Source organism: Xiphophorus maculatus, chromosome 19 (assembly GCF_002775205.1).
Source record: "Xiphophorus maculatus strain JP 163 A chromosome 19, X_maculatus-5.0-male, whole genome shotgun sequence".
Lineage (NCBI taxonomy): Eukaryota > Metazoa > Chordata > Actinopteri > Cyprinodontiformes > Poeciliidae > Xiphophorus > Xiphophorus maculatus.
The window spans coordinates 714,217-783,538 of NC_036461.1; the positions used below are offsets into that span (position 1 = coordinate 714,217).

A 69,322-nucleotide genomic window follows, 5' to 3' on the forward strand; every position below is an offset into this window, starting at 1 on the left:
TAGAATCATGGATTATTCTTGGTTTCTTTTCAGAAAAACATCTGTAATAACTCACATTAAGATTATAATAAGTATAATTAATAAGTTATGGTTATAAAATCATAAATGAATGCTAAATCAGAGAAGCTAAAGAAAATAAATGTGATATAAATGTGATTTTGACATTGAACTTGAAATGGTGTAAAAAGGTGTAACTGCAATTAAACATCAATGATATGTTGGAGGTAGATGGTAGGTGAAAGGTCAAAGGTTAAGGGAAAAAGGGGAACTAACAGGAGAGCAGAGATGATCAACGCCTTATTTAGAAACAGATTGAACAACGTAAACGTTTCAGAGAAAAGGTTGTGCAGGCAACAGATGTAGGAGGTTGATCAACCCTGAGACATCAGCACAGACATCAGGACAAAATGTCTGTAAGACAGTGATGGATATGAGATCATCTGTCCAAGCAGACAGCCAATGAAACAAGCACAGCAACAGTGCTAGCCAATGCTAACGCACCAAAAGGTGGATAAACCCTATAAAAGGTGGGAGCAAAAGAGGAACCTTTGGTTGGATCCTCCAGGCAGCTTCGAGCCAAGAGATGGACAAAGAACTCTGCAGCTGAAGAAGAGCCGGGGCCACAGAGCCGAAGACTGTCCTGCTCATGGGGACCAACCCGTCAGGCCCCCAACCTGTGGCTTCACATCACACTTCTCTCATCAGCTGGGTTCAGAGCCCAAAGACAAAGATGAAGATAAAGACAAAGACAAAGGCAAAGACAAAGAAGAAGAACCGGTGCCTTTTTTCCTGCCAGCACCAAGTCCTGTGTGACCTCACCATCCATGTGGAGAAGAAGCTCATCAGACCTACAGAGATTCCTGCCTTCGCCGATCAACATCTTCCTCCTGCTGCAGCACCTTCTTCATCATCAAGCCAGGTCTGGGGTTCGAAACGCCAAACTCCGTCCGTCTCTCTCAAAGGTTCCTTTTTTTAGTTCTCAGTATCAGCAGTAGGGAAAGATAGACTAGATGACTGATTTTACTTATTTGATTATTTCTGCTACTGAATTAAGCTGTACTGACCCTTGCAAAACTGCCTTACTAATAAAATATTTAGCATAAAGAAAATCTAAAAGATGTTGTGGACATTCAGTTAATGAGTCGCCTTAAAGTTCTTTGATGGTTGTAAAATAGCTGTGATGTTTGATTCTGGAGAGGAAAAAGTGGAAAAGGTTTTTAGGTTGCTGGTAGCCCAAATGTAAAACATCATCCTTGGGACTCGCTGAGTCACTAAAACCTACCTGGTTCAATAACAAATGCAAGTTGTAATTTAGAGAAGGAGTGACCGTTAACAGGTGTGCTCTGTGAAACTAGTTGGCTGTAGGCTGCTCAGTCTGGCTAATTCACAGGGGGAAGCAGGGTGGGACACCTGGATGTAGGCCGTCAGAAAACCAGGCGAATCGTTTCTCGAAACCAGTTTAAACAGAGTTTACTTCAGTTCTGGATTAATCCCAGCAGATTTAGGAAACTCAATTAACCCGTTAGAAGGAGAGCTGGTAGCACATCTCCCCTCTCAGAAGAGGAAGTACGAGAGTGAGAGAGTAGAGACAGAAGGGGGGGGTGTTGCGCAACAACAGTGGTGTGTGTGTGTGTGTGTGTGGGGAGGGGGGGTCGCTGTGAAAGGGCTGACAGGAATATTGATTGCCTGTCTTTATTAGCATGTACCTGTGAGGGAATCGTCTCAGTGGGGTTCTGACTAGACAAGCCGACCCTCAGTTTCCCTCCTGCGGCGCAGCTGGACTGCCGCTGCTCTGCAGCCAGTCCCCTCCCCGGTTCTCCTCTCCATCCCCTCCCCAGTTCTCCTCCCCGGTTCTCCTCATCCCTGACATGTTGGACTGAGATCCGGACCAAAATAGCAGCAGAGTCTGATCAGGAGACCAAAGAGATTCTGACTCTGTTCTGTCATCAATGGCAACCGAGCCGAGCAGAACATGATGGAGACAAACCTAAAAATGCCGCGGTGCTGCTGATCCAAACGGTTCTGATAAAACCCAGTAAACACCGGGTTTACCGTCACGGAACCTGATCTGTCCCGGTTAAAGTCCATCACAGGGAGAACAAGAACTCCCAGCAGAGAGGATTCAAACCAACAACCAGGAACCAGGAACCTTCCTGCAAGGCATCAGTGAATTCACTTAATGGGTTCACTGCAGATGAATGAATGGATGAGTCATGAATTCATCAAAATGCTCCATAAAAACCACGTTATATTTGTATGGAAACCTGCAGCTGTTAGAGTCAACAATGAACTGCAATAATCTGGTTATTTAGCCTGATAAAGATTTAATCTCAGAACTAAATATTTAGTCAACCAGCTAAATATTCAGCTGTGACATTGATAAATGAATGAATGAAATGGTGAAAACATGACTTTGAAAATGAAAGTGTTATTTTCCCACAGATTCTGCCTGATGTTGGTCCTGAACAGAATCGGATCTTTACTCTGACCCGGTTCAGCTTGTTGGCTTCGTTCGGATCAGATTCTTTTCAGACGAAGTGAAACTAAATTATTTTAATTCTTTCCTTCAATGAATAAAAACGTCCAAAACCTTTAGAGATCCCTCCTGATCTCAGTATTTAGTAATCAGCGCTGAAATAAAATGTTTTTCACCTTTGCATTATTAACATAATTAGAGTCTCACAGAGACAAAAGTTATGAATAATTTAGGTTTAATCTGGTGAGCCGTCAGCACTTATTTAAGAGGCTAATCATCTCCTCTGATTTCTACTAATAACCAACTACAACAGCACCAACATCCACCAGCCAGTCCATTCATTTAGTATACAAGCATGTAAATAAAACATATATTTACTGAGGTGTAGAGTTGGTTCGACTGGAAATGAGACTTAATGGAAAATTAGGAAACCAAAGCAAAGGAGCCGCGAAGCTGCAGGAAGACGTGAAAACAGGAAGCAGAAAAAACGAGAGAAATATGAACTGGAATATGAGGCAGATTCACAATAAACTCCGTTTTTCTAACATTCTGCATTAAAACGATTCAATCATAAAAACAAGATGGCTAACTCATCATGAGCACAGCTAGGGGAAGCCAGATGTTCAGCTGGTGTCACTTTATTACCCATGATGCTTTGCATTGGTCATAGGACCATAATGTATGGAGCTAAACTGGGGCCATAAATTTGTTCAAAATGTTCTTTGATTTGAGAGTTTAAAAAAATTAAAGAGGAAAAAATATTTTGGACCTAAATGGATATTTGGATATTTTACTAAGATTTGCGTTTAAATATGTGGATCATATCAGTGACAGGTTTTGAAAACCTATTGATTAAACAGAATATTGATGTTTTAAAGACATTTCCAGTTTCAAAAAGAGTTTTTAACTTTTTAAAGATTCCATTTATTTTGTTTTCTTTTTTTCCCCCAATTTCTTTTATTTTTTGTTTCAAACATTTTTTCAATTACAATTTTTTCATTTTTCTTTTCTTCAGTTGACAAAAAGTTTTGAACATGCTTTATGGCCGAATTTAGCTAAAACATAAAGTTTTCCACTTCAAAATAGGCTGAAATAATTCCAGCTGCAGCTTCATGTTTCACTGAGTGGAAGGACGACATGCAGACGCTGCATGTCGGTTCGCTGAGCGTTGCTCTGAAATGTTTCTGCAGGTCTGAAGAGAAAACGGATGAACCGAGAGTCGGGTGTCGGCCGGTCGGTTTGCCACAGGAGCCTCAGGTCACAAACATCTGGCAGCCATCTTAATGTCACCCGTCGTCACAGAAATGCTGTGCAGAAAGGCAGAAGGAGTAGCATTTGGTTAGCTGCATCAGGTCAAAGGTCGCTGTGAATGAGCGGGCTCTGGGAAAACACCAGCGTTACCATGACGATGATGAAGCTGGCGGTCAGCTGAAACTCAGCGCTGGGTTAGCCTCAGACGTTAGCGGCTGTGACAGCCAGTGCTCCATGATGCTGCTGCTGCTTTCCAAGGGTTGAGTCAGAGCGCCGCAGGTCAAAGGTCACAACTTCAGATAAGTAGTTTGACTTTTCTGATAATCAGCCGAATGGCTCAAAGCCAAAACGTTACGTCCGACTCTGACATTTCAGGGAGACGATTTATTTTTCTCTTTTCTCTCTTTGACTTTTAAAGGAGAAAGAATCGATGAGACGTTTTAACGTCCACCACAGAAGAAGAAACAGATCTAAACCTGTTACTTTGACAGGGACAGAACCTGAAAACTGACGACTTCAGATACAGAGAAGACCTTTGACCTTTACACAGCTGAACCTGCATGAACTGTGGATGGATGGAACAGGGGGAACGGAGGGAACAGAGGGAACCAGGGAGAACCAGGGGAGTAGAGGGAACCAGGGAAAACAGGGGGAGTAGAGGGAACCAGGGAGAACCGGGGGAGTAGAGGGAACCAGGGAAAACAGGGGGAGTAGAGGGAACCAGGGAGAACCGGGGGAGTAGAGGGAACCAGGGAGAACCAGGGGAGTAGAGGGAACCAGGGAAAACAGGGGGAGTAGAGGGAACCAGGGAAAACAGGGGGAGTAGAGGGAACAGAGGAACCTGTTCAACACCATCAGATCACCATCACTGCTCCAGACTGAAAAACGGGACATTAATGCTGAGCGAGCAGATTGGTGGATTCATGAACGTTGTCCCAGTTGAATCCGTGAGGCGGATTATTAATCCGTTCCTGCTGGTTTTCCTGAGTTACGGTCAGATTATTCTGTCAGGCTGGAGCAACTAAAGCAATAAAAACAGGAAGCTGCCTTCTCGCTGCTCCTTCACGCCACAGTGAGTCTAAGAGCTGGATGAGGCGCAGCGCGCTAAAACAAAGGCAGACACGTTTCTGTTATCCACCTCTCTCTCTCCAAATTAAAAGCATCATGAATAAACATGTGAATAAATGAATGAGTGTTTGTGTCTGCATGCTTAAGCAAACAGAGCGCAGCGCGGCGACGTAAGGTTAAGGTTTCCCTGCAGGCCTGCTCATAAATATGCAAGTCGCTGTCATATTCACACATCATAAGTCATAAAGTCAGAACCAGATCTGCTGACAAAAAGCTAAAGATCCACTGGAAAGATCCATCAGTAAGGACTGGTTCATCATTCTAGATCTAGATCTACAAAGAGAGATTTAGATTTAGTTTGTGGAGCCATTTGCAAAGTTGCAGTGAAAAATGATCAGCAACAAATTGAGTTATTTAGTTGATCTATAAGAGAAAAACTGGAGGTTCATGATTCACATTTTCACCATGTTAATTCATTCATTCATAAACGTCAGTTTTCAAACCAAATATTTAGCTTGTTAATTAAATGTTGGATTTGAAACTGTGACAGTTAGTGGAAAGTTATTGTAAATAACTAATAACTGCTGTTTTTAGAGCTGATGATGTAATGAAGCTGGGATTCATTTTACCTGTCAGGTGTTCAGAGTGGGAGCAGCAGCTCTGACAGCGCCGCCCTGCAGGTCAGAAAGTCCAACACAACTTCCAGACAAAGTGATCTCTGATCGTCTCCTTCATGGATGGTTGGTGGTTAAAATCCATTCATGGAACTTTTATAATATTTTATTTTTCATATTTGTTTAAACTGTTACTGTCTTCACAGATAATCTGTGGAAAAAATATCCTCCATTAAGAGATGTTAATAAATTATAATAATTACTGTTTCATAAACCTGCAGATTTGGTTCATGTGTCACCATAAAAACATTTTTCTTCTTCTTGTCCCGTTTTAGTGCGTCTGACCCAAAAGGCATCGGCTGTCCTTCGTCTCACTGGAGAATATTCACATTACCGACCTGAGAAGGCGAATGAACCGTGACTGAGTCTCATTTGTCTCACATGAAGGGGGAATGAGGACAGGAAGGACAGGAAGGACGGACAGAATGAACCGTTCCCTTTAATCCAGGAGCTGCAGAGGAGGAAACACTAATTACCTGAACTCTGCCAGCTGTGACCTCACCTTGGAAGCTGCATGAATGCAGAGCTGCACTTAATGAGAAATCCTACTGATTGGCTATTTTAAAGTATTTACTGACCGGCTGGTCTGAGGAGAAACAACATTTATTTTCTGTGCTGCTGGTTTGGCTTCCAGCCTCTAATTGACACCAGGATGCCAGGTGAATGTAATTAGCTGCAATTAGCCACCAGGATGAGGGATTACTGGCAGCATGTGGCAACCTGAGGACAGAGTAGAAACAACCACAGAACTAATGAACTGGTGGTGATTTTTCAATTAGAAACCAAGGAGAAATTGACCTAAAAACAGCTTTTTTACTTTACATTAAGAAAATAATTTATAATTTACTCTGTGGCTTTCTGATTCCCATTTTTAGCTCATACCATTTTTCTTTTTGAAAAGCTGCTAAATTTCACAGGTATGTTTCAGCCAATTACTGATCTTCCATCATTAAAGAAATCTGAGTTTATTTATCAGGAAAAAGCCACACTGAGCCTCACCTACTTTAAAAATGGAACTAAGTTTTGTTTTTATAAAACCCTTCATGCAACAATTCACATATTTCACTTGTTGGATGTGATTTCTTCTTTATAACAGCGAATCAACCCAAACACTAATCCAGCAGACTCTCTGCAGACAACAAACCTGAGAAAGATCACATGACCTCTGACCTCTGACCTGACCCCTGGGTTCCACAGTGGGCCTTCTAGCAGCTGCAGAACATTTCCAGAACCAGAGACTAAAGTCTTGGATCAGAGAAACTCATCTAGACTTAAGTTTCTCTTTAATGGCTTTGATTCCTGCAGCAGCGTCTTCACAGGTCTGATTGACAACCCAGCGGTCCAGAACGCTGCTGCTGGAGTTCTGACTAGAACCAGGAAGATAGAGACACCATCCGGTTCTACACCACCGAGCTCTACGCAATACGGTTCTATACCACCCGGTTCTACTATACTAAATAAACTGGAGTCTCCATAATGTTCCTGAAGAAGCCGCCGTTTGGCTGCAGACGGAGAGCTGGAGGACAGAGGAAGATGTTGCTACCAGGCGCAGATTTCCACAGAGAGAATGAGGAATGAAGCCAGACTCAAGGCCATTTGATGACTAACAATATATATAGTGTTTCATATGTGCAGCGGATCCCTGAACAATCCTTTACTCTGATGAGATTTCATGGCATTGATGAGCTGGAGAGGCTCTGCCTCTGGGTCTCACATCTAGTTTAGAGAAATAACCAATTGCTGCCCTCAGACGGTGATCAATAAATGTTAGAATCAATCCTGCGCTCCGCTGGGAGCTAACTTGAGGACAATACGCCAGTTCTGCTAAGCTGGATGTCAGCAGTCCGTCTCGAACAGCTGTTCAGGGAATTTAGCGATCAATACTGTTAAGAAGAGCCAGAGCAGCGCTGCTACATTAACCTGTTAGCACGGCTAATCTGAGCTAACAGGCTAATCCACAGGGAGAGCCGTCTTCTGATTGGACCAGGCCTCTCCATCCATCCGTCCGTCCGTCTATCCATCCATCCATCCATCCATCCATCCATCCATCCATTCTGTCTGTTTCTGCTATAACTTAATTTCTCTTCCTACTGAATTGTGAGCATTGAAGCTGCAGGTAAGAAATAAAACACACACTCACAGAAGAGGTGTGTGTGTGTGTGTATGTGTGTGTGTGTGTGTGTGTGTGTGTGTTTGACACAGTGAGCCATTAAATCAGCCTTTTAGCATCAGAAGCTGCAGATTAAAAGCTGTAAATGAGATAAAAAGAATAAAAATCTCTTTCTGTTAATCTGGGTGATTTCATGATGGGCATGTTAGTAGATCTTGATGATACACAGATAAATGTTATGAGGAAATTCTGTCATATGCAGAAATCTTCATTTTTAATAGACTAGATTGTTTTTTATGAGGTTTTCACTTCATGCGGAGGAAGTTTAGCTACATTTGGCTGAATTGCTCCAGAACAGCTCAGAGATCTGAAACCTTCATGGAACCGAAACACGTCAGCTGATTCAGTCCTGCTTTAGACGTGGATTTAGAAAAAAACAAAGGAGAGGCAAAAAAGAGAATATCTGTTCAATCACAGCAGCAGCAGCAGCAGCAGCAGCAGCAGCAGCAGCAGCAGCTCCAGCAGCAGCAGCAGCAGCAGCTCCAGCAGTAGCAGCAGCTCCAGCAGCAGCAGCAGCAGCAGCAGCAGCAGCAGCAGCAGCAGCAGCAGCAGCAGCAGCAGCAGCAGCAGCAGCTCCAGCAGCAGCAGCAGCTCCAGCAGCAGCTCCAGCAGTAGCCTTCACTTTGGCCCCTCAGAGCGATGATGTCATCCAGAAACAGAAACACGCCGGGGAATAATTGCAAAACCAGTTTTATTTATATTAACACTCAAATGGATATGAGTCATGAAATACTTTAAAAAGGTTTCAACAATTCAAGGCACAAAAAAGCACAATCAAAAGGTTTAAGTCAGTAATAATGTGCAGGCAGATTAATATAATAAATTAAAGGTGTTTTAATGTCATTAAGGATTACAGCAACCAGAGGCCAGAACGCGTTCAGGATTCCCTGCCATTCAACACAAAACACGTTTAAAAATCAAAGGATTAACTGATCAGAGTGCAGCTCTGCGTCTCTCGATGCCTCTCTGTTAGTGTCATGGCCGCCGCAGACGGGCCGGTTCTGGTTATTTTGGCGTGTAGGTTGGACTTCCCTCCTCCTCCTCCCGATTGTTTTTCGCAGAGTCTTTGTAGCAAAGTAAACACCAACAAATAAAACAAGGAAAATGAAAAGAGGCACATGAGGCATTTTTCTCAGACTACGAATTTGTTCTTGGTGGTGGAGCCGCTCTTGGTGGCCGTGTCGGCGTGAGACTGGTAGCCGATCGTCATCTTCATGGGGAGCCCCAGCCGCTCCTTGTAAACCCTCCTGTGGGAGAGGAAGCGTAAGCGGCGTGGAAACAGGTCTGCACATGCTCAGTGCGGCGGCCCGCCTCACCCTATGTGTGTCACAGCCTCCCGGTTCTCGTAGTCAGAGGTCCACACGGCAATTTTATCCCCTTTGTTGCGAATGTTGACGACGGCTCCACAGACGTCGTCGCTGTAGTCGTCAAAAGCCTCTCCGACTAAACACAGCAGCTGATTGGAGGAAGGAAAAGACTCCATGAGTCAGCGCTTTTGACTGAGATAACCTCCGCTAAGTCTGTGCTAACTTTGGAAACGTTTAGCGCTTAGCTTTCCACAAATTAATCTTCTAATTTACTCTGTTTTTAACTTTCAGTTGAATAAAGTTTTGCATCTGTGTTGCAGTTTTAGTCATCGACTATTAAACATTCTTCAAGAATTTACATGTTTATGTTCATGCTCTTATTTTGAAGTGGGTCTGTTTCCTGTCCAGCTGAGATGCAGAAATGGTGTCAACATAAATAAATGTAGCGGTTTAGCATTAGATTCCACTACATGTCTTGTTAGTATAGCACGTTAGCCTTAGCTCATGCTAAGTATAATGTTGGTACTTCTCTTTAGTGATACCATATGGGTATAGGAATTAGCATTAACTAGTTATTACTGATAATTACCATGTGGGTATAGCTCTTTAGCTGAACTAATCTTCATGAATAGCGGTTTAGCATTAGCGTATCTTAACTTTTTAGTTAGTGGGGCTCACTGCTGGGGTTACTGATACCAGTACACCCCTAATGTTTGGTTAAATTCCCTGGTTGGACTTTGATCGCATCATTTTTGCTGCCATCAACAAGCTTCTTGTATCCGGGTTCCTCTCAGCATTATGCCATTATGCTGCCTCTGCCGTGCCTGAAAGCTGCTGTCAGAGATCCCAGGTCTGACGGTTTGATGGATTTCTCATCATGGTTTCTGTCTAATACTCATGTTACCTGCTGCTGTAAGCATTATTCTGAACAGTTTATAAACTATTAAAAGAAGTAAATTAATCTAGAGATCCAGTCCAAAGATCCAAGTACAATATTCAACCCTTCACTTCATTTGGACCAGATTTTAAACAGAACCAGAACCGGCTGCTTTGTGAGAGACATGCATCAGACTGAAGGCAGCACCACTAAAAGCCTCTGATCCATGGCTCCGGGGGTAATCTTCCATTTCTGCCCCCACCAGTGGAACAGCAGGGTATCGGTGTGTAACAGTCCAGCAGTAATGGCTGCCGTCCTCCCGGGAGGCCCAGGTCCGCCTACCGTCTCCAGCCAGAAGCGGTCCAGGTCTGATCTCCGCTGCTGCTTGGTGAGCGTGATCAGCCAGCGTCCGCCACGCTTGTTCCGCTCATCCTCCCACATGGGCTCGATGCCGTCCTGCAGCAAAACATCAGCATGTTTCTACTCACATCTACAGCTGACAGCAGAGACTCAGCAGCAACGAGGCGTTTCTCAGTTAAACTTTAAAAAATCAGCAAAACTGCTGAGAAAAGCTGCACAGATTTCAATGATCTGAATTCAAACATTCAGATCACAGCTAAAAACTGGTTTCCTTAATCCAGTTTCTGTTTGATGATTCCAGATTGTCCCAGATTTTAATCTGTCACTGATTATTGTCAGATAAATTAACCAATGGAAAAAATGTCTCGTTATAAGTGAAATAATCTGAAAATGGAATGGAACTTTTTCATCAATATTAAAAAATGATTTACTTAAAACCTCTCTATTTTTCTGAAAATGTATTTTCAGTTAGTTTTGCCTCATTTAAAGTGAACTAAAATATATGCATTAGAAATTAGACCAACTTGGTAATACTCTGTGTTTTTGCAGTGTAGGCAGAAAGAGGAAGCTGTCAAAGCTTTTGCTGAATTTTGTAGAATTTTCAATGATATTCAAATTATTTTAATACATAAAATTTTTTCTAAAAGTGTAATAGCTGAAATCAAGAAAAGTCCTATTGCACTTCTAGAGAAGAAGCTGAACATTTTGATATATGAATGACTTATGACCTGAACAACATACGGAGCAAAATCCAAAGAAAAACAGACGCAGTCAGTGAAAATGCTTCATAATTACTTTCCCTGTCTTTAGTAACTTTGCACCACTGCCCTGCAGGTTCAGCACATGATGCGGTGAAGCCACAGACCTTGAACAGGGAGTAGTCGCAGCCGGACATGAGGTTGCTGGACAGCTGGATGTGGTTGTAGAGGCTGAAACACAGAGCAGCCGTTAGCAATCCCTCCATCACCGGAGGAGAAACTGACATTAATTGCTGCTTACGCCCAAAAATCTTCCACCGTGTCAAACTTGGAGATGAGGCGCAGGTTGGCCTGCCATGTTTTGCTCTTGTCGTTCTTGAAGAACCACAGAGACCATCTGTTTGGAGCAGGAAATAAAAAACAGGAGAGAGCTGCTGAATGGATCTGCTGGGTGCTTTGGAGGGAAATTGCTCCGTGAATCATATTTCCACTCTTAGTTGAATAAAAGGTGACGCTGCGTCTTCTCTACAGCCCAGACGGCGACAGGCTGAAGAATGAGGAATAAAACAAAATGAGAGCAGAGCTGAAACTGAAGGTGATACGGACAGAAACAGTCAGATGATGCAAAGTGAAGGGCCACCAAACAGACGGACAGATTAAAGCCGTAATCTGAGCTAATTCCTCCATCTTTACTCTGAAACTGATCCTGAACCTCCACCGGTTCAACATCCAGAAGACTGGCCCTTTAAGACCACCACAAAACATCTGAAAGGTCAGAAGGTCAGATTAATAACTGGAAGATTTTTAGATATGGATCAGTTGGATGAACAGTTGGATGATCCAGCTCTAACTGATCTATATTCTGTGAAGTAAGTCTTTATTATTATTATTAATAATAATTATAATAATAATAATAACTGATCTTGTGTTTGTGAATAAAATCATATTCCAAAGGAAATCTGGAATATTTAAACACAGCTCTTCTTCTTCTTCTATAGAAGGTAGCTGCTGTTTCTACCTCCTTGTCACTTCCTTCCCTGTGGTGACCTTTGAACCCGTGACATCACGGCTGTGAACCTGTGGGTGTGTGATGAGGAGAAGCTGACCTGTTCTGCAGCGGATGTTTGACGTAGGCCTCTGGGCTCACCATCTCCTTCCCAGAATCCTCAGCTCCATCTTCCTCGGCGTGGGGCGGACTCGGATTGGTTTCCTAGGCAACAGACGGGCAGAACCAGTGAATGGACTCTATGCAGCTCTACACCCCCTGACCCAGCAGCGGTTTCCTGTCCGCCATCTTGTTTCTACAGAGAAGCCTTACTGCTGCAGGGTCATGACCTTTGACCTGCTAATTGAGGACTGTAGAGTCTGACATGGACTTCCTGGTCTGAATCTGCTGGAACGTCCGAGATGTTTTCCTCTTGGCAATACGTTTCCTCTCTGATGGACATGACCTTTGACCCTTCCCAGGTTGCAGTTTTCTGCCTTTGAGTTTCAGAGCAGCAAACAACAAAAAACCAAATCCTGCTTCCTCAGAGGTGGTGATCAGTTAATCAATGAGTTTGATTAACTGATCAATAGTTTGTCTGCTGCTGTATAGAAATAGAAAAGGTGCAAATAGTTTGTTAAAGCAGCTTTTCTATTTTTGCTTCATTTCCACTATTTTTCATATCTCTGTACTTTCATGCAAATGTTCTAACATTATAAAATCTGTACTTCTCTATCCAGCAGTTTATATTTTATTAAACTACACATAATTTAACCAAACCAGCACTCAGATCTCTCTGTGTGTCATATTAGCTGTTATGGGTATTTTTATTATGGGATTTGCATAAATATTGTTGACTGAAAGCATGCTGGGTAATAAAATCTTTCAGATTCTGTTTTTGTTTCAGAAATCATAAAGTGGAATTAGATGTTTTATTTACACAGGAGCTAAAATGCAAACATCAGTTTCTGTTATGTTTCAGGTGTGATGTTGTGAGACAGAAAGGCCAGATGGATCCATCCTACATGCACACAGGAGCCTCACCACAGATCCTTCCTCCCAGCAGCTGTTAGACTCTACAACCATCACTGCTTCAGGAGTTTACAACCTTGGTGATATTTATGGTTTTTTAAATTTCTTGTAGTCTGTTGATATTTTCTATAAAAATTATGCACTTTTAAAAAATTTACCTACAGAGTTGAATATTTCTTTAAACCTGAATATTCCACTTTTAATAACTGTATAGTATTATTTTCCTTATGTTGTAAAATTTGCCCTTATTTTCACTTTGTTGTTGAAATGTTATACAAATAACTTACTGTCATGTCCTTTATATTTTTCAGTTTTATATTTTTTTACTTTAATGTGAATCTGCATGTTTTCCTTTTAGGGGCCCAAAGACATTTTTTCATAAATGAAAGTTTTGTAAACATTGTATGTATATTTATATAAAATAAACATAAACAATAAACATAGTGCTACCTTCCCTGGAGATGTATTCAACCAACCATGCATCAATTCATACCTGCTGATGTGTAGCACTACCTATTAATCTACTGTAACTTGCATTAATAAAATATTTTTTCTTTTGAGGATGGGGCAACAACACTGAGTTCAGCCCAGGGGCCCACATCCTTGTAAAAACTCCTGGTTCGAAGTAATTCAGAGTGAAATTACATTAAAAATAATGAGCAGCTAGCTTAAAATAAAAATATATCCTAAATCATATCATTTAAGCCAAAAACCTTTAAGTTGGGGGCATTTGGAGCCGAAAGCATCCCGGGGTCAGCTCGGACCAGTGCAGGCCAGTTGTGACAGCTGAAATGTTTCCTACACTTTAAACAAGAAGCAACACGAACATTTTGACGGCGCTCAATCAGCGAATAGTTCGTACAGCAACGTGTGCGTCGTTTTAAAGCAACATGCAGCATCCGAGCAGAGATTAATGTTCAGAAAGGATCTCATGTTGCTGCTCGTCCGCTCGCTCGAAGTTGGGAGATCTCCACATTCCTCCTCAACGCCCAGCAGGTCGTGGCACAGACAACAGCTTTAAAACTCCCCCAAACACCCCATGTAATCACAGCAACTTCAATTCACCAGCGTGGAAACGCTTTGTAAGGCTTCCGGTCAGCTCTGGGTCTAACCGGAGGCTCTAATTTAGACCAGAAGACCCTCCATATGCTTTGAAACGTTCAGAGAACAGAGAAGTACTCACCGGTTCGGCGGTAGCCATCTTACAAATCTCTGTTAGGAAAGTGCGCGCTGATTGGGCCGAGCTGTGCCACGTGACTGGGCTGCAGTAGCTCCGCCTCTTCCCCCCCGTCCTGCAGACGAAGGCATGGCGAGCACGGAGGCCAGGAGGGAGTGTGAGACGGAGGGCTGCAGCAGGGACGCCAAACTTCAGTGTCCCACATGTATCAAGCTCGGTATTCAAGGCTCCTATTTCTGCTCGCAGGTACGGCTGCTTTTCTCCGCTCTGCCCGGTCGGGAACGCCCTCACCGGGGCAACAGACCCCGGCCGGCCGGGCCCGCTGTCACATCACGAGGCTGCTAACTGAGCTGTTAGTCTGCTAACGTGTCTTCAGGCTGCTTAAAAACGTATTTACACAACGTTTGTGTGCATATTTTAGTCGTTTAATAGTATAAAGGCTGGAAGTTATGTACAGTGTGCCAGTGACCGGTTGTATTATGTTGTTTTTAAATTTGTAAGGCCCAGGAGAGACGTTTAGCGAGCTAACTCGCTACAGTGAGTGATGGAAGAGCCATCAGGCTCACATTACTTATTAAAAGAGACGCGCTGTGTGAAAACCTCACATTAAAAGCCTTTAGCAGGGTACTCTGCTGAGCCACCCTGCTGGGTCTGTGTCTGTCGAAACCAAACCCCTCCCAGACATGTGAATGCAACTTTAGGGAGGCTATCACTGGTTTTACTGGTAACACTGGAGTCTGCTTTCTGCATCACTGCGATCAGATGAGCATCTGTTGTTTTGGTTCTTTATCGTCCAAAACGGACAGATTTTAGGCTAGACGGGTTTCATTGATGATATCCTGAGTCTGCTTTGCTGATCGCAGCCTGTTGATCCGGAACCTGCTGTTTGTTCAGTTCAACCTAAAAGATGCTCCTTTCACCCAAAGGGAAATTAAATGAAGCCCGTCACTAGAAGCTGTTCATCCATTAATTACATGATAAAATAAACGAGCTCCATAATTTCAATTTGGACCACAATCATAAAGAGATGCTGAAATGTTTTCTACAAAATCCAATTTTACAATTTTAAATGCAATTGAAAAGCCGATATTTTGAAAAAATGCTGCAAAGATTTGACACCCAGTAAGAAGTGCTTCGTTTGCACTTTCATTTTTAATAAACTGGCTCTTTTGCTGTTTTCCTGTGTAAATCTCCTTTTTTGTTCCGGTTGGATATTTAAGATGTTTTCCACTTCTATGTTACATTTTTAAAATAAATTTAAAGATCTTCTTTTTAATCGTAGAGGATGTGTTTGCATTAATATACCTTTCAATGTTATATTAAAATTGTATGAAATTGACAATATTGTTGTTTATTACAATCATTTCTGGGCCAGTTTATCGTGCATCAAAATCATATCATCCAAGATTCTTCAAAGAGTTGCTGTGGATGGTGATGCTGTGACTCCAGTAGCAGTCAGTCTTCCAGCCAGTCTCCTAGGCCTCTGACTGCAGACTGTTGCTGTTTAAGGTCTCATGACCAACATGCTAGGAGCTCATTATCCAGGCAGCAGAGAGCTACCTGTCAAGTCTCCCATTTATTATTACCGTATTTTACCTCCCGTATTAATATCTTCCTGTAAATATCCTGTATATTGTTCCCACCCCCCCGCTGGCATTACTTGCGTCTCACGTTAGTTTGTCTTCCTCCTCACGTTGACGGTAATGTTATGTTACACGTAGGCCTGTCGCGATAAACGATTAATCAATTAATGTACAATAAATTAAAACTATCCACATCATTTTAATTATCGGCATTATCGTCTCTTCCGACCTTTTTCTTTTTCTGTTGATGACACTGAATGAAAAAAGGCTCAACTCCGGTGCTCTCCACTGACCTCTGACCTCATTTCCTTAGTGTAAAGCCCAGCGCAGAGACACAATCTTAGAGTTGTCGGCCGATTGTCGGCCCACTTTTAAAACCTGACAGACCAAACATTAGCCGACAGAAATCCTAGGTATAACGGTTCCACCGGGTTCGGTCCTGCCGTGTGGTGTCCAACAATGGGCACAAAATAATGGCTACAAGTTCAGTGAACTAATTTTAAAACCAGGCATTAATCAATGCTTTACTACAATCTACCTGCAATGCATGTGGCTAGTGTCGGAGTAAAGTCCTGACTGAATGAAAATCATTAGAACCTGTTTACGTCACGTTAACGAAGAACAGCTGAAAAGTTACCGGGTTTATCAACTGCGGTAACAATTTCGCTCCAACTCCTCCTCTTGTCATTTCTATATTCTTTACATATTGAATAAACATTAATGTTGTTTCCACATATCATCTCCAATGTCCTGGACTTCGGGTTGCGCCGTGTCAGCTGTTTGGGATTCCCCTCCGTAATTTCCCCTCAGAAAGCAGGAGGGGAATCCTGGCTTTCTGATTGGCTGCCTGTCACATTCAACAGGTGGAGTTAAGATCCCAGTCGGGAAAAACCATGATTTAGATCGGAGGGCAACGATGATCTACCGTAACACACCACACAATCTTAGAAAGACCAACATGCTAAGATTGTTGTAAGAGGAAAAATAGGAGCAAAAATCATGTAGTGTGAATTATTGCATCAGGTAGTCGATGTGCCCATCTTCTCTATTTAAATCTAATTATTACTGAAGGGCAACATAATATACAGACTTCATAATCTTTTGGTTGAATGCAGTATTTATTTCCACTTTGGCTTTATGTTGTTTAGTTTTTATTCAAGTACATTTTTGTTAATGGAGACTGAGAATCCATTTTATTTTTGTTTTTGGTTGTTTTGTTTATTTTGTTTATCAGCTCCAGTGTTAAATATTATTTTGAAAATAAAGTGTATCTATCTTTGGCAGGAAATCACATGCATTATTACATCATTTCCATTAAATCAGTGTAAAAAGGTCTTCAGACAATATTATCGTTTATCGCAATAATTTTTGAGACAATTAATCGCTCAGCAAAATTTGCTATCATGACAGGCCTAGTTACACGTCCCCCTTACGTTAGTGTCGCTCTGACAATAACACCAGACGGCGACATTTCCTGTATTCTCAAATCCAAAACTTGACAGGTATGAACAGAGATGATATTCTGCAGTAATGTGTCCTGGATGGATCAGTTGTTAGCCAGCTCTGCTAATCCACCTCCTTTGCTTTTTAAACTTTAATCCAGGCAGAGAGATGCTGCAGTAGGGGATATGATCCTTGCATATTTCAGCCAGTTGAACATGCTTCTCTCTGCAGGAATGTTTCAAGGGGAGCTGGACGTCTCACAAGCTGCTCCACAAAAAAGCAAGTATGTTCCCCGGCTCTGTGCTTCATGGAGTCCTGTTAAAGTCCAGACCAAGTCACCTGAGTCACGTTTTGTTTTTCCAGAGGAAGACAAGCACCAGACTGAAGCTAATAACTGCGTGGAGAAGGACACCAACACAGATCCCTGGCTGGGGTACCGCTACACAGGCAAACTACGGCCACACTACCCACTGGTGAACTCTCCCTCCGTGTCTGATATTCACTCCTTAATAATGCAACTTCCTCAAATGTCTGGGAAAGTTTGGAAGTTGATTTAGGAATCATCTGTTGGAGGACAAAATGATCTGGAAAACTCTACCTCCTGTCTTTCTCTTTAACGTTGTCTAAATGATCCATCCATCCAGTTAAGCTCAGGATTATTGTCCCCTGATGAAATCACACAAAACTCTTAGTGTTTCCATGGAAACCACTGTAATGGAACAGGGTTCCCCAGTGTATTTTAGGTCTGGCAGCCCGCCATGCTTTACTAGCCCCACCGCCAGACTAAGCCTTTCTTATTTATGTTTTTCTGAAAATAAAAATAAAAAATTGCTTCTTTTTTTTCTGTTTTCTTTTAAGCCGGATTGCAAGCGTCTCTGTTGCTCTGAGCATTTCACTGGCGTAGCAGAATTATTCCTAAAATATATGTTTATAGAAGATAGCTTTATAGTTTATGCATTTAAAGCCGGACCAATCACACCGCTGGCGGCTCTACGCGTTGCCTCGCGCCGCAGCAGCTGGATGTCTTAGTAACCTCAGCAGGATCGCGCGCCTCCTTTCACTCAGACTGAACACAGACTGACCTGTATGGATATTTACATCAACCTCCTGTGAGGAATTATGTTTCTTTCCAGAGTTTTTGATCAAGGTAGGAGTTTAAACCCCAACGCGTTAGCTCTGGTTGCGCAGCTCTACGTGAACCACAGGCTTTCAGAGAAGCAGTGAGAATGATTTATATTTGTGGAAAAAGAAATTTGTGCGTCTTTTTCATCTCAACACGCTGCCCAGCGCCTGACGCTGTCTGCACCGATAAAGTTCATGTCTGTGTTTCCGATTAGCCGGAGCGTTAGCGGTTAAAGAACCAGCGCTAACCTCATCATGTAGGTTCAGCCGGTGAGGAGTTGTCACGCTCCTCGTAGTCACGCATCATGCTGGTTTTATATTATTTTATTTTTATGATTACATGATGCATCAAACCATATCAAATGCTTTGTCCACTTAGAGTTAATGAGCGCTGAGATCTGAGAAACTGGAGCAACCAAAACAGTTTCTGTGTCTTATTAAAACTCAGAAATGTTAGAGCTGCTAAAGCCACATTAGCAGCACTGAATTAAATCTCAGCTTGTTGCTCATCTCTGCTCAGTGCAGCAGATTGAACTCATCCTGCAGGGCCGGTCCAAGGCTGCATGAGGCCTGGGGCAGAATCTGACCTAGGGGCCCCTCTTGCTGCTAAAACCATCAGCACCTCTAACAGCTTCTGGGTTGGATTTAATCTGGGAGAGAGAGAGTACAACCCCTGGCAAAAAGTATGGAATCACCAGTCTTGGATGAGCACTCATTCAGACATTTCATGCTGTAAAACAAACTCAGATCAAAAACATGATACAATATTAAGGTCGTTCCAAAGTGCAACTTGTTGGCCTTCAGGAACACTCAAAGAAATGAAGAGAAAACATTGTGGAAGTCAGTGAATGATACTTTAATTGACCAAACACAGGGGAATAAATATGGAATCACTCAATTCTGAGGAAAAAAGTATGGAATCATGAAAAACGCATAAACAAAAGACCATTCAAAATACATCACTAGTATTTAGTTGCACCACCTTTGGCTTTTATAACAGCTTTCAGTCTGTGAGGCATGGACTTGATGAGTGACAAACAGTATTCTGCATCAATTTGGTGCCAACTCTCTTTGATAGCAGTTGCCAGATCAGCTTTGCTGGTTGGACCCTTCTTGTGGACCATTTTTTTCAATCTCCACCACAGGTTTTCAATTGGGTTGAGATCTGGACTATTTGCAGGCCATGACATCGACTGAATGTGTCTTTCTTCAAGGAATGCCTTCACTGTTTTTGCCCGATGGCACGATGCATTGTCATCTTGGAAAATTATTTCATCATCACCAAACATCTGTTCAATTGAAGGGATGAGAAAACTGTCCAAAATGTCAATGTAAACTTGTGCATTGATAGAAGAATTAACCACAGTCATCTCCCCAGTGCCTTTGCCTGACATGCAGCCCCATATCATCAAGGACTGTGGAAATTTGGTTGTTTTCTTCAGGCAGGCCTCTTCATAAATCTCACTGGAACGGCACCAAACAAAAGTTCCAGCATCATCACCTTGTCCAATGCAGATTCTTGACTCATCACTGAAGACAACTTTCATCCAGTCATCCACAGTCCATGATTGCCTCTCCTTAGCCCATTGGAGTCTCGTTCTTTTATGTTTAGGTGTCAATGCTGGTTTTCGTTTAGCTTTCCTGTATTGAAATCCCATCTCCTTTAGGCGATTTCTTACGGTTCGGTCACATACATTGACTCCAACTTCCTCCCATTTATGCTTCATCTGTTTAGTTGTACTTTTTCGGTTTTCAAGACAAATGGCCTTAAGTTGTTTGTCTTGACGCTTTGATGTCTTTCTTGGTCTACCAGTACGCTTGGCTTTAACAACCATTCCATGCTGTTTGTATTTGGTCCATATCTTGGATACAGCTGACTGTGAACAGCCCACATCTTTAGCAACCATGCGTGAAGGGTTACCTTCCTCAAGAAGTTTCACAATCCTCTCTTTTGTTTCAAGGGACATTTCTCTTGTTGGAGCCATGGTTCTCACCACTCCACTTCATCCAGCAGCCCTCCAAGGTGTCATGACTGCAGGTGTTTTGAACTGCACACTAACGGGCACATCTAATCTGGGGCAGGTGTCCATTTAGGGAAAGGAAATAGACTGGGTGTGTCCTTTTTTTTCTACCTCCAATTTGAGTGATTCCACACTTTTTTCCTCAGAATTGAGTGATTCCATATTTATTTCCCTGTGCTTGGTCAATAAAAGTATCATTCACTGACTCCCACAATAGTTTCTCTTCATTTCTTTGAGTGTTCCTGAAAGCCAACAAATTGCACTTTGGAACGACCTTAATATTGTATCATGTTTTTGATCTGAGTTTGTTTTACAGCATGAAATGTCTGAATGAGTGCTCATCCAAGACTGGTGAGTCCATACTTTTTGCCAGGGGTTGTAGATTAACTGGCCAACCTGAAAACAATCAGTTATAATTACAGTTTATTAATTTGTATTTATGAACAAACAGCTCAAAGTCAAAGATTAAACTCACAGCATCAGATTGTTGCTATGGTAACAAAATAATCTGAGTATGAAGATTGGTCTTTGAACTTTTAGAAAGTAAACTTGCCAGCTCTTTAAAATCTGACATTTAAATGTTAAACAATTTAAAATCTTTTAATTTATGCTGAAACCATTAAATCAAATTTAGCAGCATTGATAATCTCAATAAATAAATGTTACATTTATATATCTGTGTTAAAATATCAGCCTTTATGGCCCCTGAAGCCCTGGGGGCCCGATGGAGCCGCTGACTTCATTTGGATTAAACAGAAGTGCAAATAATTCATATTCATCTTAATTGTATTTTTTGATTAGTTGATTTTCAGACTAGTTCTGGGTTTAAATATCGTTTCACTGCCATGTTTTCCTGTAACATGTAATAACCCAGTAATGTTTTTACTTTTCCTGTCAACTTCACATGTTTTAATATAAAAACCCGGCGGGCTCCTCGGCGCCGCCCGGCGGGCTGAGCAGGCTTACTGGGGGAAACTCTGTGGAAACTGTTCATTACTGTATTGTTTCCAAAAGAGCAAAGAGAAAATTGCCACAAAGTTTAATCTGCAGATTTTATTACGATGGAGTTTTAGGGCCAGGCTCAGAAAAAATAATTTAAATAAAGTCATAATATTGCAAGAAAAAGTCGTACAATAGTCAATCAAAATACTATAAATAATGAAGTCATAATATGAGACTGAAGTTGTTATTAAATTTGTAATAACATCAGAATAAAGTCACACATGGACTCGAACCGAACCAGAGTTCACTTGAACTGGTCCCAGAACAGATTACAGGTGGACCAGAGTTCGCTTAGCATTCACACTTCTCCAAACAAACCGGACTTTCTAAGTAAACGGACCGGAGTTAATTAAAGCGGACTAATTGTTGTTGCTGTGATCTAACTTGTGTTCTTGGTTCCTCTGCCAGACCCCCATGCGACCGGTTCCTGGTGACATCCAAAGACCCGACTATGCGGATCATCCCAGAGGTAACAGAACTTTCTCATGGTTCTACAAAATCAGAACAGGTATCAGGCCAGCTTTAAGGTGTTTGTCAGAGCAGTGGATTCTTTCTTGGTTGGCACTGCCTCCATCCACAGTGGTGGTAACTGGTTTTACTGTGGACAGATCCACTGGTTTCCAGTTGATTAGCGTCTCCTGGTTGTTGATCATCCTAACTGATGTCTTTTCCTCTGGAGGTGACCGTTTGGCTCTAAGTGGACTGTTCAAACCAGCTGCTCAGACTCTAAACTGTAACTGGACCCATTTTTTGATAAGTTGCTAGATTTGTTTCTAGTTGCTTTTCTGAAAGAAAAAAAAGTTGCTGAGTATAGCAACAAAGTTGCTAAGTTGGCAACAGGGCTTCTGTCATTCGGACCAAACCCACTCTTGGCCACGCCCCTGTGTGTATTTAGGCTCCGCCCACTTTGGCAGGGCCATGGGGGTTTGTGTTCAAAACCGAACCAGTTTAACTGAACTGTCCTGGTTCTGGTCAGATACTCGGACAAGATGGAACCACACAGTTCCGCTGCAGCGTCCTGGGTCCAATTGGGTTGGTATCAGAGGGTTTGGTCCGCTCAGATCCAGTTGGGTCCGGCTAGGTCTTTCGGATCCGGTCAGGACCGGTTGGTTCGGATCCAATCCAGTTGGGTCAATATCATAGGGTTGGGTCCGTTCCGGTTGGTATTGTCGGGTTGGATCCGGTCGGGTCGGATCCGGTTGGTGTTCTCCATCAGGACGGTTAACCCCGCCTCTCCCTGTGGTTCTGATCGGTTTCCCTGTCTCGCCCGGACCATCTTGTGTCGCCTCATGTTGGGTTTATTTATGAGCCGAGTCGTAGCCGTGGCAACCTTTGTACCCACAGATCTGTCCGTACTCAGGTAGCCATGGTTACCGCCTCCCTTCGGAGCCGACTGTTTGTTCGCGCGGACTAATGTTTCAGAAAGCCGGCCGGAGCGCTGTGAGGCGTGTTTTACATGCAGGTGCTCCGAAGCGCTCTGTTCCTAAGCAACCACCCAACCTGCAGCGTCCTGCTGGGCGCTGGACGTAATCAAAGATTAATGAGGCCCGTTTGGGCCAAACGGCTGTTTTGTGAGTAAAACTGCTCGTGTTTTCCCGTTCCTCCCGCCGCAGTCGGACTCGGCAGCGTGAGTGTCATTAGAGCTGCAGCTGAGCGCAGCCCTGCAGGAGCAGCCAGTTATTCATAGCGCCGCGAGGAGCCTTTCATGCTTCTACTGTTTAGGATTCAGGCTGGAAGAGCTGTCACAACGAGACGCCTCGCTATCAGCTCTTCATGTGCTGCTCCAGTCTGCTCAGGCTTTCTGTTGGCTCTGCATTCATTAGAAGACATTTTATTATTTCTCCCTGTAGCTTTACAGAAAACACTCTGCAACAATCTGAACTATAAACTGAAACAGTTCAGTTGATTCTCCTGCTTCATATTATATTAATAACATTCTGAATTGCTGGAGCTTCATGAAGGGTTTCAACTCGGTCTTTGAACAGTTTCCACGTCTCAAAGTCTTCCAGAACACAAAAACCCGACTTCATTTTCATGTCGCCTTTCCAGACTTCCCTCTCTCTCTTCAGCCGCCTGCCCCACCAGGAGAATCCCAAAGCGCTCCCTGGTTCCTGCAGCGTTTCCTGGATCTACAGCTGGAAGACACAGGAAAAGCTGCAGGGACTCGGTCTGTTTTCCTCCTGATGGTCCGGTAGACCCGGTTCTGGAGCGGTCTCAAGTCCGCTTGGCATTCACATTCAAACCGAACCAGAGTTCACTTCAGCCGAACCCAGACCGAGGTCTGGAGGACCAGAGGTCAGAGGTCGATAAGCGTTCACACCTCACCAACCGAACCGGACTTTGACTAGGCAAACTGACTGGAATTGGATCGAAGCGGACCGGAGTTGATCATTCACTGGACTGCAGTGAATGATGAACCCATAGAAACTTCTGTCTTCTGTCGGTTCATCAGGCGAACGTTAAACATTTTATTCTGAAAAACAGATTAAACTAAAATCTGAGCCTGGAAGGTTGAAACTGCAGAGTGTTGCGTTCAGGCTCCTGTAGGAAATCTGCCTGTAGGGATCCTGGCTTTGCTTTCTGGTAGTACCTGCTTATGCTGTAGTTCATTGGTCCCCAACCACCGGTCCAATTGGTACCGGGCCGCGCAAGAAATAATGAACTACTTCCGGATGTATTATGGAGTATTTTATTGTATAATAATTGTAAAAAAATAATGGTTGCTACTTCGCGGATTTCGCCTATCACGAGTTCTATTTGGAACGTAACTGCCCCGAAAAACGAGGGTTCTGCCCTTCCCACCCCCCGACTCTATACTTACCCCCCCCCCCCCCCCCAGCAAAATTGCGAAGGGCTGACCGGTCTGCGCGGCTAAAAAGGTTGGGGACCGCTGCTGTAGTTCATGTAGTTTGGTCTCTAATTATTGTTGAACCTCTCTAAGCTTGCAGGAGTCAAACGCCACAGAAGGTAAAACTCAGTAAAGATTTTATTGTAATGTCTATTTACAGTGTAAATGAGCCCTTCAGCTGTGATGGAGTCAGAGTTACTAAAGCCCTGCTGTGTATCAGTGAGGACAACCAGCAGCTGCTCTTAGAGGTCGTCCAGAGGTCATGTGACTGATGGTGTTTGTCTCCGTCCCACAGGGATGTCCGAGTCCGAACAGTTCCTGAAGGGGACGTCTCAGATCAGGATCCTGTCTCCTGAGGACATCGAAGGCATGAGGGTGGTGTGCAAGGTAACTCTGCCGACCTCTGACCTCTCAATGTGTGAAGCTGCGCTCTGACCCCTGACCTCTGTGCAGCTGGCGCGGGAAGTCCTGGACATCGCCGCCATGATGGTGAAGCCTGGCGTCACGACGGAGGAGATCGACCACGCCGTTCATCTGGTATGGCAGCAGAAACACGATTTCCTTCTGCTGAGTCACACTAAGACCGAAACATAGAAAACTATCAGCAGATTTCAGGTCATGCTGGAAATGAAGAGGGAGGGAGAAGCTGCTAAGACGTTTCCTCAGCTTCCAGGAGAATCAGCTGCTGCAGCTAAGCTCTTTCATTAGCATCATTAGCATCATTAGCCTCGTGTTTTCACAGCGTTTGGCTTCAGGCTGCAGCAGGGCGGCTCCCCAGAGGGAAACCTGCTAACGTCTGAGTGGCTTTATGCTCACATTATCTGTTTGCCGAGAGCCTCACAAAGCGCCGTCATCATAACAGCTGATCAGTGATGAAAGCTCTGATTGGTTCTACGTGGCTCTGCTCTGATGCAGCCACTGCTGGTTCTGCTGCTAGTTCTGGGTCGGTGCCCACCAGCTGCTGGTTCTGTGTGTTCCAGGCCTGCGTGGCGAGGAAGTGCTACCCGTCTCCTCTCAACTACTACAACTTCCCCAAGTCCTGCTGCACGTCTGTCAACGAGGTGATCTGCCACGGCATCCCGGACCGGAGAGCTCTGCAGGACGGAGACATCCTGAACGGTCTGCTGGGCGGGGCATTAAAAGGGGCGGGGGGTATTAAGGGTATTAATGATGAACGCTTTCTCTCTGATGATGAATGTTTTACCCAGTTTTAGCCTCTTTCTGCTGCTGCTGCGCTCTGACAAGACGGATCGTTTTATTACCCTTCAGTCAAACCCCCACAGTTTCTGCTAACCTCCAGCCTGGAGCTGCAGCTTCTGATGATTAATCGGATAAAAGATTTCCACACTCTGCAGATTTTTAATTTTTAACTTTTCTCTTGAGCCTTTTTTATACATGACAAATATATTATTCAGTCTCACCAGTTTTTCACCAAAAACAGCAAATGGCTGCATTTTTTTTCACGCTAGTGATTAATTCTGAGTTTGGTGCAAAAGTGTTTGAAAACTTTGGGTTGAAGTGATTCCAACTCCCACCTGCAGGTGGCAGTATTTACTCTACGACTCTGCCGTCTCAGCCTGACCTCAAATGACGAGTTACAAAATTCACATTTAGCAGAAATGTAGAACCACAAAATCAGTGAGTTTGACTGGAAAAAATCACAACAATCCCAAAGTCCAGGAGGAAATGATTAAAAGATGCAAATGATCAAAAAAATCCTTTTTGAAATGAGAAATAAACGTTTTATAACAGCATTCCTTTAGTAAACACTTCATAATTTGTTGCAAAGGATGCTGATGATGTTTTTACAGTCTGTATCCTCCAGTTAACGATCAGTCGATTACTAAATTAGTCGACAGTTATTCCAGTAATTGATTGATCTGGTTAATTGTTTTTGCCCTAATTGAGACAAGCATGTTTGTCTTCCGCAGTGGACATCACTGTCTACCATAACGGTTTCCATGGCGACCTGAATGAGACCTTCTTCGTGGGCGAGGTGGAGGAAGGAGCCAAGAGGCTGGTGCAGACGACGTACGAATGCCTGATGCAAGCCATCGACTCGGGTATGAAGGCGCGCCGCCGCCGTGTGTTTGGTGTGTGATGGTGTCTGACCCCAGTGTCGCCCCCGCCCACAGTGAAGCCCGGGGTGCGCTACCGGGAGCTGGGGAACATCATCCAGAAGCACGCTCAGGCCAACGGCTTCTCCGTGGTGCGCAGCTACTGCGGCCACGGCATCCACCGGCTTTTCCACACGGCGCCCAACGTCCCACATTACGCCAGTGAGTCGCAGCGGGAATCTACGGCAGGCCAGTTTAACATAAAATCACCACATTCCCCAGATCTGAAAAAGAATTTTACTGCACGCATTTTAATCAAAACATATTGACAAAATATGCAACATCTTCAGTTCAAAAGCTTTTTGTTGTGAGTGAGCTAGAATCTTCAACGCTTTAAAGGCTCAGCCGTGATTATTTTATACAGGAGTTAAGAAAGACCCATGTGATGCCACTGAGCTGTCCCATCAGCTGCCTGCAGAATTTTGGGTTTTCTGCATAAAATTGTCTGAAAATGTCACCAAATAGAAAACTTGAAGACTGCTCCAGAAATCTGGATGTTTTCTGTCCTGTTTATCATGAAACTGAAGTAAAAAAAACATGGTGGATACAAGAGGAGTGCTTTTATGTTGTCTCTCCCTTCATATCACTAATTTCACTCTCAAGATTTTAAAATGCGCTTCCTTGAGCTGAAAAAGACTAAATCTGTGCTTCTTGTTTAGCCTGAATATAATTAAAGATATCTTAAAGATATCATGTAAAATTAACATGGATTATAATATTAATGTTTTTCCCTCATCAAAACCTGTAGTGTTTCTTTGATTCTTTTATGTTTGAGAAATACTTTTATTTACATGGCAACCACTCAGCTGTGCAAAACGCCTGGGTAGACCTAGCCCCGCCCTCGAGGCGCAGCTCCTCCCCCACTCAGCTCCTTCAGACTAGCCGGCAGCAATTAGTAAACAGCAAATGGAGCTGCTGCTCAGAGCATTAAAGGGTTAATAGAAGAGCCATGTTGGGATGACTTCCTGGAGGCGGAGCTTCAGGAAGAGCAGGAGGTTTTAAAGAGACAGAGCAGAGGCGTAAATCCCAGGGGTGGCAGGGGTTCCGGACCCCCCAGTCTTGGAAAAGTCTGGAATTTCCCCCCCCCAAATCATTGAATACATGTTTGCATTTAAATAATATAATTATGAAAAGGCAAAAGAAACGAAGAACAAAATAAATCTGTCATTTATCTCAGAAAAAAAATGAGAATAAATTTTTAGGTCCCCCCTACCATTATTAGAACAATGGTTCAGTCCAAAGTGTGGGAGGAGCAAGAGCAGCTGAACGGTACCGGCTCCGTTAGAGCCACTGGAGCTAGCTGCTAGCTGTTAGCTGCTAGCTGTGACTCTACAGCACAAATGAAAATCCCTCCAGTCAGTAAATACTTAAAGTAAAAGACATGTAAACATTTTATTTACTTTCACTGCTCAATAGAATGAAACACATGAACAATAATCAGACTGCAGTTTGTTATTTCATTACTTTGGCTGAATCATGATGAGCTGCCTCATTAGCAAAACTGCTACACTGTTTTCATAATGAGGCAACTCATCACAATTCAGCTTTTTTATCAAAGGTAGCAAACATCTCATTCATATTTAACTCTTTAAGTTTTAGTTAATTAGAGTTTGAAACTGGAGGGAGGGGCTGAGGAAGTGGACCAGCTCAGAGTGGAGCAGAGAACAGATAGAAGAAACAGAAAGTTATGGCTTTATTTCTCACTGTCTTCAGCCTTTAAAAGTACAAAATAAAATCTGAATATTTTTCTACATAAACCTTTAAATGTTACGTTTAAGTTATGATATTCCCCAGATATTAATTTTTATCTACTTGTTGGCTCTCAGTCATCCAGGACATGACAAAACTAAAAAAGGCTTAAAAATAAAGCAACTTAACAAGTTATTATTTAAACAGCCCATAACTTGTATTATGAGCCATTTCAATAAATCAATGTTTATGAGGAATTTTATTAAGATCAGTTACTCATTAAAGCTTTTTTATTTAGAACCTTAAATGTTTGTAAAGATGCAGCAGAGATTAGATCAGACTGAACAAAACTCATAGAAGCAACATTTAAATTTTAGTTTTATTTCTCTGCAGGCTGTTTACTGAGAATAAAACATGTTTGATCATTTTTGGTCCTGCAGCTTGAATGTGGTTTAAAAACTTATTAAACCACATTTTATGTTACATTTCGCTGTAACTTTGATCCTCCCAAAATTGGTCTAAAGAAATTTTTCTGTTAATAATGAGATGGATTTACGCCCTGGAGGCAGAGGCCCAATTTAAAGCGCTAAATCAGGAAGTGAAATTTCTTTTAAGTTATATTCGATATTTACATAATTTTTATAATAACTGAGAGTAACATAGTTACTGGATTGTTCTTTAAAATGGAAAACTCGTATTACTGCCCCTTTAATGAACTAACATGTTTGATTTCTGGAATGTGTGATAAAGTGGATTTTATGCTATAACGGCCTGCCATAGGGAATCAGGTCGGGACTCTTTCCATCACCCTCATTTCTTTTTTTTCCCCCAGAAAACAAAGCGGTTGGGGTCATGAAGCCGGGTCATGTGTTCACCATCGAGCCAATGATCTGCGAGGGTGAGTGACGCTGCGGGTCGCCTGCAGGACGGCGGTCCGGCTCTGGCTAACACCCGCTGTGTGTGTGTGTGTGTGTGTGTGTGTGTGTGTGTGTGTGTGTGTGTGTGTGTGTGTGTGTCCAGGCGGCTGGCAGGATGAGACGTGGCCCGACGGCTGGACGGCGGTGACCCGGGACGGGAAGCGGTCGGCCCAGTTTGAACACACCCTGCTGGTGACGGAGACGGGCTGCGAGGTTCTGACGCGCCGCCTGGAGGACAACGGCCGGGCTCACTTCCTGGCCCAGATGTAGGCGCCGCCGGAACCGGCGCCCAGGACTGGACCCGACCAGACGCCCGGCACCGCAAACTCACTCACAGCTCAAAGGAAACTCTGAATTAAAGTGGGTTCCTCAGATGAAGTGGAAGTTCTGGAATGTGTCTGTAAAGTTTTCTGTTTGGTCTGGAGGAAGCAGATATTTATGAAGTTCACCCACGCTTTGCCAGAACTTTCCTCGAGGTTCTTCTCCAGGTAGAAAAAGTTCCTGGAAAGTTCTGGAAAAGTCCTAAAAGAATGAGTTTAGGTTTGGAGAGACAGCAGAGTTTAAATCTTTATTTCCAGAGCAGAATGCGGCTGCAGCTTTAACCATCATCAAACGGCCATCCTGAGCTAGCTTAGCTTACGATGCAGCTGCTGCATGACGGAGGTTCTGGAGGTTCTGGTACCGTGAGCGCTGGTGTAGCAGAACGAGCCTTAACGTGTGGATGTGTGACCTCTGACCTCTGACCTGCTCGTCTCACCTTCATCCTGCGTCACCTGGATGCCGTCGTTGTTTCTCTGCACTCTGTACTTCTGATGGAGTAATAAATGACTCTTCTGTATCTCCGTGTGGCTCGGTTTGTCCTGAGATCCGAACCGGACCGGCGGTCAGAACCGGACCGGCAGACTGGAGGCGACGCTCCAGGAAAAATAACCAGGATTTATTATCAGCTTCTAACTTTCCCAACTTATTCGATTCTACAGTGTGACGTAAAGAGATTTATTTTTTATATATATGGAGAACCAATCCTGTCAAAATTGGCAAACAAAATAGAAATTAATGATTTGATTATACAGTTTGACAAATGTATCATTCAACAGTATTAAATTAGCACTATTACTCAGTTTTCCACTTTATTTCCAATATTTTATTAATTGACTTCCTTGATTTATTGTCCTTAATATTCTGTTTTAATTTTTTTTTTTTTACATTGATTTTTGTCTATTTAGATTTTGTGTTTTCATTCCAGTCAGCTTCTCCTATTGGTCAACATCTATAGCCAAGCACAAAGTTGAGATTTTTTTTTGGATGCAGTATTTGCCATATTACTTTATTAAGCCTTTTATTTTTATTGCCAATTGTGGCAGGACCAGTCCTCCATAGATGTATGAATGAATTCCAACTCAAACACATAAATTCAATGTTTTATCTTTTTAATGTGTAATCATTCTCTGGGAAACGGTTCATTTCAGGTGAATATTAATGATTAAAGACTAAATGAATTTTCTAACGGAATCATTTCTTCCGAGACGTTTCTCGGTTCTTCTCCCTCCATCCCAGCTCCAACTGTCCAACTGAAAAACAGGGTTTCCTCTGGCTGTTTGAGGCAATTTAATCTAACTTCATTCGTTTCCTGTATCACCCTGAAACGGAGGACGTCTGTCGGAGTGAAGCTGACGGACGGATAAAAACCCAGAATTAAACCAAACATCAGAACCGGCTCCGGTTCTACTCGGCAGAAACCTTCATGACGACCCGGACGCTGTGGAACAAACACAGGAATAACTGAGCAGCTGCTGCTGTGTGAGCATGTTGGCGACGAACCGGGTCGGTACCATTGGGAGTTCTTCATCAGCTCTATGGCGTCGTTGACCTGGTCCAGCTCCATGTTGTGGCTGATGAACTCGTCCAGCTTCACCTTCTTCTCCAGGTAGGATCTCACCATCCCCGCCACGCCGTCCTTGGCTTTAAACCCTGAGGCGGATCAGAACCGCACAAGGCAACGAGACTTTACTTATACAGCAGCTTTCAGCCAGAGACGGTTCCAGGTGAAAGAAGTTAAAACATAATAAAACACAACAAACAGATTCAATTTAAACAGGTTTAGATAAGAAACTTTTAAAATGTTTTGTTTTAATGACCTCATGGAGCCAGAGGTCATTTACTGACACAATAAAAACTGAAGCTGCTTCGGTTTCACTGCTGGACTGAAAGGTCTCAGTGGCTAATGGAAGAAAATCAGAAATATATTCTGGGTTTTTATTAGTGAGTGTTTTATAAACCATTAAAACTTTAAATGTGTGAACAGCAGGAAGTGGAAGGATCTCGGATCTGGACTGATTCTGATCTTCGTTTTGGTGAGGACTCATTCTGCAGAAGAAGAAGATGTTTTATTGGGTTTTTTTATTGTTTATTTTTTTGCTAATCCAGTAAAAATAACGTTGCAATAATTGAATCTACTAAAAGCTATGAAGTAAATTTTCAGAATCTTGTTGACATGAGTCGTCTAATTCTGCCGACATTTTTAGCTGGTAATATTGTGTCTCTATGATAAATTTGATCTGGTTGTGAAGGATCAGGTCAGGATCCTGATCCCCACTGACTCATGGCCTAGTCAAAGCATTTTAAACCAGCAGGCTGGAAGTGGGCGATCATTTTTAACCGGAGCTCTTTGGGCCAAAAACTAAAACTTCAGTTTTATCTTTATTTAGTTGAACATTTTGGCCCATCCAGATATTAAAGACTCGTCAACAGCTGCTGGCATCAGCATGACTCCATCAGCAGAACCAGAACCGCAGCAGAGCGACAGGCTCACCTCCAAACATGGAGCCCTTCCAGGTCCGCCCGCAGATCAGGTGGCGCGGTCGGATGGTGATGTCGAACATGTCGGTCCAGCCGACCACCACGCTGACCCCCCAGGCCTCCATGCTGGACTCCAAGGCGCTGCGCTGGACGGACCAGCAGAACACGGTCAGCGCCCCGGTTCCGCTCTCCAGACTAACACAGAGCATCGGTCCCTCACCATGACCTCCACGTTCCCCACGCACTCCAGGGAGAAGTCCACCCCTCCTCCGGTCATCTCAGAGATGACCTCATGGACGGGCCGGCTGTGGTCCTTTGGGTTCAGGAAGTCGGTGGCGCCCAACTCTTTGGCCTTCTCCGCTTTGTCCGGGTTGATGTCGACGGCGATGATCCTGCTGGCTCCCGCCGCCCTGCAGCCCATGACCGCGGCCAGGCCCACGGCTCCCAGACCGAACACGGCGCAGCTGGAGCCCGCTTCCACCTGGACACACGGAGAACCCCTGAAATACGGAAACACAAAGTAATCCCAAACTTCTGCAATCTGGGAGCGGATTAAACAGAACAGAGTTAATCTCATGGTCTGTTATTGGACAAAACGATAATTTAAAATTGATATTGGTATTAATAGCAAATGCTAATAGCTTATGCTGCCGACATATTAGCCTATGCTAATATGTTTAGCTTGTGCTAAACATATTATTTAGTGTAAGCTAACGGTAAAGTACTATACCAACGTATTATTTAGTTTAAACAGACACTAAGGTACTATACTAACTCAATATTTAGTAGAAGCTAAAGCTACACCTTGTTGACATCCAGGGTCATTATTATCGCCCTGCTATGTAAAGTCCTGACTCATTTCAAAGTAAAAGCATGAGGTCTACATACTTTAAGACTTAGACGTTCCAGTTTAACCATTTAAAACCAAGAAACAAAAAGTTTTATTTTTCAATGAATAAAACTTTTACAAAAGTCAAACTTTATTTAACTGAAAGTTTAAAAACAGCTGAATTAATTAGTACTTTAGAATTTATCTGGAAAGAGTAATTTAGGGGAAGCTAAGTGCGCTAAATAAGTTTCTCTGTGCTGTTAGCGGACTAGTGGACGCGGCTCTCCCACCTTGGCGGTGTTCACCGCGGCGCCGTAGCCGGTGCAGATCCCGCAGCCCAGCAGGCAGACCTTGTCCAGAGGAGCCGCGGGGTCGATCCTGGTCACAGCGATCTGGTTGATGACGGTGTACTCAGAGAAGGTGCTGGTTCCCATGAACTGGTGGACCCTCTTCCCCTTACAGGTGAACCTGGATTCCACGCCGGCCATAATCTCTTGGCGAATTCTGGTCCTGGTGGAGACAGTTTCTGAGCTAAAGAACTGTGTTTGTCCTTTACTGGAAAAATGCCACCATTAAAGGCTGAGGACCAGGCCAGTCTCACCATGCTCTCTCACACTGGTTGGTCCTCGGACTCTTACAGAACCGACATTCTTTACACTGGCAGAGGAAAAGAGGAATCACCTTGTCTCCTAGGAGACCAAAAGGAGACACTAAATATTTACTTTGAACCTAAACTTTAGGTACAAGCTACATATTTAATTTGTGTATGAAATATTTAGCTTGCGAACTTAACATTAATTTAGGAACTGATACAGTAATGAATGATTGACATGGTGACAAACCAGACGATCTAAATAAGCCAAATTATTGATGTTCATTTCTGACTGTAAGTTTTAAATGGCGTCTCCTAGAAGGAGAACCGGCGGGTTTGGGCCCGAAACCCGCCGGTTCTCCAGGACGGAGGAAGGAAAGAGGCTTCATGCAGCGTGTCGAGGCAGCAGCAGGTGACCTGCTGTCACATCAACATCAGCTTCCGGTTCGGACTGACCGGGCTGAAACTCTGTGACTCCCGGTCCGACACTCTCCACGATGCCGGCGCCCTCGTGGCCCAGGACCGTGGGGAAGCCGTCTGCAGTCATGCTCTCCAGCAGGTGGTACAGGTCCGAGTGGCACACCGAGGTCGCCACTATCTGCGCCAGGAAGTAACCATGACAACGGCCACGTCAGCGGCTTTAGCGTTACGAAAGACCTCCTGGTGAGACGAAGAGGCGCCTCCCACCTTGATGCGGACCTCACCGGCCTCAGGAGGAGCCACCTCGATCTCCTCCATGGCGGCCGGCGTGTTGGGCGCCCAGGACACCGCCGCCCTGCACCGGATGACCTGGCGGCCACAGAAACATCCGGTATTAACCTTTAACCTTTAACCATGGAGTTCCTGCACAATGAGCTGCTGGTTGTAAAAACGCTCAGAAATGACAGAAATAGTTTGGGTGGTTTACGTTCATTTTTCAGGCATATTTTAATCATATTTTTTATTCATTTATAAATGTTTTTAGTTTCAAACCAAATATTTAGTTAGCTAGCTAAAAAAACCTAAATATGTAACGTCAGAATGATGACCTGTTTCTTTCCCAAATCCTCTTGTAGGCAAACATTGATTTATTTATTTAAGCTTTTAATCATCTAATTGGCACATTATTTCAAACATTTCCTACCTGGTGAAATAGATACATTTTTATTGTATATTTTGGATAATTAACCTTTTCTGCTTGCTTGTTCATGACACACAGGATAATAATTGGTATGCTAATGCTATCCAGAAAGGAAACACTTAAAAAAACTACAAGGTTTGAATGACTGGCAGAATGTTCTGGTCCCAGTTTGAGCGACTTTTTAAACCAGAGCAGATTAAAGGTTGGTAAAAATTGGGCGGACTATCCCTTTAGTCCTTCACTGAATCTGAAGCTGCATTTAGAAGCCATTAGCTTCAGAGTACCAGACTTACTGTGTGAAGGCTTCATGATCAAATCAATCGCCTGCCGCTTTGGTCGAGTTTACAGAAACAAAGTGATCGGGGCAGAGAACTTCCGGGTCAGACCGCTGTCAAAAATGAAGACCGCTCGTTGTCCTGAAAACACGGACCGCCGGTGGTCTGTGTGTTTCCTCTCACCTTCCCAGCTGTGGACATTTTTCCTGCAGAGATGATCGATCGATCCGAGGCCAAAGTTTCAGCAGCGAAGGAAAAGAAGAGGATCAGTTCAATCAGGCACACAGCGAGACGAGCAGGGACTTTAACCTGCAGCTGTTATCAGGCGGGGCGGGGCGGGTCCGGTCCGGTCCGGTCCGGTCCGGTCCGGTCCGGTCTCACCTTCACCCGAGACGCCGCAGCAGAAAGAGGAAGAAAAACTTTTGGAATAAAATGTGTTCCAGTCACAGTCTGGTGAAAACCAGTCGAGTTTGTTTAAAACCAGAATGAAACCAGAAACCAGATCAGGAAGTCATGAAGCGATCAGACAACAAAACCATAATAAAATATAAATATATTATAAGATAATAAACCCCTGAGCCGCTGCAGTAAACAGTATCTAACCCTGGCAGGGAGGGGTCAGACCTTCATAACTGGCCGTCAGATTATTAAAATCATAACATGATTCTTTAAACAAGCCATTTAATTTGATCTGCTGGTTGAATCTTTATTTTCTCTCAGTTATAAAACAATAAATCTTGTTTACATGTGAAGGTTTTTATCTTCATCCTTTTCTCTGCTGATCAGATGAAGCTTCATTCATTTCAGCTGAGGATTTCATTTCCTGATCCAGTTTGAGGAGATGACCTTTGGCTTCAGAGAGTAAAATGTCTGGAAATGATTTATTTCTGAGCAGGTGAAAGTTTATCTCTGCTTTACGACGTCACAGAAGGGCCTGGGCCGGCCCAAAGTAGAAGCAAACTTTGCAACTGCTGAGGAGAAACTGGTTGGAAAAACTTCAGCTGGAAAATCATCTTCATATATTTCTGATTTAAAGAGAATTGAGATATTTCTGCAGCTCTTGCTAAAGCTGTGGAAATATTATTACACATTAATAGCAGTTTTAATGTGAAAGTATAACAGATTATGAGGGCAAGACTAAGAAACAAATATGAGAATTAAGTCATAATCTTACTAGAATAAAGTCGTATAATAGTCATAAAGATAAAGTAGAATAAAGTTGTAATGAGTAAAAAGTCAGATTGCTGCAAAAAGTCAAGAATTAAATGATAAAATTACAAGAATAAAGTTTTATGACAGAAAGTCCAAATAATCTGAGAGCAAACAGTTTTATGATAATAAAGAAAAAAGTCTCAACAAATAGTTGAACTCAATAATCAAAGAAATAATCAAAAATTAAAAGAATGTTTAGTGAAGTTTCACTTTATCACCTTTCATCTTTTAGGACGTCGTCATCAGATAATTATCATCAGACTGAGATGAACATGATTATTATATCGAAGATTTGTCTGAAGACAAAACGAGAAATCAGCTTCTAGATACGTTCTGCAAAAGATCAAAGTAGAACTAGAAACATAGAGTCAGTCCGAGGCAGAATCCAGATCAGCTCCTTTATTTTCTACCATCAGGCAACAGGATGGAAACGTTCAGACGCTCGATGACGTCACTGAGGAGCGACGCTCAGCACGGCCCGGACGCTGCGGAGACACAAACACCCAGTCAGGACCGTTTCAATCATGAAGGGAACATCTGAGCTTCGGGTCGCACCACCGGCCGTTCTTCATCAGCTCCACGGCTTCGTTGACCTGGTCCAGCCTCAGGTTGTGGGTGATGAACTCGTCCACCATCAGCTTCCTGTCCAGGTAAGCTCTGACCATCTGAGCAACGCCGTCCTTCCCTTTAAACCCTGAAGCAGAGGAAGCATCATCAGGTACCGTCCCTTTAAGAACAGGGCCGTGTCCAGACTGAAACACACGGGGGGCTGAGCATGACGAAAAACTTCATCTGAAATCACATATTTACATAAACCTTTAAACCTCCAAACGTTTTTCAACAAGATGATTTATTGTTGCTAAGCGCTAAAAATAACTAGAGAAATTCTGCATTAACTTGTTTCTAATGCAGAAGTTTATTATTATGATTCATTAAAACAGTGATGATGTCATGGCTTTGGGAGTTTCTGATTGGTTAATCAGTGTCACCTGATGTGAGGAGCGGTTAGCTAATGCTAACGCTAACTCCAGAAGCTGCTGGTTCTGATCGCTGAGGTTCGTTTCTCACCTCCAAACAGAGTTCCCGTCCATTTCCGTCCAGTCATCAGCTGGATGGGCGGGGAGCTGAAGTTCTGCATGTCTGTCCAGCCGGCGATCACACTGACCCCCCAGCCGGCCGCACACGACTCCAAGGCGCTGCGCTGCACGGAAACACATCGCTGATCAGTCCGCCCGCGTCATTCACACACCGTGAGACCCTGACCCTCACCATGACCTCACCATGACCTCCACATTCCCGATGCATTCGAAGGAGAAGTCCACTCCACCGCCGGTCATCTCCTGGATGACCTGCTGGATGGGCCTGCTGTGGTCGTTGGGGTTCACCACATCCGTGGCTCCCAACACCTTGGCCTTCTCAAACTTCTCCGGGTTGATGTCGACGGCGATGATCCTGCTGGCTGCCGCCGCCCTGCAGCCCATGACCGCAGCCAGGCCCACGGCTCCCAGACCGAACACGGCGCAGCTGGAGCCCGCTTCCACCTGGAGGCCACGGGTTAAAGCCGGTGAGGGTTTCCCTCTCTAACCTGAGCGATCTGGACAGTGAGGTTCGTGTCGGGGCACCTTGGCGGTATTGACGGCCGCTCCGTACCCGGTGCAGATGGCGCAGCCGATCAGACAGACTTTGTCCAGCGGCGCGGCCGGGTCGATCTTGGCCACAGAAATCTCCTTCACCACGGTGAACTCAGAGAAGCTGCTGGTTCCCATGAACTGCAGCAGCTTCCTGCCCCTGCAGCTGATCCTGGAGCGCTCAAAGCTCCGCTCATCTATTCGACCGGCCGACCTGAACACCACATATGATCCATTAGTTTCATATCGACCTAGAAACTAATAAAAACACCAATAAGATCTGGAAATGACAGAAGACGAGGGACACCCGTTGACGCAGAGGTTGGTCTTGGGACTCTTGCAGAGGCGGCATTCCCGACACTGAGGCATGAACAGCGGGATCACCGTGTCTCCTGGATCACAAACATGCCAGATTCAGCAGAGTTATTAAAGCAGAACCAGGCGGTCCGCTGGTTCTACTGACCCGGCTGGAACTCCGTGACCCCGGGTCCGATGCTCTCCACCACACCGGCTGCTTCATGGCCAAAAACAGCCGGGAACATCGTCTGATTCAGACATTTGCACAGGAAGTAGAGATCCGACTGACACACTCCTGTTGCCACGATCTGCAGAGGAAACGACACAATAAAGTAACGACAGTCAGAAAAGAGCTTCGAGTTGCATTTAAGGCTCAGATGATTCTGGCTTTATTATTCACATTTTGCTTCATTTGCTCTGACCTTGATCCGGATCTCCTTCTCCTGAGGCGGCGCCACCTCAACCTCTTCAATCACCAAAGGCTGGTTGAACTCCCAGGCTACTGCTGCCTTGCACCTGATGACCTGCAGACAGGCGAAAACCTCTGAACCTCACAGCCGTTAGCAGCATCAGCAGCTAGCAGCGAAGCTCTTTGGATGATCCAAATAAACTAGTTAGTAAACTAATTTATTAAACCTCTGAGGATTTCAACACTTTCATATCCTGTAAATATTCATCCATCTTCCAGCCTTATCCTATCAGGAGGCTGAGAGGCGGGGTCACCTGGACAGGTCACCGGTTCATCGCCAGGGCACAGGACAAACAACCACACTCACACCTAGGGAGAATTTAGAGAGACCAATTAATCTGACAGTCATGCTTTGGACTGTGGAAGGAAGAACCCACCATGCACAGGGGGAACATGCTAACTCCATGCTAACTCCATGCAGAAAGACCCCAGGCCGGGAATCGAACCCAGGACCTTCATGCTGCAAGGCAACAGTGCTACCAACTGCTCCACTGTGCAGCTTCCTGTAAATATGTAACCTAAAAATCGAATATTTACTTTTGCTTAAAAAAGAAGGTAAACTTGTGACCCTGACCTTGAATCTGACCTCACTAATTGTTTTGTTTGCTAATTTTTGTCCTTTTTTATGTCAGATTTATGATTTGCAGTGATTTCACCAAAAGTCGATTTAGTTTGTCTCCCTGATGTTCGCAGCTGAAGGTGAAGGACGCTGCGTCTCTTAAAGCTGCGGCGCTGCGGCTCCTTCAGGGTCGCTACGTGTTGAGCAGCCATGAAAAAGTTTCTTTGCATTTTCCTTGATGAAGAACTGAACTATAATAAACACTATGAGCTACCTGGACCAGAAAGCATAAAGCATAAAGCTGCAACAATTTCAGCTTTATTCACAAGAAGCAACGTAAAACTGAACTAAACACAAAATTTACACATTTTTGTGCAAAATTCAAGGTTTATTAAAGACTCCGTTCAGTGGCAGGTTGGCTCATTTGCTGCAAAATTAGATGGAAAATCTATTTTCCAAACATCTAGCGCTCTAACACCAGGAACATGAGACCAGCTCTTACACAAGCTGCAGCTTAACGTCGACTCATCAGAGCAAATATGAACTTTACTGCTGCAGCTTTCAGCAGAAAACATCATTTCACAATAACGCTGTTATTGCTTCAGAGTTGAGCTTTTTTACTTCTGCATTTTGTTTCAGGATTTCTCACTTTGCTTCTTTAAAAAACATTTGAAATCGTTTTAAATGTTTTATCCAAACTTTGCATTATGTAACAAAACAGGATGAAAACTTTGACGCACAAATATTTACTGAAAACTTTAAAACTGGTTGTGAAAATGACCGAGACACTAAATCTGGTCAAACGTTGAGGCGGTGAAACATGCCGTCCTGCTTACCTGTCCAGCTGTGGCCATCTGTCCTGCTGAAGGGGAATGTCAGCAGCTCAGATGGAGGCTGGGACTTTAACCTGCTCAGGTCAGACCAGATTATCTCTGTTGCATTTTGAACAAAAGGTTTAAAGGTTTTTAGAATAAAATCGTTGCCAGAAGTGATTCGTTCAGAGCTGGAGGCCTTCAGGTGACAAAGATCAACACGCTTCAAAATGTGACGACTTCATTTCTCATCAGATAACCTGTAAATTTTATCTGCCATTATTTATCTTGTATTATATTATATACATATATAATTCATTCCCTAACATTCTTATATATTCTGTATAATCTGTGCATATAGCTCCCATATTTATATTTATACACAATATCTATATCTCTTGCTATAACCCCTTATAGTCCATACATACATAGTCTTGTACCTCTGTAAATAAATATTATATCTCGTTGCTTGTACTTGTGACAGTGCAATGAATATAAAGTTGAATTCTATTCTATATAATCTGACATTTCTCTGTTGTCCATAAACCAACAGGCTGCATCGATCAGACAGACTCTGTCCAGCGGCGCGGCCGCAGAAATCTCCTTCACCACGGCGAACTCAGAGCTGATGCCCCCAGCAGCTGATCCTGGATTCATTCAGAACCATCCATGAATTCATTTCTGCAGCCTAATGAACACATGATGATGCAATGAAGGGATGAGCTCCGTACTCGCCGACACACATGTTGGTTGCAGAAGCGGCATTCCCGACACTGAGGCATGAACAGCGGATCCCCGTGGTGAAGATTTAATCTGTGCTCCACACTGTCAGGTTGATCCTGAGGAACCAGGCGGTCCGGCTGGTTCTACTGACCCGGCTGGAACTCTGTGACCCCGCCCGCCCGTCCGTCCATCTGCTCATTTGTTGTCGAGTATTTCTTATTTTAAAGCCAGATTCCCTTCTGCTGAGTATCTCTGACGTTTCCTGATGTTCCTCTGCTAAAACGCTGTTATTGCTTCATTGTTGACCTCAGCTGACGGAACAACGAGTTTCCTGTTGTGTTTCAGGTTCTCTGCTGCTTTAGCCAACGTCTGTCTGGTTGTTTCTTGTCAATCAGTTGCAACAACTTGTTAACATCAACACGCTACACAAAGACTTATTAGCAGAATTGGAGTCATGTAGGTTAATAATGACCTTTTCTAACAGACACAACTCATAAAGAGGCTGAAATATAATAAACACTATGAGCTACCTGGACCAGAAAGCATCTTTTGTTACTAAGGAAGGGAAACAGGAGAACTGTCTGAAGAGTGATGTGTCGTTATTTACTTAATATTCTATGCATCTAAGAAGAAAACGATGCGAAAGTGATGAAGGTTTCTGATGCTGCTGCTGGACAAATAGGAGAAATGATGTGGAACAAATTTAGAAAAGGAAAAATATCTGACAGAACAAAGAACAACTCTTAGCTTTAACAAATACAACATTCAGGTTAAATGATTTTATTTGCTCCAAATGTTTCATGACCCCAGATGTAATCATCAGGCAGGACAGACGAACCGTTGGCTGCAGACTGCGAACAAACGCCGACATTTGGAAAGGAGCTTTGTTGACTCAAGGAGAAACTCTCAGGACCGTCCGGATGCTGCGCAGCCAAAACAAGAGATGAGAAGAAAAACTGGAAGGTTTGAACAACGGAAGAGCTTCTGTCTGGTGTTAATTAGAACGTACCACTGGCCGTTCTTCATCAGCTCCACGGCTTCGTTGACCTTCTCCAGAGTCATGCTGTGAGTGATGAACTCGTCCAGCTTCACCTTCCTGTCCAGGTAGAATTTCACCATCTCAGGAACACCGTCCTTACTCTTGAACCCTGAGGCGCATGAAACAAACATGAACCGATCCAGATTCATGATCTGATCCAGATTCATTTAACCTTTCAGTGGTCATAAGGGATTGGGTCATTTGGACCCCACAGGTTTTCTAGTCTGTGCGCGGTCTGGATGGGATCACACTGACCCTGCTTGCGTTTTACTTAGGGGTTTGGAAAACACTCAGATTGACTCTTCTGGTCTCACCTCCAAACAGGGTGCCCTTCCATGTACGGCCCGAGATGAGCTGAATGGGTCGGGCGGCAAAATCATGCAGATCTGTCCAGCCAACAAGCACGCTGACACCCCAACCTTTCACACAGGACTCCAGGGCACTGCGCTGCACAGAGCAGCAGAGCACGTCAGACATCTTGATTTATTTTTAAGCTTGTACCAGATGATCCTCACCATGACTGCAACATTTCCAACACACTCCAGGGAGTAGTCCACTCCTCCATCGGTCATCTCAGCCAGCACCTGGTTGATGGGTCTGCTGTGATCTTTGGGGTTCACAAACTCAGTGGCACCAAACACTTTGGCTTTCTCAAACTTCTCTGGGTTGATGTCAACGGCGATGATCCTTTTGGCTCCTGCAAACTTACAGCCCATGACTGCAGCCAGGCCCACAGCTCCCAGACCGAACACGGCGCAGGTGGAGCCCGCTTCCACCTGCAGGACCACACGCTCACATTAGCTTAATGCTTAGTGCTTCGATATCCACATGCTGCCAAGAAAGACTTTCAGGTACCACCTTAGCAGTGTTGACTGCTGCGCCGAACCCAGTGCAGACCCCACAGCCAAGGAGGCAGACTTTATCCAGAGGGGCGGCCGGGTCGATCTTAGCCACTGCTATCTGGTTAAGAACCGTGTATTCAGAGAAGGTGCTGGTCCCCAAAAACTGCAGCAGCTTCTTCCCCTTACAGCTCAGTCTGGTTTCTTCTAAAGCCATCACATCATAGCGCTCAGCGGCCCTGAGAACAAATGTGACTGTCTTTCTTTTAAACTGTAAAAATATTGAAGATCTGATGAATTCATGAATAAAGAAATCAACCTACCATCCTTTGACACACTGGTTGGTCTTTGGGCTTTTACAAAAGCGACACTCTCGACACTGGGAGACGAACAGAGGGATAACCTTGTCCCCTGAATATTAAAGAAATCATCTTAAACATTTTAATGTAGGACGAAGATGAAATGATGTGACACTTTCTTTGGGCTTGTCAGTCAGGATCAGAGAGGAAACTCTAATAGCTTCAGGTTGTTGAAGTTTGACCCTTTAATGTTTGAACCTTGTCAGGAACATTACGGTTTAATTTTCCCAGCTGATCTCAGGTGAAGAATTTTATTGGTTTCTGAGGAGAAAATGCAGTGAGAACATGAACTGATCCAGATTCAAGGTTTTATTTTATTTTTGACTAAATGCCAACAGTGGAGTTGGTCAAGTCAATGCCTGCAAGGCACTCAGGCAGCATCACCCTCCACCACCGTGCTTCACAGTGGGTACAGATCTGCTGGGTCCCAACACATTGGTCTCTACTGCAGTCTGTCCAGAGGACATTGTCCCAGAAGTCTTGTCCTTCTCCCTTATGTCCTGCTGCCACCTTGTTTCCAGAAAGGTTTTTTTCCAGGTAACGTCGTTGCGTTGTACAGACTTTGGTTGACCCACAGCGCCAAGTGCAGCAAACGGCTCTCAGAGTTGGGTTTGACTCACCTGGCTGAAATTCGGTGACACCGGGCCCAACGCTCTCCACTATGCCAGCTCCCTCATGTCCGAGAACCGCGGGGAAGCCATCTTTGTGCATTCCCTCAAACAGGTGGTACAGGTCTGTGTGGCAGACGCCTGTGGCCACAATCTGCAAACAGGGAAATCACTCAACTTAATTCATTACCGAATCTGACAATATTTGACGTTTGGTGAATATACCAGGCGGAGTTGTTTGCCATGCTAACGTCAGATCTGATCAGACGATGTTCCAGCTGTTCACACGGCACCACATGGTTTCTATGGATCTGATCAGTAAGGTGACACCAGCCCCTACATGGGATCTTATCTGGGAAAAGCACATGAGTGACTCCAGGTGGGGCATTCACATGAGGCGTGAACATATGAAAATCCCACTCAGGCACATCTATAACCCAGCTGAGGCCCTGAACCTGTTTTGTTCTATGGAAGTGATTATGGGAGGCCATTAGTTTGTAGATGTGAAACTTTCAGATCTTCTTCTTCAAATGGAAAGTTTCCAGGTGGTGGCTGCTGTTTCTAAATGATAAAAACTGGGCTTTTGTCCAGCAGCAGCTGCTGTAGCGCAGCGGTCAGAGAGGTGGAGGGCCTGGACAGACTGAAAGGTGCGGCTCGTGTTTGTGGCTGACTCACCTGGATGCGAACCTCGTTGGCCTGAGGAGGCGCGACCTCAATCTCCTCGATGACCAGGGGCTTGTTGGGCTCCCAGGCCACCGCTGCCTTGCACCTGATGACCTAAAGCAAACTGACATCAGCTGGTTCTGCTCTCAAATTGTATCTCAGGACGTTTCCTGACAAACTGGAACCGAAAGGCTTCCAGGTATCTGTGCTGAGTTTGAGCAGTTCATGTTTAAATCTCACCTTCAGGGGAGAATAAAACCATTTATGAGAAAATGAAACGAGACAACTGATCAAAGCTGATGTTTTCCATGCTAAACACAATCCCTTTAAGACAATTTAGTTCTATTTTATTCCTTCATCAGAGTAAAACAGGGAAATGAATTTTGTTCCTTGTGGATTTTTGTTCAACATCCTTAAACATTTTATTAGACATTTTTGGCCTTTTTCCAGTTTCTTCCCTTCGCCCCTTTCTGGCCTCTGGCTGCTTAGGTTGTGTAAAACTGTCAGGATAATTTGAACCAAGTCAAAATACCTCAAACCACAGATGAGTTTCATTATTTTCTTTTTTCAGCAAATCAGGAAAAACGTTAAGATTTAAAACCTTCAGCAGGTTGGTGATTTGTCGACTTCAGTCGCCGATCAAATGTTTTTGCTTTAATGCAAATTATAACCATAAGTTTAACCAAGACATGAAAAAGCTGCAGATGCATGTCGAGGTGCTGTGAAAGTGAAAAGTTAACCTACCTTACCAGCTGTAGCCATTTCTACAGAGTAAAAGAGCCCGGAGGTTTGCAGCAGCTGCTGGAGGAACAAACAGTTTGGTTGAAATCCTGCAGCTGAAGCTGAAGTTATGCAACTGTGCAGATGGGGGGAGGATCTCTGGATGGTTTTCAACATATTGAATCTTTATCCACCACTTATATAAAAGGTAAGAGAAATAAAGCAGCATTTTGTTATTTCATTCAATGACAAATGTGCTGCCTCCCAACTGCTTCTTTCCTCCTGTTCACCTTTAACCCCACATCACTTCACTGTGGAAATAAAGAGTTTAAAACATTTTTCTATTGCTGCAACATTTTAACTTGTTTGATTCAGACCGATGACAATCTCTTCCTACTTTAGCCTGAAATGTACCTGATTTTATCACAAAAATATTGACTTTGTTTCCATCCAGATGTCCAGTGGATTTTGAGAAAATGTTAAAAAAAAAAGGACAATGTGAATTTGTGTTTCTATTTTTGTGCCCTTGGTAAGGAACAAACAACTCATCCAACAGTGTTTCCATCCCCTCTTTGGTTCATGAACTCTTTTTTGGAAAAGTCCAAAAGCGTAGAAACTTGAGTTTCCATCCATCTGTTCCAATGCAAAACTTCAAAATGTGCATGAAAACCTTAATAGAAACATGACTGAGCGAGAGTGGACTTTAAATGTGAATATACAGAAAATGTCTGGTCAGTGTGTCTGTGGGCCCCATACGGGTTCTGCTTCAGCTAGTGGGTCTCGTTGTAATTCTCAACCTGTGACTCAAACACAGTAAAACCAGTTTACCCAGGTTCCTCTGGGTAAACTGGTTTTACCCAGAGGAACCAACAGGAAAGCCCATCTGGGCCCCATCTGTGCAACAGTTTATTTCCCCATTTAATTTATGTTTATATATTTCTGATCAGATTTGGACAATGGAGCAGTGACTTGGACTGCTGCCTTGCAGCAAGAAGGTTCTGGGTTCAAATCCCACTCTGGAGTCTGTGAAAGGCTGGAGTTCACACGTCTTCCTCCCACAGTCCAAAAACACGACTGTTAGGTCAGTTAGTTGCCGTAAACGTTCTCTGGGGATGAACGGCTGCCTGGCTGGTCGCTTTGAGACGGAGTCTTGTCCAGCGCAGACTGACAACACGATGCATTCAGACAAAGTCTAGAAAGTTTCTGGTCAGGTAAAGTATTTCTACCCGACCAGTATATAATAAAGTATTTCTGATTATTCAATCGTCATCTTTGTCTGAACGAGGATGTCCAGTTGCAGTTCTTGGTGGCTTGATGTACTTATAGTTAATCTATCAAACGTGCTGTAATCTCATGAAACTGTTTCCAATGTTGTTACAGATTAATGTAGAGAATAATGCAGTAGAGCAGTTGTAATAAAGAGGCTGCAGGCGTCTCCAGATCTGTATTGTTTTAATGATGTGCTGATTGAACTGGAACAGTGGCAGCTCATATATTAACAGCTCTGGAGCATCTTGGATGATGAAATGCAAGAAATGAGTCAACAGAAACACATCCAGCGCTCACAACTTCGGGTAAAGACCAAAAATAAAGATGCTCAGCATTTTCCAAATCTGTAAAAAAAAATGACTTCAAGGCACTAAAATCCATCAGAGAACGTCTGGATCTGAACCGAGACGGACAGAACCGAGACGGAGGAAACCAGCACAAACACCAGAGGCCAACAGTCCAGCACAGTGGTGGAGGAATGATGGTCTGGGCTCGTTTGAACCAGAGCATCTTGCTGTCGATCACCAACTCGTCAGTCGGTGGCTCCGCCCATCTGCATCACCTTCAGCGTTTCTGCCTCTGAAGCTTCAGGTGTGGAAGGAAAGAATCCGTTCAACTGGACAAATATGTCAAAATCTGGAACATTAACGATACCTGAAATATAACATCCTGCTCAACACTGCCCCCAAGTGGCCCTTTGTGATCCTTCGTCCTCTAACATCGTAATCTGACATAATCTACTCTAGTCATCTTGAAACTGTTTTATAATCTGGGAAAGGCCAGAGCAGTTGCTGGGATTTAATGTGTAAACTCCAGAAACTGAAATAAGATTTATTTGCTTTTTACCAGAACAGGTTCTGATCTGAAGTTTGCTGCTGTTTTTTCATGGAACAAATATCTTCATCCTTCAAAAGCTCAGCATGAAAAGAAACATCCAGATCCTGAACCTTAGACCAACCAGATGACAGGAGATATGAACACGTCACTCATCGAGCAAAACAAAGCAACAGGAAACTATTTTGTTGGTCAAACATCATATTTTACAGACAGATGAAAAAGCTCAGCTGGAAAACATCCAGAACTTTCAGCTGAACATTAGTAGTGGTTAAATGACAGCATCATTGGTTTCTGTAACGTGAAGCGACGGCTGCCTCCAGAGACTCACCCTAACCCTAATTAACCCTATAGAGACTCACCCTAACCCTATCCCTGACCCCTAACCCTGACCCCTAACCCTGACCCGATCCTGAAAAACACAGAATGAGAAGAAGAGGAGCTTCTTTCGAGCTTTAAGTCAGAGTGCAGTGAGAGGCCAGGATGTGGCTGGGTGGGGTGTTACGGTGAGCCAGGGACCGCAGGGACAACATCTCCATCCTGATGGAAGACTTGTGATGCATCTTGACCTTTGACCTGGCGTTAGTCATCGACGTCCTCGTAGACGCCGTCATCAAAGGGTCGCGCCCCAGACGGCTGGATCCTGTGACGCGAATACTTGAGCTGAAGAAGGTCACCGACCTCGCTGATGGCACTCAGCGCCTGTGGAGACATTTATGACTAAATGTTTCAGCTTTTAGCCTCAAACAGAGACATGCTGCTCTGACGGCAGTCAGGAAATGGAACATCTTAAACATCAGCTTCTATTCTTCAGTCTAAGCTAAATATTTGAATTTTTTTGGTTCAACACAAATATTGAAATTGTCTGGATTGTTATTTCCTCAGGGGGTCATCACAGAGGAACCAACAGGACGTTGCAGTCAGAGTTTCCTTCTCTTCATCTGAGCAGGAAAACCTTCAGAGCATCGTTTTGTTTTCCCAGTCAGACTGAACTGGACCAGAAAGAGCCTCTCGTTCACACGACCCGTATCCTGTGGCTCGGCAGTCGTGCCAAAATTCAAACTACTGCATAAACAGTGGAGGATGCGTTCTTGTTGCAGAAGAAGCCAGCGCTGTCCTTCCACTTAACTTTCCATAGCTCTCTGAGTAGGAAACCTCTTTAGCAACGACTTCCAGCCAAAACCAGAACATTTCTGTTATGTTTGGTCTGATCTCTCATGTTAACTTTCTTTGGCAACAGGTAAAAGCTCCAACCAGCATGAAGATAAGAGTTTATCCCAAAGTCAGCCAAAACCATAAAGAGATAAAACGTTGGCCCCTCCCACCGCCTGCTGCCTTTTGCAGCCTCCATCCAGCTTCTCTCTCCATGTGAAGGCCAACACATTTATGTGGTCAGCAGGAGACGCATGAAGATTAAAGGATTCAGGGTCACGTGTTCATGTGGATCAAGAAAACGAAGATCTGATCAGAGGAGGATGAAAGAAACAGAAACAACTCAAAGCAGGAGAGGAAGACGAAGCCGCTCTTCCTCTTCACCTCTGCTGTTTTCACAGGAGAAGAAGAATCGGGTTTGATATCGGTTTACATGTTTCTGATCCATCTGAACATGTCGACCCGATCCACAGGATTTGACTAGACCTGTGTGTGAGGTCCAAGCCCAGAACCGTCAGAATATTTCATTTCTCCTTCTACTCCAGAATCAACCTGAAATATGAGAAACAGAATCAAAAACCTCAACGAGCTTCAGAGTCTTATTTATGTTTGAACCACAGCAGCATTAATGCATCTAAAATATCGGCTGTTTTGTGGAATCAATAAATGTGATGTTTGTAAATTCGTGTGACTTTCCTCTTCAGCCGTTATTCTCTGTGGGTTTTTGAACCTGAAGTTTTAAATTCAGAGGAACGAGGATTTGCTCAGAAACAGAAAGGATGAAATCTGCCGCCGCCGTTTCTCACCTGGTCCAGCAGCTCTCTGGAGTGAGCCGCCGACACGCAGAAGCGCGCCCGCGACTCGATGATGGGCGTGGCTGGGAAGCCCACCACCACCACGCCGATGTTTCTGCTCAGCATCTCGCGGCCGAACGCTCTGACGGGACACACAGGAGGGAAACGTCAGCGCCCGGCGGCCTGAGGTCAAAGGTCAGCAGCTGCAGCCTCACCCTATCTTGGCGGGCATGTAGAGCATCATGGGAACGACGGGCGAGTCGTCGTTCCCGTAGATGATGAAGCCCATTTCCCGAAGTCTCCGTCGGAAGTAGGCGGTGTTCTGGGCCAGCTGCCGGATCCGGTCAGAACCTGGACCAGAACAGACAAGAGCAGCTGACAATCTGTAGAAAGAAAACACACCCTGACGTTTGGTAGAAACTAAGTACACCCTGCTGGCAGAACCACCTTCACCATGCTGGTCCAGTTGGTTCTGTTCAGGTTCCTGGTCAAAGGTCAGAGCACATCAAACCAATGTCACTTAAATCACTTCTTAAGACTCTTCTGTGCCCTGACCTTTGACCCCACAGGAAATGCTGATTTTAGTTTTGGGTTATTTTGTTTTCTGCTTTGCTGGTTATGGATTTTTAAAGTGTGTATTTTCTATTTTCATATTTTATATTGTGTCTTTATTTGTAATTTGTAAAACATTTTTTGCTAAAACCCCAAATAATTATTTTCACTAGTAAAAAAGTGACAGATTTGTCTGAATGAAAGCCGGACTCGTCGTTCATAATCCAGATTCCAGTGCATGTCGTTTACATACATGTGCAAAAAGTCACCAAGCGTCACTAGAATTGTTGACTTTTTTCTAAAGTCACCAGATCCGTTGCTCACCGATGTTTTCAAACAAAACAAGTTGCTAGAAGTCGAAATAGTTGCTAAATATAGCAACAAAGTAGAAATATTAGTAACAATGTCTTCCTGACCACAGCCCCGCCCTCAAGGCCGCCTGGCCCCGCCCTCTTTGATGGAGTTATTTTTTATTTGTCTGGGAGACGGTTGTCTGTAAATGTCTGTCATTCTGTCACTGCTGTAAAGGAACGGCTTCCTGAATTCAGCTGATCTGGAGCTGAAACATGAAAACACTCCAGCTGATCAACATTCAGGAAAAATTATGGGCTGAAAAAGAAAACCTTTCCGAGGACAAAACCACAGGCAGGTGATAAAAAGATGTGAAGTAAAGCTGGTTCCTGATTTTACTGCGCTGTGCTGACCCCTGGTGGCCACTAGTGAGACTGCAGGAGCTGATTCTGGAAGAAAAACCTTCCTAATAAATTACTTTATTTCTTTAATTTATGAGCTCTGACAGCTCCGAAAATTATTAGTGTGATAAAATAATTGTAACACTCTGTTAGTTATTGCAATTATTATTATTCATGTTAGAAAATGAGCATTTATTGCACTGAAAGGAAGAAAATGATGTAAATGACATCGCTAACGGGAGAGAAGCATAAATGATGCGTACCAATCGTTGTTCCATCTTCTCCCATAATGCACTTCATAGAAGTGATGATTTGCTCCACCACAGGAGGAGACATGGAGGTGGCGTACACGGCGCTGTGGGAGTGGCAGCGCAGGTAATCGATGAGCTCCTGCAGCACAAACCAAGCAGCTGTAACCGGACCCAGTTCTGCTCAGACGGGCCAGCGCGGCTTGGGTCTCCTGCAGAACCTCACCCTCTTCCCTGCGATGTAACCCCCTGCGGCTCCGAAGCTCTTGGTGAAGGTTCCCATCATGACGTCCACGTCTCGCGGGTCGAGGCCGAAGTGATCCACCACGCCTCGCCCCCTGGGGCCCAGGGCGCCGATGCTGTGGGCCTCGTCCAGGTACAGGTAGGCCCGGTAGCGCCTCTTCAGGGCGATCACCTCCGGCAGCCGCACTATGCTGCCCTCCATGCTGCAGGACCAAACAGGCGGAGAGGTCAAGCAGGTTCTGGAGGGTCAGAATCGTCTGATCTGATGCAGGAAAACAGTCCCGACTCAAACAGACACAGTTGAAATAATAATAACAACAGGAATCAGCTTCTCATTTTTCTTCCAGATTATGCTGGATAACTGCAGCAACGTTCAATATACCAACAGCTTCACTAGACAAACACATGAAAACAGCTTCAGTCTGTCCAGTCAGTGCAGGAGTAAAATGAAACTGACAGAATGGGTTGAATATCTGTAGTTTATTATCTGGTTCCTCAGGTTCTGAAGCAGAACCTGCAGCAGGACCTGCAGCAGACTGGGAGGAAATCTGGGATGGGTTTTTCCCCAACTGAACAGAACTGAGGTTACATGAGCAGAACTTTAAATTCTTCTACCAAAGTTATTACACACATGTTCGCCTTCAAGGATGTTTCCTGATGCGTCACATCTTTGAATAAAAGCAAGACACAAAGCAGCACATTTATTCTTGCAATATAAACATTTTCTGGAAAGCGTTTCATCTGATACCAGAGACGGTTGGTAAACGGTTCCTACTAATCGGCTCCAGACTCTACATGAGGCAGATACTAAATCTTTGCTGGTAATTCTCTTATTTCTGGCCAAGAAATATAAACTAGAGAGACGGTCAGCATCTCGGGCCCCTATAGCTGATATGTGGATCTCACAATTATCTCAGTTGAAAAGCGGAATCATGATCTTCATCAAAAGTCCAACAGATTCTGGGGATCTGGAGCCGAATGCAGTCTGTCCTACAAACTGTGATACCAACTGGAGACGAGGAATGACCTCTGACCCTTTTGTATTCTTTACATTCAGTGCATCTCTCACTCATTAGGGGCCCAACAGCAGGGGAGCGTTAGGGAACCATCAGGAGGGGAGCATTAGGGGCCCAGGAGGAGGGGAGCGTTAAGGCCCAGGAGGAGGGGAGCATTAGGGGCCCAGGAGGAGGGGAGCGTTAGGGGCCCAGGAGGAGGGGAGCGTTAGGGGCCCAGGAGGAGGGGAGCGTTAGGGGCCCAGGAGGAGGGGAGTGTTAGGGGCCCAGGAGGAGGGGAGCGTTAGGGGCCCAGGAGGAGGGGAGCGTTAGGGGCCCAGGAGGAGGGGAGCGTTAGGGGCCCAGGAGGAGGGGAGTGTTAGGGGCCCAGGAGGAGGGGAGCGTTAGGGGCCCAGGAGGAGGGGAGCGTTAAGGCCCAGGAGGAGGGGAGCGTTAGGGGCCCAGGAGGAGGGGAGCGTTAGGGGCCCAGGAGGAGGGGAGCGTTAAGGCCCAGGAGGAGGGGAGTGTTAGGGGCCCAGGAGGAGGGGAGCGTTAGGGGCCCAGGAGGAGGGGAGCGTTAGGGGCCCAGGAGTAGGGGAGCGTTAAGGCCCAGGAGGAGGGGAGCATTAGGGGCCCAGGAGGAGGGGAGCGTTAGGGGCCCAGGAGGAGGGGAGTGTTAGGGGCCCAGGAGGAGGGGAGTGTTAGGGGCCGGCCTCACCTGTAGATGCCTTCCACCATGATGAGGATCTTCTTCCAGGGCCGGTGGGTCCGTGGCTGGCCATGAACTATAGCTTCTCTCAGCAGTTTCTCCAGGCTCTGCATGTCTGTCAGACAGAACCGCTCCAAATGAAACAGATCAGCATGAAGGATCCAGCAGATAGTAAAGCCACTGACAGGGAGACCACTGAGGACGCATCGTCTCTGGGGTTTATCACACATTCAGACCGTCTGATAGATGGTTCTGTTGGACTCTGTCCACCCGTGGACTGAAGCCTCAGTATATCTGAACCTGCAGGAGTATCTGCCTTCCTGGGATCCGACCCACATTCACCAGAACCACAGCCTTCCGTTTTCTGTTTTCAGCCCCTAAAGTCTGTGCAGAATTTGGAAAAAAGGCCTTAAAATGAGTCGATGACTTGATCCGATGAATTTGGGTGCTGCCCCTTTAAATACACATTCAGCTCCTCTGGTGAGGCTGAAAACATCTGACTGTAAATATTTTGTCTGGTTTTAAATCAGAGTTCATGTGTGTGAATGTCAGTTCTGCTAATGTTAAAGCGCTAACTTCAACATCTGGATAGCCATGTCGCCCCCTGGAGGCCCAAATCTATCATTACACACTATAAGGTTTGGACCTCAGGGAGTGATTGAGACTCAGATTATTTTTAATATCAATTAACTTCCATTTTGTGTCGTTTTCTGCCGACCTTCTCCTGCTCAATGAATGAACCACATGATAAATGAACTGAATTAAAACGGAGCTTTTCTACTTATTCAGGCCAATCAAAGCTCATTTACACACCAATACAGATCAGCAGGCGACTCCGGGTGAAAAATGTCTTGCCCAAGGGTACAGAAGCTCTAGCAGCTTCACTGTGGAAGATGACTGACAAATCATTTCAGCTGCTAGACGGGGAGAGAGAGCAAGGCTTTCAGCAGATAACAGGAAGATGCTAAAAGCGGTTTAAATGTGAGCTGTGATTTGTGACTCACTGTTGTGTTTGAAGACCCTGATGGTGGAACCGGACAGTCTGGCTCCCAGGACCAGAGAGGCGTGGTTCAGCTCGTCACTCAGAATCAGGCAGCCCTGCAGAGTTAAAGCCCTGGACGTTCAGGATCCACCGTTCCTGCGTCTCTCTCTTAAGCATGAGAAGAAATGTGGAAGATGAAGAGCAGAGTGGCCTCACCTTGCCAGTCAGAGCCGGGATGTTCATGGAGTTGGTAGCGAACCCCATCCCAAACGCCATGGCCGACTCCACCCCCAGAAACCTGGCCAACAGGTTCTCCATCTCCTCATGGATGTCCAGGTTCCCTGAATCACAAACATTTAAAAACCATCTGAATGATCAGCTGACCGTCGGAGAGGAGACAAATAATCATCAAGTTAACTGGACTCTGGCTGCTATGGAAACTGTAAAGAAAGAAACTGAGAGAACAGAAAGCAAAGAAAGGTAGGAAACGTTTCACTGAAAGCTGGAACTAAAAGGTCAAAGGTCGCCCAGGTCTTAGTTTAGGAACCTTTCTGAGGATGTAAAACCTCTGGTCAGACCTGGAGGGTTTTCCCCGCAGCATCGTTAAAACTCTGCGGCGTGTTTGTACCGATCTCCTGCCGGGTGCTGGCCACTCCAACGCCGTACGCTATGCTGACCTCGGCTGCAGCGTCAGCACAGCGGCCCGTATTCTCAGCGAAGCCCAGGTAATTATAGGAGCCCAAGTTAATGACAGCCTTCACGGTCCGGCCCGTGTATCTGGGAGGAGAGCAGAGACACAGAGGGGAGGCGGTGAAGGCAACTGGGCGCATTACACCTGCACAGCTGGAAGTACACCTCAGAACAGGAGAGACCAGGAAGACTCCTGAGGAGGTCAGAGGGCACGATGGTGAAGAGAAGGAAGGAAGGAACGGACAACAAGGAGGGAAGGAGTGGAGCTGTGGGACGTTATCAGGCTTCAAGTTTCTCCTCCAGATTTAAAAATGGTCAAAATGTCCAAACAGTAAAATGTCAGAGTCATCAGACTACAGCTCAAACTTTACACCGAATGCATTTATAATCTCACCTGGCTTCTAATGTAGCTGCTGGACAGATGGATCCAGTCCATGTTGTTTAACTGGACCAAATACTAACGAGGCGCCGGCTTGTTGCTCCTGTGAACTCTGACCTGACCACAAACCAGCATCATCGGCCATGAGCTCCTGCAGCTACGCTAATTAGCCATATGGCATGTTTTGAGTCAGACGGGCGGATCGCTCTCTGAGCCAAACTTTGTTATCTCAGAGTTTTTCCTGCGTCGCTTTGCTCTGATGGTGCAACATCTTCACAGCCACAGCGCCAGGCAGCCGCTGGCGACTGAACGGTTACAGCCAAAAACTAGCAGCAATAATTTGGGTCCTTTAGCTTTAGTTTTATTAACTGTTATTAATTTATAAATATCACGACTTCAAACTACTTAATTAGCAAACTAAATATTTGTTTTACAAACTAAATATTGAGATAAAAACCAAAATATTTAGCCCAGTGCTAAGTATTTGATTTGTAAAGAAATTATTTAGCTAGCTTACTGGAGCTAAATATTGATTTAAAAACTAAATATCTGACTCAGAGTAAATATTGAGTTCACAAACTAAATGAGTAATTTGAAACTAAATATTTAACTCAGAGCTAAATAAATACTTAGCTAGCTCTGAGTTAGCTGGATATTTATTTTATTCACTTAGTTTGTAAAATAAATGTCCAGTTTGCCGCTCACCCAGGACCTCCTGGCTTTAAGGCGGCGCTGCGTCCACAGAGTTGTCCAGGTCGCGGGCCAGAAACATGCTCACTGCAGAACAAAAGCACTCACTCAAAGGTCCAGTTGTAGTCGTGGGAGACCCGGTCCACCAGGTCCATCTTGGCTCCTGGAACGCTGCAGATGGGCCTGTTCCAGTTGTCCCTTATCCTCATGTAGAGGTTCCTGGTGTAAAAGTTCTCAAAGTCCTGGTAGAGCGGCACAAAGTCCTGAAGAAGGGAAGGAGACGGAGCAGGAGTTGGAGGATGAGAAGGAATTTTATCCCAAGGCGTCCAGGTCCAGATAAGACCTGGCAGCTTCCAGGTCTTATCTGGACCCGCTGCCTGCAGGAGGTCAACACCAGGAACTGGAGTTTTATCCACTTGTTTCCTAGAAGAAATCATGGGTGACATCATATCCTTTAAGTAACGTTGTGTCAACAGCAGCTTCCTGTCTCCACACCTTCAATCTGAGAACCAACGGCGTTCACCGTGAGACGTTACTGAGCTTCGCTGCTGCTACACAAATCTACAGAGGAACTCGGCTGGCGCTGCTGGACGGAGAAATCTGAACTATCGAGTTGAATCAAAGCAACTGCTGGACGTGTCGCTTTAACGCCGACTGTGCAATTGGTCATCCGGACCTCAGAACCGAGGCGGACAGGAGAATTTCTCCTGCTCCTCCTCACCTTCTGCTCCTCCTTCTCCCTGGCGATATGGCACCTCTCGATCTTCCAGTGACGCAGGAAGTCCCGCAGGTAACCGAAGACGGTGAGGATGCCGTAGCCCATGTAGGTGAGGACGGCCACCAGCATGGGCGTCTCCTCAAAAGACTCCAGGAAGGGCCGGTTGTACAAGCCACCATGATGCAGCGCAGCATGGACCTGCAGGAACAAAGGTAATTTTATTTATATAGCACATTTTCAGCAACAAGGAAACACAAAGACATCATCATCCTCAGCAACTTAAGCAAACATTTGATTAGACTCTATTGTTTCGTTGACATTCATGTCTCAATTAGAGCAGATCCATCATCTCCGTCCTCCAGCGTGAAGCAACAAACATCAGAACCTTTTCCTAATTACTAGATCTCTGTTTCACAAAAGCCCATTAATAGAGGCTCATTAAATATTCTGCTTTCAGGGCAACAAGGCTTAGTGCTGCAACCCAAAAGGTTATTCACAACCAGAGTCAGAGCACTGCCAAGTTACAGAACCAGCTGACTCAAAGCAATGAGGAGATCTTCTGTGTATCTGAAGCTCAAACATGGCAGCCGAATGAGGCTACAAACCTCTGCTAAACCAGGAGACCTCGCCGGTAAACGGCCACTTCCTGAAGGCAGGAAACCAGGAGGGATGTTGGACCTGCTCTGTTGGAAAGTCGCCAGAAATGCCTGCTGAGGTGAGAACATGGCTGTCAGGTATATAAACGTGACAAAAGGTATAAATCCATTAGCCGCTCTGATTAAACTCATAAAATGTATCAGATATTTCACGCAGGTTAAACCAGAAGCTCCTGGTGTCAGCAGATAAATTTATTGTTTTGTTGATTCACCAAAGTAATCAGTGAATCGTTGACCTGCAGCTGGAAGGTCAGCTCTACTGGACACCTGCCAGGAGAAATCTCTGCACAAAAATACTGTTTTGTCTCATGATGTTGATGATGACAATTATCTTCTGAAATTGGCAAAAAAGATAAATTAAAGCCTGACTGTTTGGCCACAAAAATCAGATTTTTTAAAATTTCTGGTTAAATCTGTGAGAACTGAGTTCTGGTCCAGTTTGCACTGGACAGGTTTGGCTGCCAGAGGAGGGAGGAGCTTCTGAGGCCATGAAACGCTCCTCGCTGTCATCTTATTAAAATAATAAAAGCTCTCTATGCCAACATCATTTCGTTTCTGCTGCCTTCTGGATCTCCTCTGCAGCATGTGACTGGTCATGCCTCTCTGGGTCAAACACCTGAGGGAGCTGGAAGCCCGTCATGTGCATGAGCGCTGATCGGCCCAGGCCCAGCAAACCCTCCGTGTTCCTGCAGAACATCACCTCCATTTCTAGGATCTTAAACTTTGGACACAATTTATTTTTTAGGCTCAAATTTTCATTGAAATGTTTTAATCTTCTAGAAAAATAACATAAAATGTTTATCTTTTAGTTATATTGCATTTTTTTTTTAATTGTGTTATTAAAACAAGGATTTTAAAGTTGACAAAAACACAAGAAGAGTAAAAAAAATTAATGAAAATGTTTTTCTTTTAAAACAAAGTTGATTTAAACCATTTTACGTCTTGAATTTAGAGTGGTTTCAGAAAACTTTAATCTTATGTTTGTCTCATTTAAATGTGAATTTATGTTACAGCTGAACAGATACAAGTAAAAAATAAAGTAAAATGATGTTAGTATTTTTAATTGAGTTTAATTGAGTTTAATTGAGCCTGTAACACGATGGTTTTCTGTTTGTTCTCATCAGAATAAACCGACAATAAATCATCTTTTTAAAGACAAACTGTCACGGCCTGATCAATCAATGAAACCAGAACAACGTAGAAAGGATCCAGTTACAACAGCAGAGTCATCCTCTGGTGGAACATGAGCCAGAAATCATTCTTTCTGATTATAACAGCTTACATTTTACTGTCTGAGTGTAAAAACAACTGACTGAATGCTGAAGCCTAATTATTTACACTAGGAGCAGAGGCGACGTCACACTGTGTAAAATCAAACATTATCTAAAGTGGTGCTGATGCTGCAATGTGTTTAGCTTCTTGCTTCCTGCCCTCATGCAGGATTCCTGCGCCTTCCACATCCTCCAGTCTGAGTAAAAGTCAGCTGAGTTATAAAAATTAAGAGGTGCACAACCTGACACCGCAGGAGGCCAACGCACATTTGGCCCCATCACATGCGTCAACTATAAACCTAGTTTAACTGTGCAGCCGACATGAGCCAAGATTGGATTTAAGCATTTAAAGTGGACATATCATGTGTTTAAATCCTTCACTGCCCCATTTAAATCACTCGGTTGTTGTCTTTAAGTGGAACTGCAATACTTTGGTCTGATTTTCTCGCCATTGTAGCTCCAAAGGTCAGAGGTCCGTTAGAGCAACTTGTTTTGCTGCGTCTCTTTAAATGAAAATGAGGCAATAGAGAACAAAAATCACAAGAAATAAAAATAGTGGAATAGAAAAATTGGTCAGCCGGCAGTGCAGGACGTCGGTCAGCAGCTCTGAAGCAAATACTGTGACGTCGTAGTTCAAGAAATAGTTCTGGAGTCCAAGAGACTCCAGAACACAACAAATGTGTTGAAGGGCTAAAAAAGTTCATGTTACATGATCCATCCCCTTTAATCAGCTGAACATCACCAGTCACCAATGACTGGGTCACGACTTGAAATTAATTATGCTTCATTTTTATCTATTGCTTCGGACTCCAGAATTGAAACTGATAAATTTGGGGCATAAAAGAAATGAATTTTATTAACCAACATTAAATATTATTTTCACTTACAGGTTTTCTTCGCTGATCCCAGTGTGAGCATGTGTAAACACCCAGATTCGGATTCGGCACCGATAATATGCACTAAACGGAACCAGATCTGATTACCCGGGAGGGCGGCACCCAGCAGATCGACCCGGTCCAGAGAGTAAGCCGAATTAAACAGCAGCGCTTGGGGATAAAAACTCACTCACGTCTGCCTTTAATTTGGGATGTTGTCTGAAGAACGACTTCAAAATGTAAAATCAGGAATAATTCAAATGGAGTTTTGTGTCCGAACTTTAAACCAAACAGAGGGAAAGGCTCCTGGAGCTGCTGCGTCCGCATGGACACCAAACCGCATCCGCAGCAGCTTCCAGCGGTTCTTCCGCCGTCCCATCCCGGGCCTCACCTCTTCCTCGTCCCGGTCCCGGTCCCGGTGGCGGCTCTGCTGCTGGAGACTCTTCAGGAAGCCGTTCCGCTCCGGTTTCAGCCCGTTCCTCGCATGCGGACACACTTCCCCGTTGCTGGCAGGTTTGGACGCGGGGCTCTCGGTCATCGCTGGGAAAACGGCCGTGGAGCCTCGGCGGTAACTGGCATGTATGCCGGCGGTCCGGCTGCGGTGCAAAGCGGTGACAGTATCCGACACAGACACACACACACACACACACACACACCGATGAACCTGCAGATACAACCTCCTGATACCGGAAATCAACACAACAGCGTCTGATGAAGGAGGCGTGGCCAAACATCTACAGGGGGCGTGGTCTAATCTGATTCAGAGAAAACCAAAACAGTAAAACAATAAAGCTTCTCATTATAATTAGAATTATATAAACTTGTTATAGCAAGATTCTTATTTTATTAAAACCAATAAAACTATTACTGCAATCATATGTTCTTATGATTGCAACAGTCAAACGGTCCCACAGGATGTGGAAGTGCCACAAGAAAAAACTATTGTGTGCAAGTTGTGCTAAAAAGACTTACCCTATCAGTGAAGCTATCAAGCCTTAAATAGCCCCTGAATGCTAACATGTAGTAGCAGCACAGATGTCCGGTTGGCATTCAGATCCTCCAATTATAACAGCAGGGTGTGGGGAGTTCACCCCCACAAGATGCCGTCCTGGGCGGTTGCCCATGTCACCCATATCAGAAACCACCACTGTATCTGTATCTCCAAAGACTCGATAACAGACAGCAGAGCTGGTTCCAGTAATTAAAAATCACCGTTTGACTCAATAAAATACAATAAAATGGCCTCAATGTGTTTTACAGTGCAGCGTAAAGTTTGGAACAACTTTTCCATCGTAGCTGACTAGAGAGAAATCCAAAAGGTGGATGAGTTTAAATATCTGGGTGTCCCACATTAAAGTGTCTAAAACCATTAAGGCCAACCCAAACTGTCTTCGTCTCGTCAGATCATGTTCATGTGGGAAAACGGCCCAGTTGTAGCTGCCAGCCGTGATTCTGTCTGTTTGGAGCCAAGCAGCTCCATCTGATTTAAAGCTGCAAACAAGCACTGAAAGTTTTACACCAACAACCAATGAAACGGCACCAATGCAAAATACTTTAGAAATACAATCTTTTTGCTATTTTTAAAAAATTTACTTGTAAATATATCAGCGGTCTCGTCCCAGAGTTAGTGAGCAAATTATTTTAAAATCCAGCAGAACAGGAGTTATAACGGAGACGGCAAAGTACAAAACATCATTTGGTGAAGGTGGCTTCTCATTCAGAGGCCCTCATACCTGGAACTGTTCACCATCTGAACAGTTCACCGTCTGAACAGTTCACCGTCTGGAACAGTTCACCGTCTGGAACTGTTCACCGTCTGGAACTGTTCACCGTTTGAACAGTTCACCGTCTGGAACTGTTCACCGTCTGGAACTGTTCACAGTCTGGAACTGTTCACCGTCTGGAACTGTTCACCGTTTGAACAGTTCACCGTCTGGAACTGTTCACCGTCTGGAACTGTTCACCGTCTGAACAGTTCACCGTCTGAACAGTTCACCGTCTGGAACTGTTCACAGTCTGGAACTGTTCACCGTCTGGAACTGTTCACCGTCTGAACAGTTCACCGTCTGGAACTGTTCACCGTCTGGAACTGTTCACCGTCTGGAACTGTTCACCGTTTGAACAGTTCACCGTCTGGAACTGTTCACCGTCTGGAACTGTTCACAGTCTGGAACTGTTCACCGTCTGGAACTGTTCACCGTTTGAACAGTTCACCGTCTGGAACTGTTCACCGTCTGGAACTGTTCATCTGAACTGTTTACCGTCTGGAACTGTTCACCGTCTGGAACTGTTCACCGTCTGAACAGTTCACCGTCTGAACAGTTCACCGTCTGGAACTGTTCACAGTCTGGAACTGTTCACCGTCTGGAACTGTTCACCGTCTGAACAGTTCACCGTCTGGAACTGTTCACCGTCTGGAACTGTTCACCGTCTGGAACTGTTCACCGTTTGAACAGTTCACCGTCTGGAACTGTTCACCGTCTGGAACTGTTCACAGTCTGGAACTGTTCACCGTCTGGAACTGTTCATCTGAACTGTTTACCGTCTGGAACTGTTCACCGTCTGGAACTGTTCACCGTCTGAACAGTTCACCGTCTGGAACTGTTCACCGTCTGGAACTGTTCATCTGAACTGTTTACCGTCTGGAACTGTTCACCGTCTGGAACTGTTCACCGTCTGAACAGTTCACCGTCTGGAACTGTTCACCGTCTGGAACTGTTCACCGTCTGAACAGTTCACCGTCTGAACAGTTCACCGTCTGGAACTGTTCACCGTCTGAACAGTTCACCGTCTGAACAGTTCACCGTCTGAACAGTTCACCGTCTGGAACTGTTCATCTGAACTGTTCACTGTCTGGAACTGTTCACCGTCTGGAACTGTTCACCGTCTGGAACTGTTCACCGTCTGAACAGTTCACCGTCTGGAACTGTTCATCTGAACTGTTTACCGTCTGGAACTGTTCACCGTCTGGAACTGTTCACCGTCTGAACAGTTCACCGTCTGGAACTGTTCACCGTCTGAACAGTTCACCGTCTGGAACTGTTCACCGTCTGAACAGTTCACCGTCTGAACAGTTCACCGTCTGGAACTGTTCATCTGAACTGTTCACTGTCTGGAACTGTTCACCGTCTGGAACAGTTCACCGTCTGAACAGTTCACCGTCTGGAACTGTTCACCGTCTGGAACTGTTCACCGTCTGGAACTGTTCACCGTCTGGAACTGTTCACCGTCTGAACAGTTCACCGTCTGGAACTGTTCACCGTCTGGAACTGTTCACCGTCTGGAACTGTTCATCTGAACTGTTTACCGTCTGGAACTGTTCACCGTCTGGAACTGTTCACCGTCTGAACAGTTCACCGTCTGGAACTGTTCACCGTCTGGAACTGTTCACCGTCTGAACAGTTCACCGTCTGAACAGTTCACCGTCTGGAACTGTTCACCGTCTGAACAGTTCACCGTCTGGAACTGTTTATCTGAACTGTTCACTGTCTGGAACTGTTCACCGTCTGGAACTGTTCACCGTCTGAACAGTTCACCGTCTGGAACTGTTCATCTGAACTGTTTACCGTCTGGAACTGTTCACCGTCTGGAACTGTTCACCGTCTGAACAGTTCACCGTCTGGAACTGTTCACCGTCTGAACAGTTCACCGTCTGAACAGTTCACCGTCTGGAACTGTTCATCTGAACTGTTCACTGTCTGGAACTGTTCATCTGAACTGTTTACCGTCTGAACAGTTCACCGTCTGGAACTGTTCATCTGAACTGTTCACCGTCTGAACAGTTCACCGTCTGGAACTGTTCACCGTCTGGAACTGTTCACCGTTTGAACAGTTCACCGTCTGGAACTGTTCACCGTCTGGAACTGTTCACCGTTTGAACAGTTCACCGTCTGGAACTGTTCACCGTCTGGAACTGTTCATCTGAACTGTTTACCGTCTGGAACTGTTCACCGTCTGGAACTGTTCACCGTCTGAACAGTTCACCGTCTGAACAGTTCACCGTCTGGAACTGTTCACAGTCTGGAACTGTTCACCGTCTGGAACTGTTCACCGTCTGAACAGTTCACCGTCTGGAACTGTTCACCGTCTGGAACTGTTCACCGTCTGGAACTGTTCACCGTTTGAACAGTTCACCGTCTGGAACTGTTCACCGTCTGGAACTGTTCACAGTCTGGAACTGTTCACCGTCTGGAACTGTTCACCGTTTGAACAGTTCACCGTCTGGAACTGTTCACCGTCTGGAACTGTTCATCTGAACTGTTTACCGTCTGGAACTGTTCACTGTCTGGAACTGTTCACCGTCTGAACAGTTCACCGTCTGGAACTGTTCACCGTCTGAACAGTTCACCGTCTGGAACTGTTCACCGTCTGAACAGTTCACCGTCTGAACAGTTCACCGTCTGGAACTGTTCATCTGAACTGTTCACTGTCTGGAACTGTTCACCGTCTGGAACAGTTCACCGTCTGAACAGTTCACCGTCTGGAACTGTTCACCGTCTGGAACTGTTCACCGTCTGGAACTGTTCACCGTCTGGAACTGTTCACCGTCTGAACAGTTCACCGTCTGGAACTGTTCACCGTCTGGAACTGTTCATCTGAACTGTTTACCGTCTGGAACTGTTCACCGTCTGGAACTGTTCACCGTCTGAACAGTTCACCGTCTGGAACTGTTCACCGTCTGGAACTGTTCACCGTCTGAACAGTTCACCGTCTGAACAGTTCACCGTCTGGAACTGTTCACCGTCTGAACAGTTCACCGTCTGGAACTGTTCATCTGAACTGTTCACTGTCTGGAACTGTTCACCGTCTGGAACTGTTCACCGTCTGAACAGTTCACCGTCTGGAACTGTTCATCTGAACTGTTTACCGTCTGGAACTGTTCACCGTCTGGAACTGTTCACCGTCTGAACAGTTCACCGTCTGGAACTGTTCACCGTCTGAACAGTTCACCGTCTGAACAGTTCACCGTCTGGAACTGTTCATCTGAACTGTTCACTGTCTGGAACTGTTCACCGTCTGGAACTGTTCACCGTCTGAACAGTTCACCGTCTGGAACTGTTCACCTGAACTGTTTACCGTCTGAACAGTTCACCGTCTGGAACTGTTCATCTGAACTGTTCACCGTCTGAACAGTTCACCGTCTGGAACTGTTCACCGTCTGGAACTGTTCACCGTCTGGAACTGTTCACCGTCTGAACAGTTCACCGTCTGGAACTGTTCACCGTCTGGAACTGTTCACCGTCTGGAACTGTTCACCGTTTGAGCTGTTCACCGTCTGGAACTGTTCATCTGAACTGTTTACCGTCTGGAACTGTTCACCGTCTGGAACTGTTCACCGTCTGAACAGTTCACCGTCTGAACAGTTCACCGTCTGGAACTGTTCACAGTCTGGAACTGTTCACCGTCTGGAACTGTTCACCGTCTGAACAGTTCACCGTCTGGAACTGTTCACCGTCTGGAACTGTTCACCGTCTGGAACTGTTCACCGTTTGAACAGTTCACCGTCTGGAACTGTTCACCGTCTGGAACTGTTCACAGTCTGGAACTGTTCACCGTCTGGAACTGTTCACCGTTTGAACAGTTCACCGTCTGGAACTGTTCACCGTCTGGAACTGTTCATCTGAACTGTTTACCGTCTGGAACTGTTCACCGTCTGGAACTGTTCACCGTCTGAACAGTTCACCGTCTGGAACTGTTCACCGTCTGGAACTGTTCATCTGAACCGTTTACCCTCTGGAACTGTTCACCGTCTGGAACTGTTCACCGTCTGAACAGTTCACCGTCTGGAACTGTTCACCGTCTGGAACTGTTCACCGTCTGAACAGTTCACCGTCTGAACAGTTCACCGTCTGGAACTGTTCACCGTCTGAACAGTTCACCGTCTGGAACTGTTCATCTGAACTGTTCACTGTCTGGAACTGTTCACCGTCTGGAACTGTTCACCGTCTGAACAGTTCACCGTCTGGAACTGTTCATCTGAACTGTTTACCGTCTGGAACTGTTCACCGTCTGGAACTGTTCACCGTCTGAACAGTTCACCGTCTGGAACTGTTCACCGTCTGAACAGTTCACCGTCTGGAACTGTTCACCGTCTGAACAGTTCACCGTCTGAACAGTTCACCGTCTGGAACTGTTCATCTGAACTGTTCACTGTCTGGAACTGTTCACCGTCTGGAACAGTTCACCGTCTGGAACTGTTCACCGTCTGGAACTGTTCACCGTCTGGAACTGTTCACCGTCTGAACAGTTCACCGTCTGGAACTGTTCACCGTCTGGAACTGTTCATCTGAACTGTTTACCGTCTGGAACTGTTCACCGTCTGGAACTGTTCACCGTCTGAACAGTTCACCGTCTGGAACTGTTCACCGTCTGGAACTGTTCACCGTCTGAACAATTCACCGTCTGAACAGTTCACCGTCTGGAACTGTTCACCGTCTGAACAGTTCACCGTCTGGAACTGTTCATCTGAACTGTTCACTGTCTGGAACTGTTCACCGTCTGGAACTGTTCACCGTCTGAACAGTTCACCGTCTGGAACTGTTCATCTGAACTGTTTACCGTCTGGAACTGTTCACCGTCTGGAACTGTTCACCGTCTGAACAGTTCACCGTCTGGAACTGTTCACCGTCTGAACAGTTCACCGTCTGAACAGTTCACCGTCTGGAACTGTTCATCTGAACTGTTCACTGTCTGGAACTGTTCACCGTCTGGAACTGTTCACCGTCTGAACAGTTCACCGTCTGGAACTGTTCATCTGAACTGTTTACCGTCTGAACAGTTCACCGTCTGGAACTGTTCATCTGAACTGTTCACCGTCTGAACAGTTCACCGTCTGGAACTGTTCACCGTCTGGAACTGTTCACCGTCTGGAACTGTTCACCGTTTGAACAGTTCACCGTCTGGAACTGTTCACCGTCTGGAACTGTTCACAGTCTGGAACTGTTCACCGTCTGGAACTGTTCACCGTTTGAACAGTTCACCGTCTGGAACTGTTCACCGTCTGGAACTGTTCACCGTCTGAACAGTTCACCGTCTGGAACTGTTCATCTGAACTGTTTACCGTCTGGAACTGTTCACCGTCTGGAACTGTTCACCGTCTGAACAGTTCACCGTCTGGAACTGTTTACCGTCTGGAACTGTTCACCGTCTGAACAGTTCACCGTCTGAACAGTTCACCGTCTGAATAGTTCACCGTCTGGAACTGTTCACCGTCTGGAACTGTTCATCTGAACAGTTCACCGTCTGAAACTGTTCACCGTCTGGAACTGTTCACCGTCTGAACAGTTCACCGTCTGGAACTGTTCACCGTCTGGAACTGTTCACCGTCTGAACAGTTCACCGTCTGAACAGTTCACCGTCTGGAACAGTTCACCGTCTGAACAGTTCACCGTCTGGAACTGTTCACCGTCTGAACAGTTCACCGTCTGAAACTGTTCACCGTCTGAACAGTTCACCACGGTGAACAGTTCCAGGTTCACCATCAGCAATAAAAACATCAGCAGGTCTTCAGGTGAAACTTTGGCTGAAATAAAAGTAAATATGTGAACACTGATGGATAGCAACTCACTTTGTTGTGAAGAATTTCTTTTCTTCATGCATTCTCATTTATTTCTTGTTAATAGTTACAGTAATTACTTATATGTGTGATGGAAATCTTTAATTCTAATTTTACATGAATTTAAAAAAAGTCCAACCAATGACTGGGTTTGCAGTATCTGTGTCTCCAAAGACTCTAACTAGTCATTTTTAATTACTGCCTTCAATAATTAGAAATTACTGACACAAAAAACAGTTTTCTTTTAAAATAAAACCGCAGTTTCTCTATTTTTATCATGTAATGTTGTTTATTGTTCTGTAGTTGGATAAATAACTCCGGCCTCAGTCTGGTTATGCTCCCTTTGGTTTTTGAAAAGATTCTGCTTGAAAGTCCTGCTGGTCCTGCAGTCATCACAGTTATTGTGTTGCTTTTCCAGTCACACTTTTTTCTTCCACTCAACTTTCTGTGAGTATGTTAGAACTTTTCCACAACATGATGTAAAGCACTTTGAAATGCCTTGCTGCTGAAATGTGCTATACAAATAAAATTTGATTGATTGATTGAACATACTAAAATTTCTGAGGATCAATAGCTTGAAATATTTTCCTGTAATAAATCCGTGTTTCACCTTTTTGAATAAGTGACAGAAATATTGAGGTTTCATGATGTTCTGGATCTTTGAGCTGACTGAACATGTTGAAACTGTAATAACTTGAAGAAAAAGTTATTCACCTTTAAAAATTAGAATGTTTTTAAAAATAAACATATTTTGGTTTGTCATCAACATCGGAAATAAATAAAAAACGACCAAAATCAGGTAAACGATCACATCTTGTTTTATTTTAGAAAGTTAAATGTTTTAATTAACTATATTTAATAATACACTTCTTAAATATATTTGTGCTGTTTAAATCGTGTAGTTGTTTTATTTGTAAACATTAGCAGCTTAAGTCTAAACAAAACTGTTTTTGAATCTCGTGCAGAGATGATTTTGGTGTCTTTGCTCCCCCTTGTGGTATAAAATATGTAAACCATGACTTGCATGTTTTATGGTAAAGTGCTTGAAGCTGAGCTGTAAATCATTTTCAGATGCTAATTGAAAGACCTGAGGAAAATAAAATAATTTAAATGATCATTTAAATCCATAATGTTTCTGTGAAGCTACAGCTGAGATCTTCTAGCTACCAGAAACTGTGATGTCCAACTATAAGACAGGAAATAAACTGCTGTTTCCATAACAACTGTTATAGAAAATGTGTTTCTTCTTCATTTCCTGTGAGGTCATGATGAAGAGTCAGGTAGCGCTCCTTTGTGTCCTGATCATTATGAGTGAAGGATCAGCAAAAAGCCTGAAAGCCCGCCGGAGCGTTTTCTTCTCAGGTGAGGCGTCTCTGCAGCAGCAGTGAAATGTTCAGACCAATGCAGAAGTATTCACACCTTGTTGACTTTTCCTCATTTTGTCATGTTGCAAACACAAACTCTAGTGTTTCATTGACTTTGAATGGCAAACAAACACAAAGAAGTGCATTAAAAAGATGGAAATAATACGAGTGTAGCATGAAGACACTGTCTACCCCCTCTTACTCTGATATCTCCAAATAAAATGCAGAGACATAAGCAGAACTGAGAAGTTTCCTAATTAGTAGTCCGAGTCCACATGCGTCAATGTCAAAAACATTAAGAATGGCATTCAGTAACATCACACTGAGGTAAATATCACAATTAAATAGGTAAATAACTTGCAGCTGGCCTGCGAATCTCAGCAGGAATCACATCCGACTTGCAGCTCTGGTTCCACAGCATGTTAGTCTGAATGTTCGCTAGTCGGCCCAGTCCATCACACAGCTTGACGAGGGCCGAAACAGCTGCAGATGTCTTCACAGTTTTTCAATATGTCAGATATCCAACAACTTCAGACAGCAGTTTGCATGATAATCTTGTTATCAGAATCCAAATAAGTACAGATTCCCTACGTCTTACAGTGATAACGCGGACATACAAAATTTGATAAACATCCCAAAAGTCCAAAATGTGTCCCGGGGAACCGGATCCTTTCTGTGTTGGCTGGTTTCAGTAAATGACTAGGCCGTGACATGGTTTTCTTTTAAATTTTAAATTTCTCAGTTTATTCTGATGAGAACAAAGAGAAAACAGCCAAAGTTTGACAAAACAAAAGTATATCGCAAAACTAAAGTTAATTCCTACTATCCTACTATTGTGCGTTTCCTTAAATATTCATATAATGGGATGAATTTATATATCTCAATGGTGAAAAATTACTTAATACCACTATAAATAAACTGGATGTATTCAGATTAAAATAAAGTGCAGAGATATCTGGTGATCATTTTTTGGATAGCAAAAAAAATGTTTTATTTTGTAAAATTGGAACCAGATGAAGCTAAAACTGCCTGTAGAGGAGATCTGTGTAGAACAGTGCAACAAAGGTTTTTAGTGTTATCTTAAATACAAAACAGAAATAATTTTGTACAGTTACGGCTGAATTACTGTGTCGTGTGCCTTTTTAAGAGTCTGTATACTCCAGTTAACAATTAGTCGATTAGTCAACAAGGTGAAGATTATTTCAATGACTGATAATTCAAATTAATTGTTTCGGTGCAAGTTGCAAGCATAGATATCCACACTTAAATCATTTTAGCCATTTATTTTTGCAATGAGTTGCATGCAATGCTGCAGAAACCTTAACAAATGCGTAGTGTTCTGTTACTGAACTATGAAACTGTTTTAATTTGGCCGAATCCTTGTTTCCCCCAGGTTGAAACGGTTTTCTTAATGCCAGTTTTACTACCTGTATTGCTAAAGCTAACATGGTTTTGAGTTTCCATGTCCAGCATCTGTATATGAGCAATAGGCCTAGAACACCAAAAGCAATAGAGAGGCAGATGGCTATCTTCTTATTCCCCACCTTCCTGTTGAAGTTGAACCGTAACGTTGTACTGGATCACCGCCTTCTTGTGCTCTTTGCCTTTAACTACTTCCACTGTCTCACAGGTGTAAAGGAAGGTGTGGAGCCAGATTTAATTTTGGGTGGTGGGTGATTACATTTAAATCTGGTACGAAAAAACTTCACCTGTATCATCCTTCATTAATCGGTATGTTGAATTAATTGATTACTTAATATTCATATTTCTTTTCTGGTATTACTTGAAAGTGTTTTAATATGTCACTTGAAGGCCTAATTACATGCAAATACTTCATTTATAGTAACTATATGGAAAAGATTTGTGAAATGCAGAGTATTACAAAGAGATTAAATGTTATACAAACAGTATAACAAGATGAACAGTGAATATGCAATATACTTCCCAGCAGTTACTCAGATGTCAGACTGGTTTGCCTTTACTAGTGGTGAAAACACGTCAGTGCTAACATTAGTAGCATGATATGCTACCGGGGATCGCGGCAGACAAAATACCTGCCTGTCGTCATAAGTTGTGCAAGATTTCTTCTTTGAAACAGGGTGGACACCTTAGTAGCTGTTAACAGTGTAATTTTGTGAAGATTACTTGCCATTCACATTCTGTGTCCCGCCATGGAAGCCCTGCAGTTCGGGACAGAGTTCTGAGATAGCGGGGAGTCGGAGGCATCCGCTTTAGTCAGCGCTAAGCAATAGGAACACGTCTTACATCGTGAAACAAATTTAACACCAAAGAATCGC

The 69,322-nt window shown here is 44.3% G+C and overlaps 6 protein-coding genes and 1 long non-coding RNA gene across 11 annotated transcripts; 2 read left to right on the forward strand and 5 right to left on the reverse strand.

Annotated features, from left to right (window-relative positions):
* Positions 1-8,313: 8,313 nt before the first annotated feature.
* LOC102230854 (eukaryotic translation initiation factor 4E-1A-like) lies at positions 8,314-14,206 on the reverse strand. Its single transcript, XM_005812924.3, is given in 8 exon segments — positions 8,314-8,886; positions 8,956-9,095; positions 10,166-10,279; positions 11,049-11,112; positions 11,183-11,278; positions 11,988-12,091; positions 14,082-14,188; positions 14,191-14,206. Coding segments are annotated over 8 exon segments (756 nt in total). The 3' UTR covers positions 8,314-8,771.
* metap1 (methionyl aminopeptidase 1) lies at positions 14,173-29,655 on the forward strand. Of its 2 annotated transcripts, XR_312847.2 has the most exons (12): positions 14,173-14,321; positions 17,333-17,384; positions 17,465-17,574; positions 21,655-21,715; positions 24,390-24,481; positions 24,548-24,631; positions 25,075-25,213; positions 26,026-26,157; positions 26,230-26,373; positions 28,733-28,798; positions 28,921-29,177; positions 29,396-29,655. XR_312847.2 is itself a non-coding variant. In XM_005812925.2 (11 exons), exons 1-11 carry the CDS (start codon positions 14,205-14,207, stop codon positions 29,085-29,087), a joined length of 1,164 nt encoding a protein of 387 aa, XP_005812982.1. In that variant the 5' UTR covers positions 14,173-14,204; the 3' UTR covers positions 29,088-29,655. The 2 variants fall into 2 exon arrangements, 1 of the variants encoding a protein (XP_005812982.1); XM_005812925.2 differs by having other exon boundaries at positions 28,921-29,655.
* A 575-nt stretch (positions 29,656-30,230) lies between these two features.
* LOC102231461 (alcohol dehydrogenase 1-like) lies at positions 30,231-34,794 on the reverse strand. Its single transcript, XM_023352829.1, has 9 exons — positions 34,616-34,794; positions 33,725-33,826; positions 33,494-33,635; positions 33,047-33,134; positions 32,736-32,955; positions 31,837-32,097; positions 31,630-31,762; positions 30,650-30,788; positions 30,231-30,576 (listed from the first exon to the last, which is right to left on the reverse strand). The coding sequence occupies exons 1-9, from the start codon at positions 34,631-34,633 to the stop codon at positions 30,543-30,545; spliced, it is 1,137 nt and encodes a 378-aa protein (XP_023208597.1). The 5' UTR covers positions 34,634-34,794; the 3' UTR covers positions 30,231-30,542.
* A 1,044-nt stretch (positions 34,795-35,838) lies between these two features.
* Positions 35,839-39,663, reverse strand: LOC102231723 (alcohol dehydrogenase 1-like). Of its 4 annotated transcripts, none has more exons than XM_014474059.2 (9): positions 39,434-39,661; positions 37,992-38,093; positions 37,736-37,877; positions 37,580-37,664; positions 37,267-37,486; positions 36,925-37,185; positions 36,713-36,845; positions 36,200-36,338; positions 35,839-36,129 (listed from the first exon to the last, which is right to left on the reverse strand). In XM_014474059.2, exons 1-9 carry the CDS (start codon positions 39,449-39,451, stop codon positions 36,096-36,098), a joined length of 1,134 nt encoding a protein of 377 aa, XP_014329545.1. In that variant the 5' UTR covers positions 39,452-39,661; the 3' UTR covers positions 35,839-36,095. The 4 variants fall into 4 exon arrangements, with proteins under 4 accessions (XP_014329545.1, XP_023208594.1, XP_023208595.1 ...); XM_023352826.1 differs by lacking the exon at positions 39,434-39,661 and adding an exon at positions 38,206-39,392; XM_023352827.1 differs by having other exon boundaries at positions 35,839-36,338; positions 39,434-39,663.
* LOC111612251 lies at positions 36,206-40,667 on the forward strand. The gene is made up of 2 exons (XR_002754489.1): positions 36,206-36,294; positions 39,963-40,667. It is a non-coding gene; the product is annotated as an uncharacterized LOC111612251 (long non-coding RNA).
* Positions 40,668-40,896: 229 nt separating this feature from the next.
* Positions 40,897-44,489, reverse strand: LOC102231979 (alcohol dehydrogenase 1-like). Its single transcript, XM_005812928.3, has 9 exons — positions 44,385-44,489; positions 43,653-43,754; positions 42,990-43,131; positions 42,334-42,421; positions 42,030-42,249; positions 41,687-41,947; positions 41,486-41,618; positions 41,142-41,280; positions 40,897-41,055 (listed from the first exon to the last, which is right to left on the reverse strand). The coding sequence occupies exons 1-9, from the start codon at positions 44,400-44,402 to the stop codon at positions 41,025-41,027; spliced, it is 1,134 nt and encodes a 377-aa protein (XP_005812985.1). The 5' UTR covers positions 44,403-44,489; the 3' UTR covers positions 40,897-41,024.
* A 1,299-nt stretch (positions 44,490-45,788) lies between these two features.
* LOC102233023 (serine palmitoyltransferase 2-like) lies at positions 45,789-58,820 on the reverse strand. The gene is made up of 12 exons (XM_014474060.2): positions 58,498-58,820; positions 55,308-55,502; positions 54,695-54,849; positions 53,456-53,604; positions 53,044-53,168; positions 52,850-52,943; positions 51,855-51,960; positions 50,128-50,347; positions 49,917-50,043; positions 48,625-48,760; positions 48,422-48,551; positions 45,789-47,165 (listed from the first exon to the last, which is right to left on the reverse strand). Exons 1-12 carry the CDS (start codon positions 58,642-58,644, stop codon positions 47,046-47,048), a joined length of 1,704 nt encoding a protein of 567 aa, XP_014329546.1. The 5' UTR covers positions 58,645-58,820; the 3' UTR covers positions 45,789-47,045.
* Between the last annotated feature and the right edge of the window lie 10,502 nt (positions 58,821-69,322).

Bases quoted from the DNA above. Each gene is read 5' to 3' on its own strand.
- LOC102231723 (XM_023352825.1), bottom strand. From the start codon at position 38,250: ATGGATGAATATTTACAGGATATGAAAGTGTTGAAATCCTCAGAG. The intron at 38,094-38,205 runs GTTTAATAAATT...GCCTGTCTGCAG, and splicing joins AAGTGTTGAAATCCTCAGAG to GTCATCAGGTGCAAGGCAGC. The intron at 36,846-36,924 runs GTGAGGTCATGG...GTTTCCGTGCAG, and splicing joins TCGGGAATGTGGAGGTCATG to CGCAGCGCCTTGGAGTCGTG.
- LOC102231979 (XM_005812928.3), bottom strand. The intron at 43,132-43,652 runs GTGAGTCAGCCA...CCCTGTTTGCAG, and splicing joins CCAACGAGGTTCGCATCCAG to ATTGTGGCCACAGGCGTCTG. The intron at 41,619-41,686 runs GTGAGGATCATC...TGCTCTGTGCAG, and splicing joins TTGGAAATGTTGCAGTCATG to CGCAGTGCCCTGGAGTCCTG.
- metap1 (XM_005812925.2), top strand. From the start codon at position 14,205: ATGGCGAGCACGGAGGCCAGGAGGGAGTGTGAGACGGAGGGCTGCAGC. The intron at 14,322-17,332 runs GTACGGCTGCTT...TTCTCTCTGCAG, and splicing joins GCTCCTATTTCTGCTCGCAG to GAATGTTTCAAGGGGAGCTG. The intron at 25,214-26,025 runs GTCTGCTGGGCG...TGTCTTCCGCAG, and splicing joins GGACGGAGACATCCTGAACG to TGGACATCACTGTCTACCAT.
- LOC102233023 (XM_014474060.2), bottom strand. From the start codon at position 58,644: ATGACCGAGAGCCCCGCGTCCAAACCTGCCAGCAACGGGGAAGTGTGT. The intron at 55,503-58,497 runs GTGAGGCCCGGG...TTGTTCCTGCAG, and splicing joins GGGACCGGGACGAGGAAGAG to GTCCATGCTGCGCTGCATCA. The intron at 53,169-53,455 runs GTACAAACACGC...TTTGTGATTCAG, and splicing joins CAGCACCCGGCAGGAGATCG to GGAACCTGGACATCCATGAG.
- LOC102231461 (XM_023352829.1), bottom strand. The intron at 33,636-33,724 runs GTGGGAGGCGCC...TTCCTGGCGCAG, and splicing joins CCGGTGAGGTCCGCATCAAG to ATAGTGGCGACCTCGGTGTG. The intron at 33,135-33,493 runs GTCAGTCCGAAC...TTGGTCTCCTAG, and splicing joins AGTCACAGAGTTTCAGCCCG to GAGACAAGGTGATTCCTCTT.